The following is a 71,252-nucleotide window of genomic DNA, read 5'->3' on the forward strand; positions in this document are numbered from 1 at the left end:
TGGAAAAAAGCAGCATCCTGAAAGAAGGAAAATCTTTCTTTTATGCCTGAATACATCCAAGACTTCATAATCTATCCCGCTTCTTTGGCAGTAGCTGGGGAGAGTTTAGAAGCACTATGAGGGAGGAAGAGATGGGAGAAAAGGTATCTACAGTTCCTTCAATAAATTTAAGAGGTGAAATCATAGGGTATATATGTCTAGTTTCTTCAAGCTTCCTTTGACTTAATGAGCCATTGTTTATACAGTTAATGGCAACTGTTTGTATGAGTACTTTATGTGTGCTTCCACTTCTTTCCACAAGTAAAAACTGCCAAACAAAACTGGCCTGACACCTCTGAGTGGAATTTCGACCACATAAAAATAAGTGGCAAAATTCCCAGCTAAAATTTTGACAGATCTACTGAAATCCTAGCACTTGGGCTGGCCCTCATAAGATGATGTGAATTATGCTGTCAGAGAACAAGCAGTGGTGGTTCTGTGGTGGCAAATGCTCAGTCCCGCTGCAGTGGTCTTCCTGGGAAAGTACCCACACAAGTCCCTTAATGCAGTGATTAAGGCACGCGCTGGTGATAGGGGACGTATGAGTCTGAGAGCAGATGGGGTGAGGGAAGAAATGAACAGTGTTGCTGAATTCATCCTGGATGCTTTGCTGCTGTGTAAGCATCACCACTGTGTGATCTCCAGGGCAGTCAGTGGGCAACAGCCACCCCCAGGCTCACCAAGGGAATCTGCCTTTGAGGGCGGAGGGCAAGATCCGTGACTCGTTGGGTTTTACCTGTAGGTTCAGGGCATGAAAAAGCTCTTGTCAAGAGTAAAGTACTTCTGGGTACACAACAACCTATGCAAGGCAGAAAGCACTATGGGAAGTCATTTATTCAGATCACCCCATGTAAATTGCAGATGTGCCTTTGTTGATGGATCTCCCCCATGTCCACTGGCCGTATGATTGTCAAGCATACTAAACCTTTGATTAAAGCCAGAAAACCGTTCCTGCTCACATTATGTGGTACCTAAAGAGCACTCCTACATTTGACCGCTAAAAGCTACAAAAGTCTTTGCGGCCAGCAGAAAGAAGGCAAGTCCTTTCCTGGATCTGCACGCAGGGGAAAAGCAAAGGCTTGCTCACACGCCTCAGTCATGCAGGATGCCTCACTGTGAATTTTCCCCACTTGTGCTGCCAAACACACTGAGAAGGCAACAGCCAGCCCTTCCCCAGCACTCAACTGCCGTTCCATAAGTGTCAGCATAGACATGGAAACAGCACAACAGGAGGAGCTGTAGCAAATCAACCTATCGGCAGCTCTGCAAAAGTCAGCAAGAAGTCACAGTTTTCTGAATCTTAGAGAGGGTTTGCTAAAAGGTTTACCAACTGGGTTTGCTCCATCTAACTGCTTCATCTCAGATCTCTCGCGTGCAGCAAGCAGAACATTGACAAAAGATGTAGCTGAAATCAAAGAGGATAACTTCCATATGCTAACTGCTGCTACTAAGTAGAGAGAGATACAAACATTGTATTTTAAATGTTCATGCTTCACATCTGAATTTCTTTTCAGAAATACAAACACCACACGCTACAAATGCAGTTTGGGGTGCTGCCCCATGACAAACAGGCAAATGTTTACTTTGCTGCTGCCAAAAGGAGAGGGCCCAGTATCCCATCTTCATGCCTGGCTGACTCCTATTCCCATCTGTGCTGTCACACTCCTCCTTTGTACTGGTGCTCTGCTCATGCCATAGGGAACCAGAAGAAAACAATTACAGTTCATTTTTGTGGGGTGCATTTCTGTGGCTTCAGCCCCTTGAACCAGATGCCCTGAGGGTTCACTTGATATTAGAGGGCACGGGGAAAAAGCAGGAATGCTGGCCAGGACGGGAAGAGCAGGAGCACTCCTTTACAACAGTGGTGAGCTCTTGGCAGAGCCACCCTCATCCCACTGCAGCCTCAGACACAAACATCGGTACCTTGGCTCAGTAGTTCAGGACCTGGGCTGTGACCTGGGTCAGGCACACAGTGCAACCTTCTCCAGCCCAGCAGCTCAGCTCCAGTTGCCTTTGGAAGGAGACCATGCCCTTTCCCCAGGCCACCTTGCAGACTGCAGAGCTCAGCTGCTGTGGTGCCAGGGTTGTTTTTTGAAGCTTCCAATAAATTTGTTTTTGCTGGAAAAGTGTTTTTGTTGGGGTTTTTTTTACCTTCTTTTTCTCATGATCAAAACCAAGCAGATTATTTTTAGGTGAGTTTTCTCCTTTTGAACTTACATTTGGGCACTAAAAGTCAACACATGCGACTTCTGCTTCAAAAGACAGTGAGAAAGAAGTTGTTGTGAGATGGCTGTTCTGCAGCAGCTGTAAAAAGCATAATGCAGCACATTCAGAAAAGGAATTGGGGGGGTGGGGGGGGGGGAGTAGAACTTCCAGCAAATCTGAGAACTTGAAATCTACAACTAAAATCATTGTCATCTTCCACCTAATTTTGGAGATGCATTAAAAAATTTTTGGAAGACTCTATACCCCCAAATGTCTCTAAGGCAATTTCTAACTTCTTTAGCTGTGAAAATACCTTTGGCTGATGTTCTGTGTAGACCCAGATACGATCTGGGCTGCTTTACTGAGATCTTTACAGTGTTGTGTGTGGGTTTCCAGGGGGGAAATACGGGAGAAAAAGAAGATACAGCCATAAATCTGTGATTCTATGGGAGAGGCAGCAGCACAGATGGTGGTTCTGCTACTGCTCTGGGGTTCTTGGGCTGCTCAAGAGGTGAAAATAAATGGATTATTTGTTTTATGGTCTATATCATTGAAACTATCAGACTGAAGGAAGGAGTTCATTCCTGAGGTGCTGAGGTATGGCACAAGTCCCACCTTGTGAAAGGTGAAAGCTGTTTATTGTAGGTCTGCCAGGTGCCCCAAGGAATCACAGACTGCTGTTCCTCACAAAGACCAGGTCCCTTCAGCACCTCTGACAAACGAGGTACCTTTTATCCAGGTGATCAGTTATAGAGTTAGATACTTGCAGACTTAAAATACCGGTCCAGCTTAGGAATGACGGGGCACAAAGATTACTGTCCGGTAATGTGATTGCAAAATCATGGGTTTTCAGGGAAGGTAAACGGTCATGTGTTAGCCTGCTTCTAAAATGAAATTTGTTTTCTGTGTTTCTGTGGGAAATCAGAGGATGTTATTAACTGAGTCATGCAGCTGTTGACTTTAGCCAGCAGGCAACTGATATAAATAGAGAAGCACCAGTAAGCCTTGGACAGAAGAAGTGGTTGAGAGGTCTTCTTGAGAGGGCTCTGTCCAAGGACAGAGAGGCAGAGATGGAACTGAAGATGCTTGCTTTCCTGGGGTTACTGTGCATTTCATGCTCTTATGCTTTGCCAGTGGCTCCAGAAACTGAAAATGAAGATATGCAATTTGCTCGGGTAAATTCTATAGACAAAACATAGAAAATGATTTACTGAGAAAAAATGAATATAATGATGCTGTGTTAATGATGTGGAATATTTCACTAACAACTCTTTGCCTTTGAAAAGAAATATTTATGTTCTAAACTGTTGCATTTTCTTCCCAACAGAAATATCTGGAAAACTTCTATGATTTTAAGGAAGATAAAAGTTCTCTATTTAAATCAACGAATCTCAACCACATGGCTGACAAAATCCGAGAAATGCAGTCGTTCTTTGGGCTGGAGGTGACCGGGGAGCTGAACCGTAAGACGATGGACATGATGAAGCAGCCCAGATGTGGAATCCCAGACGTCCGCTCATACACCACCTTCCCACAGAACCCTAGGTGGAATAAGGAAGATGTGACATATAGGTAACATACATTAAAGCTTGTTTCCCTGTACATCAGTTTTGTGTCTGTCAGGTTATTTATGCCAGCAGGTTCTTTACTATTTACTCTTGCATTCTTGCAAGAACCTCATTCAGGGTGGCACGGCCAAGAACATGGGGAACATTTGTGGCTTTTACATTAGACTTCCAAATACTGATAAAAGAGACAAGAATAGTAGCGACATTGGTTTATTAAGAGCTTACTAAATAATTTAATTAGTGGATGGAAGGGTTGCAACTGAGAGTAACGGTTGGGATTTCTGAAAGCTCTGAAAGAAAACTTTGAAATCCCTATTACATAAGCAGATAACTGGAAAATAAACAACCCAACAAACAAATAATAACAATCAGTGCTTAAAAATTTGACCTCGGTACTGTGTGCCCTAGACATAGTTCTGGTTGCTTTTAATTCCTTCTGTTTTGTTTTACAGGATTTGGAATTACACTCCTGACATGCTGCAAGCTGATGTGGACGAAGCGATTGCAAGAGCCTTCCAGCTCTGGAGCAGCGTCACCCCTTTGAGGTTCACCAGGCTCTACAGTGGTGAAGCAGACATAATGATCTCCTTTGCTTCTGGATGTAAGGGCCCCCCTTGCTGGGGAATGATAACTAATTGTCACTTTTTCTTGACGAGCTGATGGAAAATTTCACTTGCTTTTACTTTTTTTATTTTAGTTCATCGTGACTTCTATCCCTTTGATGGTCCAGGAGGAACGCTGGCTCATGCCTATCCCCCCAACAGTGGGATAGGAGGAGATGCCCACTTTGATGAAGATGAAAACTGGACCAAGTTTACCACCTATAGTGGTAAGTTGCCTTAAAAATTGCATTGCTTGTCTTTTATTAGATAGTGTTTGTCTTGAAGACACGGCGAAATAAAAGGTACTATGGCAGAAATTCCCACATTTGCTGAGATGTGAAATGTCAGTGTAACTTAGTAAAATGATTGTGCATATTCTGACCTGTGCTGCAGTCATGACAGTTCTCTGAAGTTAATTCATAAACTATAACTGCAGCACTTGTGAATAAAACGAGATTAACATGCAACAGTAATTGGATTATCATTACATTGCAAGGCAGGAAATTTTGGCCATCAGGAATGACCTTAAAATTTGTAATAGTGAGCTCTCAATTTAAAAAAGATAAAATTATTTAAACCTTTAAATTCTGCAAAGGAATAAAAGGGCCACAGATTTGTTGGTAAGCATAATTTTGAGATTTTCTGGTGTCCAGCAATGTTCAGGGGTGATATCAGAGCTCACATGCTACTGGCCTTCCTGCAGTAGTCACCAACTGAATTCCATGCACCTTACAATGCCTAAAATATGACCACATTATTGAAACATTCTCATCCAATTTTCAGTCCTTGTTAACATTAAAAGTCTTTGATTCTTTGCTGGCAAGAACGTTACTGCAGCATGAGAAGGCCATGTTCCCCAACTGGCTCCCCTGTGAGCAACAAACATTCATAATTGGAAACTCATTTCTTTTCCAAGATTTTAGAGAATCTCTTAACTGGGACAGTTAAAATGTCCTGTTCTATCAACACCACGAATGAGAAGTTAGAATGTGTATCCCACTGTCATGAAGAAATTTTGTTTAGTGTTTGTTATCTGTGCTGGATTTTTTTCTAGGGTACAATTTATTTCTTGTTGCTGCTCATGAGTTGGGTCACTCACTGGGTCTTGGTCATTCCAATGTCTTTGGTGCCTTGATGTATCCCATATATATGGCCAAGGATACAAGAAACTACAGGCTTCATCAGGATGATATCAATGGCATTCAGGCCCTCTATGGTAAGCAAGAGGCATAATTTTTGTTGGTCAATGGATAAGCATTTACAATGAATTTCTCTCAACAGCTAAAAAGTATTTATTTCTACTGCAGGAAGGATATTGAGGTTTAATTTCCCGATTACATTTTGTGCAAATCTCTGACTCTTTGTGGCTAAAAGTCAATATTTGCAATGTGAAATCCGTGGGGCTGTGTCCATGCCAGTAAAACAAAATGTTTAAGCTTTCTTCAAAGCTACTAGAAGAAATAATTACAGCCTATAAGTGCAGTATTAACTCTCTTGCCATCCATAAAGGGATGTTCATATGCACAACTGCTACTTGAAATTGGTTTTGCTCTACATTAATCCCTGAGCAAATGCAGTTTGAGCTAGCAATAACTTGTCAAAGTAAAACCATGCAAGAGACTGTTATAATAGTTATCAACACAGATGGCCAACTTAAGTTGCACAGTTTCCACTGGCATTAGCTTACTAGCTGATTTATAAACTCAACTGTGCATTAGTCTCAGTAGGGTACACTCTGAAGCTCTGCAATGCAAAACTCTATTTCACCATCCAATTTCACATTTATCTGTTTCCCAAAGGACAACCGAGGGAATCCCCTCTATTTCCAACAAAAGCATTTCCCCCACAAGAACCAACGGAAATGGCACCTACAGAAGCACCAACTCAAATTTCACCCTGGGAAGAACCAACAGAAATGGCACCCACAGAAAGACCAGAGGACTGTGACCCTCATTTGACTTTTGATGCTATCACTACTCTCCGTGGGGAAATTCTGTTCTTCAAAGGCAGGTAAGTGATTTCATTTCTACCAGCACCTGCTTCTGAGGCTCACAAAGGTAGAACATAATGTTCATTTCAAGTAATTCATCTTCCTTTGGTTATTTTCCTTTGGGAAAATATTTCTTTCTGAAAGTAGTAAGGCAGCTTTGCTAATTTTTACTAGTCCAGCAAGAGCTGGGTGAGTAACATGGTTTACTGACAGGTGAGTAAACTCTTGCAAGCCATCATCCATCATCACTGTTACAGTTGTGCAAGGCTGAATAATCTCAGCATCACTCCTCAGCCTGCAGCTAGTTTATACACAGCACTTTCCTCATCACACCAGTCCAGGTGTGGGTCATGGAGCTGTGGGAAGTGCCACTGGTGTCTTTTGGCAGCACTCTGACCAAGGGGTGCACAGTAAACTAGTGCCCAGACCTGCTCATTGAGAGTCCCTGCCATTAGATGGCCTTGCTTTTTCTGTATGTTGTGACACTGAGCACTGTAACAGGGGTTGGCAGTGTGCTTCCACTCTGGAGAAAGGGGACAGCATGTCAGGCCTAGGGCTTCATTCACTTCTTGGGTTGGTGACTGTGTTTCAATTGAATAAACTTCCCCTGATGAAGTGGGCCTGATTCATCTTCTAAAGCATGTGATGAAGAACTGTAACGTAAAAACATAGGAAAGGAAAGGAAGAAAGAATTCCTCCTTACTTTGAGTTTTAATATATTTTCCAAGGATGTATAGTGAATCTTTGTAACCAAATTGAAATTAAGATCAGAGCTGTGCCAGCCCATGTGATACACAGAGAAGACAAAGCTCTAGTCATCAGCATTAGCACAGGCATCACATGTTGATGGGCAAGCCATCAGAGCCTTGGTGGAGTAGTCCATAGGCAATTAGCTCTAAATGGCACTGCTTGAGCAAAGGTGTTGTGCAAGATCACCTGCAGAGATTCCTTCAATCTCAACCATTCTGTGTTACTAGAGTAACCAGTAGTAAAGGGAAAATGTCTACAAGACAGCAGGTCTAAGTAAAGCACTCCATACAAGAAGGGGTGATGGCTTTGTCCAGTATTGAGAACTGGCTTCAGCATCCGAACAGTAGCATTTTAAGTATATTTTTGTGCCAATGATCTCATAGTGAAATATGAACACTGAAAAACTGCTGATTTTGTTTCTATCAGCTACGTCTGGCGCAAAAGTCCCTACTTCTCAGAAATCGAGCATGACACCATCTCCACATTCTGGCCATCACTGGCAGCTGGATTTGACGCTGCTTATGAGATTGACAAGAAGGATCGAGTGATCTTTTTTAAAGGTATTTCTCTTACATTTGCATCTGTCCTTATTAAGAATTAATAAAGCCATGGTAGAACTACTAGCCTGTATATGTTTGCATATGTTATCTGATAATAATGGAAGGAACATAATAACGACAGCATATATTCTTAATATTTAAACCCATTTTAACTTTCAAAATGCTATTATTGTCATCAATTAATGCTGATCCCAGCAGTACTTTACAATATGATGTTACTCTTGCTGGAGAGAGAGATCAGAACTGAGATAAAACTCATTACCTGCATTGTTATTAAAGGTTCCAAATATGCCTAAAAAGCACACTGAACTTTATTGAGTATTGTAATATCACAATGAATGTTAAAACTGAAAAACCCAACGTCCAGTATTTGAATATATCAAAGTTGTGTGTGTTCTAAAGGGACATCTTCTCATCCATATATATGCTCTACTTAGGGATCTTTACCACACAGAAAGCTTTGGTGGAAAGTTCTGGGGCTTTGATGAAAAGTTCAGCCTCTTCATGGATCCCTACTAATATTTTCTGTTTTTCTTGATAGATAACCAGTACTGGGCTGTCAGCGGCTACAAAATAGAGCCAGGTTTCCCCAAACCTATTCAGAACCTGGGCTTTCCCAGAAGCGTTAGGAAAATAGATGCTGCTGTTCATGATCAAAATACCAAGAAAACCTATATCTTTGTAGGCAACAAGTACTGGAGGTAAGGCTAATTCCTTCATTCTACTTTCTTTCATTCAGGATTGCTTACGGGGCAGAAACACCTCTGAGATTTTTAAGTGAAGGACCTATCAAGAAAGCTCTGAAAGGAGATCAAAATATTGAACTTTTAAATAAACAGTTCAGTGAAGCAGTAATATTTACCCTAATAATACAACTGGGAAAATCTTATCCTGTTACACCAAAACTGACATCCAAACATGAAGTCAGTTCATAGGTTGGATACTGTCAAAGTGAATTAATCAATTTAAATAAAGAGTTAAGCTTATTGCTCAGCACAGGCACTGTCCAGCCTTGTTATCAAGCTCAGGGAATAGAGCTGATGCTCTGAAAACAGCCTTGCTCATGACAGTAAAGATATCAATTTTACACAGGGTTTATACAGTTCAGTGAGTTCCCTATAGAGATGTGTTTGATTAATTCCCTATCAGAGTAGGTTTATTTAATAAAAAAAAATCACCTGGTTTTATCATTAAATATTACATTCTTTCTTCTTTTCATTAATTTCTTTATGCAGTTTTGATGAAAATACCCAATCAATGGAAAGAGGATATCCAAGGAAAATAGCAGCTGACTTCCACGGAATTGGCCACACTGTTGATGCTGCCCTTCAAAACAACGGTAAGTAAATTAAAATGAAAGTGAAAGCAAAATACAAGACCATTAACTGATGAAAACAATGAAAAAAAAAAAAAACTGTATGTGTGTTTCAAATATGAAACATTTTTTTTTAATCACCCAGGAAAATAGAAAATAAGTAAGCAAAAATTATATATTAATTTGCTATTGCTTTGTCCTTCTAATTCCAGGACATTTCTACTTTTTCCATGGATCAAACCAGTATGAGGTTGACATCAAGAACAAGAAATTTGTCCGTAAAATGAAGAGCAACAGCTGGTTTGATTGCTAGAAATCTCCAACAATAATGGTAGTTTGCATTTGCTCCAGAAATGTTCCTCTCATGTTCCTTGGCTATAACCAGCATCATTCAAATGTTATTGTCTGCAATTACGGTCTATGAAGAATCTAATTTAAAATTTTAATAATGTAAAACTTAATGTACAGTTTTAATTTATTTTTCCAAGTATTTATTAATCAAACTTGTTTTGAGTAATAAAAGTATTTTGCTGGAGAATAGCAATGCTTGTTCATTCTGGTTCACTTCTCTAGTGACAGTGCTCCCAGGGTAACTGCAAACAAGCCTGAATGGAGCCAGCATCCCATTGCCATTTTCAAAAGTGCTCAGGGAAGTTAAAGAGAATCTGAAGCTTCTGGGCTGATTTGAGGCACAGTGAGAAATGACCTGAGGGGCAGTCTGGGGAAAGGACTGCACTCAGGAAAGCTGTGAGAGGACAGATGAAGTAGAAACAGATCCTACAGGAGAATTTGAATGGCAGCATAGATAAGGGGTCTGGTAGCTATGTCCTCACCTACCTTGCCCTCACGGCATGAAGGAAGAGGGGTGAGGGCAGGAAAGGAGATGGATCCCTACTGGTGAAGGGGAAACATGACAATGGGTTAAGAGGACACATAGTTTTGTGCCGCTTTGGGGTGGGCAGAGTTGGGAGATTGGTATGGCAGGATTAAAGTGACTGTAGAGAAGAGCTGAGTAACTCATGTGGGGATAGAGACAGCCTGCAGACAGGATGAGAAGTGATGGTAGCATGGTCACAGGGTAACCACCAGAGAGCAAGGGGATTATTCCTACTGAGTTGCAACCATGTGCCATGCTCCCAGTGCTGGGCAGGAACTACTGCAAGAACCACATCCCTTTGCAAAAAAGATGAAGTTATAAGACAAAAAACAGGATTTTCATGTAACCACTGGAGATGACTCCTCTGGAAGAAGAGCAGTAAGGCAATAACAAAAGCACGCACACTTCCTCTTCTTGTCTCATTTGGGTTGCAGCATGAACCTCCTTGTAGTCTCATCCACTATGCAGTCCATCATGTCGTGACATGCATTCCCTTGGCAAATACACTAACACCCATTAACAAGTGCTGTGATTAATTTGCAGTGTATGTACAAATAAAACAGTCAAAAGTCAGACTGCAATGCTACAGAGTGAGCAGAGTCATAACACACCCTCTGCTAGTACAAACTAGCCAGGTGCCAGGCTGTTCAATCAGCCAGTCAAAAGCCAGTGCGGTTGCACCATTTTCCCCTCTTGTCCTGAGTCTGCACTGTGTGAAGAGCCATCAGGTCAGCCTGATTCCTCTGCATCATTGAAAAGAGCTGTGAAAATCCAGCTTGCTGAAGGATGCCCCTGGCACACATTAAGCAGAGCCATGCTAAAGGCCTCAGTTATATAACTTTCCTTATATATATAATCTCTGAGCTCTGCTTTGTCAAAGCATATGCATTGCTACTGAGTGATATCTCAGTGGCTAGAATACCTGTTCAACTGTAAGCTTGGCTAATATTCATCTTCCTCTTGAACGGATTTGATCTCATCTCCTACAGCACTGATCTGATAGTGTGATTGTGTGAGGAAGTCAACTCTTCTGAACCATTTCTTTTTCTCTGCAAAGGCAGCAGGAGTGGATGGGAATGGCTGATGAGGTCAGTAATCCAGTTGCTGCTGTTCAAAATCTCTTATCTGCCATGTTCTGCTCCCTGTGTGAGCAATGTGTGATGCTAAGTGAGCATTACTGAAACAGGATGATAAAATGAGCTAGGGGAGAATCTGAGCTGTTAACCTCAGCCTGCTTTAGAAGCCTGTTAGGGACTGACTGTCTCAGCATTGCCACAAGGGCTGTGGTGCACCAGAGTGAAGTCATGAGCTGACAAGTGGGTGAGCTCACCTGGCAGGAGCCCAGGGAGGGCAGAGACACAGTGCAGCTGGTGTTGCCTCAACATCTCCCATTACCATCCTTAAATGTCTGTGCTGCATATGTAGCCTACACAGAAGAATTTCTGTCCAAGGACATTAGGTACCTCCAGGGTGAAGCAGGGCTCTGTGAGTGCTTCTTGTGCATAGAGTGGAGTTAACTTCCTTTCATTTTGAAAGTGCCTACACACTTTGATATCCTAATGGGACACCTACTTGCATGCCCGGGTTTACCTTCAGGAATCAGGCCTTTAGGCCTTATTTGTTGGCTGAGTATTGAAAACGGTAAAAGGGAAACCTAAAAGAACACATCAGCAATGGAGGCACAGAACACTGATAGTGTTGATGACTTGCCATTGACGTTGTATATATATATAATATATGGCATAAGAAAATGCTTTTCTTTAAGATAAGACTGGTACTGTTATCACCCCAACAAGACAGCTAACTGAAAGTAAAATATTGGCCTCACCCCCAGATGTTTGTTAGCTAGCTTAAACTGCTTGCATCTGAAAAATGAATGGTAGTTACCTTGCTGTAAATAATAATCCAGAAAGTTCTCTGTTTTTTCATCTCATCAGAACCATAAATGGAAGAAAGACAAAGAATAAATTTTACCCTTACTGAGGAGCTGGTGAGTAGTGTTAACCGTGGACTTTCCATTTGCACTTCTGCTTTCTCCATGTCCTAAATTTTGGCCAAAAAAATGAATTGAGAAAAGCAAGAAAATTCCTGGAAAATGATATAACAGTAAGTAACTCCAGTTGTTTTGGAAACAGGAGTGCTGGAGCTGCTTGTTGGCACTTAGTGAGCAAGTGGAAGTTTCTTGTTGCTATGATTTCTTTATAACTCATAAACGGTTGCTGGAATAAAGGGCATTAAATACCAGCATATGAAATTTGCTCATAAATATAACTTCAATAAGAATTTCTAAGTGTGTGGACTTACTCTGGAATCTGAGACCAGGCATGTAAAAGTAGAGGTGCATGGAAACATCACCTCTTAAATTCTTGACAGTACAACTATCATCCCAAACACAACCTATTGTACATCAAAACTCATACAAAAATGTCTTAATGACTTTATTGACAGCTTTATAAGGCTCTTAAAGAGTATTAGGTGGATGATCTAATAACCATGCATGCTGACACAAAAATGTCACAAGTTGTAAATGCTACAGCAAAGCAGCAGGCTCCAGATCCAGACATCAGGCAGCTCTCTCACAGGCACTCAGTCTACAGCTGGAGGATTGGTTTAGTGCTACCAGCAGTAGTCATCATATGTTGCTTTTGGGGAAGGAGAAAGACTGTGTCACACAGAAATCTTTGGAGATGTTGTGACAAGGATCTTCCCACGGCAGAACTGCACTTCCTCTTCTTGAGGAAGTACGATTTTCAACAGTGTTGTTGTGGTTGTAGAAGAGATTATGGAAATATCTGTCTAATGCTGTTCTCTGTGGCTAGGATTTAAGATCTTCCTGGGGAGGTTTTCCATATAAAGCAAGTGTCCACTCACAGTCAGACAGCACTGCTACAATCATGGAGAAAATGAAGATGAATTAAGCTGTAAGTAGGCACTGACTCAACACTGGACAGGAAGGGTGACCGGTGTGAAAGCTGGCGTTGGTAAGAGGAGTCCTGCTGTTGAGTTAGCATTACTGTGATGGAAACAGGTGACTGTAAAATAAAAAAACAAAAAGCAGCTGTTCTCACATTCATCTTTATCAATAATATTTTATTTTTGAGACGTCATAGGGTTTGCAGCAGAACTAGGCAGGAAGTAAGCACTGCTCAACAGCAGCACAGGCTGAGGCTGCTCAGAACCATACTAGGCAGAAAATTGACTGTGAAAGAGGGGAAGAAAGGGCAAGTCTTGAAAGATTGTCCTTTTTGAAGGGCTGAAAGGAAGAGAACATAACTTTCACACTCACTTCTTCAAGCTAGAACACATTATTTTCTTTATATTTTGTACTACTTCTGGATGAAATCTCCTCAAAAGACAACTTCAAAGGAGAGTAGTGTGGATTTTTCTTCATAAGACCTATTCTAGATAATTGAAAGATGTTCAATTTGGTGATTGATCTCTTTTGGGCAATGGTGAACAGTGGGAAAGTGTTGTCAGAGTAGCAACAGGATGCATTTAAGAAAGATGCCAATCAGAAGATCACATAAATTTCACAAATATCCCTCTATATCATCTCAACCTCCTCTAGTGGCCATCCCATTAGATAGAAAGAATAGTGAGGAGTATTTGGAGTATTTGTGTACCAAGTTTTACAGGTCAGAAAGTAACTTCTGTGCACTAGAACCACGGAGACACCGTACACATAGAGACACACTGAACACTTGGTGAGAAGTTGTGTCGCGTGTGGGAAGTGAAAAAAGTTGTAATGTTTCAGTGGGTTAGTTTGCAAGTACTAGAAGTTATTTCTACAAGTGATACTGTGGGTGTGTAAGCTGCATGGGGAGAACATCACATTCAGTTTATAGATTCATCTCACCCACCCAGTGTGACACACCTAGCAGAATATGAGCAGAGTTATCAAAAGCTGCCCATATGAGCTCTCTTGTGGTTCTCTTCCTGAAAACAGCTCAGTTATCCCTGTTCAGCATAATTCCCTGAGTATGTCCATCTCCTACCAGGACTGAGGAGGAGGTTTTTGCCCCTGATGTAAATGTTTCAGTTAGGTGTTTGCTCTCAGAGGAGGAATTCAGCTCTTGGCAACCAGCCTCCGCTGCTGAGCTCCACCAGCTAGTCCAGGACCGGTCTGCATTCCATCTGAAGACCTTGCATTCTGTTCTTCAAAATGCTTTTCACAATGCCCTGCAGGAAAAGATGAGTTCAGTAAATGCTGGAAACACATAGGTTGCTCTGAAAATTATGTCTCCTATTTTTTTTTTTTCATGGAAATTGCAACACATACAAAGAATGTAATAACACTATTTGATAGAGTAAAATTCTTAGCTACAAAACACTGCTTTTCAGCACAGTCACCACCATTAGCCATGCACTTTCACCAGCAATGAAGAAGAGCCCGCATGCCACGCTCATTAACTATCTGCGTAGCTGTCCAGAATGTAGCTTGTCTTTCACGTCACTGCTGCTGAAACATGCCACCCCCACCCCACTGTGCTCACATCTACTTTTTGGTCTGCATTAGCATATTTCAAGTGTTGATGATTGTAATGGGTGCCATTTTTTCCACATGGAGGAAATGGACACATTTGAGTTTCATCCTTTCTTACCAGCAGTAGGAGGCACAGAGAACAGAGAAAATCCTCCTCTGAAGGGAAAAAAACATCAGAGAGCTCACACTACAAAACCTCAGTGCTTTTTAAATCTGAAAATCAGTGGACAGGTAAGAGACTATGAAATAGGAAGTCATCTGGCAACGTTCTGATGCTGAACACTCCTGAGAACAGTGGCATACAGACGTTAGCCTGATTTTTTACCTTGATTATGCTGAAAAAGGTATTTTCATTTCCTTGTGGGGGTTTCATGTTTTCTTGCAGACAAACAGAAGTTCAATCCAGGTGAGAAATATATCAAAGAAAAACTGCACAAAGCACTGCTTCTGTAAACAGTGCATTACAGCACTAAACTTCTAATTCTGAAAGACTTCCCCAGGGGGAAATGATGGTACTACAATAATCTCCAAAATTACATTCTCCTATACAGACAACGTGAAAAGTTTATAAATAAATAAAATTAAACAAATAAAAATTTGCTATCTACAGTTGTGTAACATTGTGTTTGTTCTTTGTTTATGTGCTTCAACAACTCAGTTGGAACTTTCCAATGAGAACTTTAGATGGAAAATGTAGAAGTGACATGCATTAAGGTTTTGGAAAGAAAGGCTACAGTTTAACAACTAAAAGATTAATGATCTTGTTATAAAGATCTACATGTCTATTATCACCTCATTAATAATATTTCCTTGTTGCGAAACCTCCAAGAGGGTGGAACTAGATGGAAGACAGTGCCAACCTTTTATATTAAAACTATTGTTTTGCATATATTCTGTTGCTAACTGAAGGTTGTGAGAAGCAGTGAGTGACTGGAAGCTTCGTAAAGCAAATGAGAACTATATAATGGTGAAGCAGGTGTGCGACATACTCCAAAGAAACATTTCCTAGGGAAAAGAGAAAAAAAACAATGAAGAACCTTCAATTTCTCCTGCTATTATACGCAGCACTTTCTCATGCTTTTCCTGCACACACAAGGCAAAAGAAAGAAGAAAGCATGCAGCTTATCCAGGTGAGGATGGTACACCTTTGGGGCTGAGGTCTCTAGAAACTATCGATCATCCATTATAGTATCTGGAATAACGCTAGTATATAGCAACTGTGGAGCTACTCTACAATGCTTTACATACTGCACATTCCATTGGAATGAATAACAAGTTATTTCTCATAGTGGACCTCCATTGTGTACTGTGATAGCAAAAGTTTCTTTAATCTTGACTCATCTTTATTTTTTGCAGAGAACCATGTAAATGGATGATGCATTCACTACATCGGTGATTAATTGATTCTACAAATAATGAAACAACTGAGTCAGTGTACGCTTGATTTGTAGTCAGGTGGAAATGTAGTTATTTATGTGAGTTCTGGTATTATGAGATGCAGTTTTTCATAAGATGTAGATTTCATTTTTTTCCAAATTATGGGTGTGTTGGATACTGCTACTTAAATTTGGTAGTTGGTCATATGTTTCAGTTTTTTCACTGCTGGCTTTAAAGGACTGTAGGTAACCCTGGAGCACAGGGGAGGTAGAGGGAACACTACCAGATAAGATTCAATTTATTAGACAAATAACGAATTAGAATGTATTCTGAGTAAAACACAAAGCATTTCTGAAAAGAACTCATGAAGAGAAAGACATCCATACAGTCTTTAACAAGCTCTGTTATCCATGTTCTCAAGGAACATAAAATATCAAAAAAATTATCAAACAGGTCTGAAGCAGTATTAATATATTGTCTGTCTATATGGCTGTCCTAAAATATTTTGTTTCCATTAGAAGTACTTGGAAAATTACTACGGCTTTGAGAAAGATGGAGAATCTTTAATTTGGAAAAGTAACAGTGCTATGGCCAAAAAAATAAAAGAAATGCAGGAATTCTTTGGGATGGAGGTGACAGGAAGACCAGATTCCAGCATTTTGGACCTAGTGCAGAAACATCGCTGTGGATTCCCTGATGTAGCTGGGTTCTCCACCTTTGCAGGAGAGCCAAAATGGGCAAAACAAGTTCTGACATACAGGTAATTATAATGGAATCCTTAATGTAAAGACAGCATGTTTTGTAGCTAAGTTGAATGCAGTTGTTTTTCTATTTTGTATTTTAAAGGATATTAAACTACACACCAGACTTACGCCCAGCAGATGTCAATGCAGCCATCAAGAAAGCATTCAGCATTTGGAGCCGTGTGACCCCACTGAAATTCGTCAAGAAGGACAGAGGCGATGCAGACATAATGATCTCCTTTGCAACCAGAGGTAAAAGTCTACATAATCATAATGAATTATTCCCAACTACTGCCAGTGTGAGGCAGTTCACCTGAAATAATTCTGATTTATTCTCATGTAGTGCACAGAAAAACACAGACTTTGCCCAAGTTGTCATAGTGATGATTCTTGAAGGTGTCTGGGGGAGATGAGAAGAAGGAGGGAGAAAGTAAATGTAGTGAGTTACTGTAGTTCACTGAATCTATACCTAGCATATGATGCCAATGCATGCATGAACCATAGGAGGCTCAGGACTTGTGGAGTATAATCATACTCAGAGCACCATGGCATGGGTAGCTCTAGTACACTGCCAGGATTAGTCATGGGCTTTATGTGAGTTAAGTAAGTTCTAGACATACTCAAGGCTTGTATTTTTGGCACTGCCCTCAGGGAATGTTTACCTTCTCTCCTTTCATGTACAGCTGTGCACACATGCTTCCTAGTCAGCTCTTCTCTTCCCACCCAAATGTACCTATTCATACATCTAGGCACTGCATATAACCATTAAGTCTATGCTCATAAGTCCTGCTCTGGAGTTGACCTTCAAGGGTTCTCCAGAGTAGGGATTACAGTCTCCCTACAACCTTCTTTCTGCCATCAGCTCTTCAGTTACTGCTTAGATCAGGGTCAGGTGGCAACCAGCTGAGGGCTGCTGGCACAGAGCTTGAGAAAATTTTAATTTAAGAGCAAATAAGAGAATGTATTTCAAGAAAAACCATGTCCCCCCTCCTCTTCCCTCATGGAGTAAATACATAAATGTCCAACCATCTCTTGAGGAGGCCAAGATTTCATTCCTGAGACATCCGTTTTCACCTTGGAAAATTGATCTTTTGGTAAACTTTAGAAAGGAATCTCGAAAGTTTATGAAATCAGCAGACTAGAAAGCTCTGTGCATAACTGAAGCCTGTTACCTCACCTGCTGTAGCCTTCAGTCAGCTGTCTGTGGGACTCACTCCTCAGGTCACAACGATTTCATCCCTTTTGATGGACCAGGAGGGTCTGTTGCTCATGCCTATGCACCTGGTAAGGACTTTGGTGGAGATGCACACTTTGATGAGGATGAAACCTGGACCAAAAGCACAGAAGGTGAGAAATTCAGTTCTCATAGCCCAACCAGAAGGAGGGTGTACATGAAATCAAGAACACAAAGTCTGTCTCTCCATTCCGCTCAAGTGCTTTAAAATGGGGCTGATCTGAAGGTGATGATTGAGCAGCTGCTTTCTGTCCCTCAGCTCAGTCCCTGAGCATTCTGATTTAAAAAGTTATGGCATCAGTACAACTTTTGCCCTGGTCTGGGTGGAGATTTACTCGGGGGGGAACTCAGAGAACTTCTCCCCAACCCTCCACCCTCTCCCCACACATTTATGTCACATGTATGGTTCTAGGGTTCTTCTTCCATGCTAACTTCTGCAGTACTGCTTCCTCGGGTTCTACTCTAACAATTTCATTACGATTCTTTCTGACATGAATTTTGTTTCCAACTGATTTTTCCAGCTTTTGCAGGCAAGCAGTTCTGACAGCAGTTCTTAAAGCCTGCACGTTTTGAGTTATAAATGAAAAGAAATGTATCTCCTTTTATACTTTTTGTTTCTTGTTTTCAGGTGCAAACTTGTTCTATGTGGCTGCCCATGAGTTTGGACATTCACTTGGACTTTTCCATTCCAAAGACCCCAATGCTCTAATGTACCCAATTTATAGGAAATTTGACCCTTCAGTCTTCCCTCTTCATCAAGATGATATTAATGGCATTCAGTCCCTCTATGGTAATTCCCAATTATTTATCAGCTACTGTATTTAAAAGTATTTATCAGTTTGCAATTTCAAACCCTTTGGAATACCTTTCAGTAACTTTGGGTACTGGATTTATGTGAACAAATTTGCATTTTAATGTTTCCATTAACTGATTCTTTTAGGACCTTCTAACACCTCGAATTACCAAAGAGATTCTGCTGAGATAAAAGACCAAACTGAGTCAAAAGAACCTGTTCTGCCAAACTCCTGTGGCCCTGATGTGACTTTTGATGCTGTCACCACTTTCCGTGGGGAGATAATATTCTTTAAAGACAAGTAAGTCAGCTTTCAGAAACCAAAATAGCCATGTATCATTTATAAATTATGCCCTACAGCACAGAAGAAACAACTTTATCCAGAACATTCTTATGCTAGGATTTCTCACTGTGACTTGAAAGGAGTTAAGGTAAAATTGATATCTGAGCTTTCAGGTAAAGGGCTAATTTGAGAACTGTTGCACGAACCACAGCTTGTAATACCTCAGTGATGCTGATCATGGTCTTGTCAGTACTTTACCATTTGGGCAATACCATACAGCTGAAGAGATGTGCCTAGATCTCACAGGGGATATTTGTGGATTAGAATCATTTACTATTTGCAGAAAAATCCACCTGAGTGGCTGCAAGCTGCAATTCACAGTCCAAAGAGCGGGAGGCATTGATTCTGGCTGTTGCAATTGAAACATGCACAGTATTCTTACTTATTACAGAAGGTTGTATTAACTGTTAACTTTTAAGTCTTACTTTACCCTCTGCTGGTAATTCTTTCACCTCTTCAATAATCTTTAATAGTGGAATCTATAATAAAAGCTAGAATTGGTGAATCTTATTTGGGTTTGCCAGTGTTTCAAGATTACTCATTGATTTAAACAACCAAAGAATTATCCTCAAGAATTAGAAACCTCTCCCACATCAAAATATTAAAATTCTAGTGAAGAACAAGAATTCTGAGTAAGAGATTGGAGGCAAAAAGGAAGAAAGTGGTGGAGAAACAAGAAGAGAAGGAAGATGAAATAGGATGAACAGGATGAGCAAAAAATGTCTGTTATGAAACTACTGGGAGCTTTTATTTTAGGCTGGAGCAAGTCTCCATAGTTGTCATCCAATTCATTCAGTATCAGAGAAAGGCACTGCCAGCTCTGATACTGTCAGCAGCTTCATTCTATCCTTGCATTGAAATATCTGAGGTTCTACCAGTCCTGACATTACACCTTTTTGTAGAGTCCCTGCACTGGTGACTTAGTACAATAATAAAAGGCAAAGGTAATTAATTCAGTGCTAAGGTCAGGTAAGTTGCCCATCTTCAAAGGCATGTCAGCCCAAAAAGTTGAGAGAAGGGGTCATAGAATCATAGAGTCACAAGGCTGGAGAGGACCTACAAGATTATCTAGTCCAACTGTCCTCCCATTATCACTGCTACCACAAGCAAGGTGATTCCTTTCCTTTGCAAGAGGTAGGGCTGTGCTTCCCCTTGCTTCAGGCTCCCCTCAAAGTCAGCATTAAAGGGAGATTTAACTTCAAGGATTTGAGTTCACAAACCCAGAAACTGTGTTATTTTGCAGAAGATATTTGCAATCATTTCTCTCAGCTGGTGCCGATAATCCTGGAGTAGAGATTTGTTCCCGGAACTGTACTCCAAACTGCCTTTTAGACATGAACTGGGTCCCTCTAGTCATCTTCTCCATAATGGGAAAATAATGTCTGTTTTAGAGGAACGGTTAATCTGACCTCTTTTGGATGTCTGCATCAAGAAGAAAGGAATCCTCACCATGGAAATGACATTCTTTCCACCACTGTTAGAAGCAGTTTAGGGTGACTAACACAGGAGACACAACTGCATTTAGTCAGCTAAATCCTGTCCTGATTGCCATGATGTGGTTTCATTAGTGTGTATAAATGTTTGATTGTATACAAAGCCTGTGCTATATTTACATCAGGCATTTTTGGCGCAAGCATCCTGCAGTCAGAGAAGTTGATTTTGATTTGGTATCTTTACTCTGGCCACGGCTGCCATCTGGTGTTGACGCTGCATATGAGATTCCTGAGGAAGACAAAATTCTCCTCTTTAAAGGTAAAATGTATTCTACATTCCAATGCTGTCTCTCCTAGTAGCTTAAGAAATCATGTCTGGATTGAAAAACACACTCTTGTCTGTAGCACTCCACGAATTTTAATTTAGTCCAATGAATTGTTGTAATTCAGTCACACAGATAACAAGAACATTAACCAAGATTAGTTATGTGTCTTTTTCTTTTTTTTTTTTTTTTTTCCCTGGAGATATAAGTATTGAATTTAAAAATGATAGCATGTCTGCTTCCAGCTCGTGAAAAACTAAGATGAATAGAGAAGGAGACTGAAGTTTTCATTCTTGTAAAATATGGTGCACTTTACAATTCTTGAGTTTTTTGGATTGCAGAACAATATGTAAAATATTTTCAAGTTATCAGTATTATCTCTCTGTATTGGTTATTTTTTTTCATTAAAAGATAAGCTTTCATGAAAAGGTTTACATAATTCCTAGAAGATCCTGATAACACGTTTTCATTGACTTTTCTTAATAGGGAATGAATTCTGGGTTGTGAGAGGAGAAACCGTATCACCAGGATACCCACAAAAACTCCAAATCCTTGGATTTTCAAAGGATGTTGTCAAAATTGATGCTGCTTTTTATGACAGAAATAAGGGGAAAGCATATTACTTCACAGAGAACAAATTTTGGAGGTGATACTATCTATTACTTTCCTAAAATGGATCAGAAATATTTGCAAGAGAAATGAAACAATGTTTTTTAGCTTTCAAGTGCTTTAGCTATTTAATCATGTTATGTATTCATTTATTTATATAAATTTACTTGCCTTGGAAAAAAAGCCATCTTACAGCTCCAGAAATCATGTCATGGAATCTGACAGAACAATAATGACATGTGTCTTATTATCAAAGCCACTCCTGTAGGTTAAGAAGGAGAATTCCCCCCTCTTGCCAGTTACCAACAGAAAGCTCATGAAGCTGCAGACTAATGGTCTTCAGCTGCTCAGATCTGTGTTGCAGTCCTATATTTCTAACAGCTGAAGGAGATGCTCCTATATCAGAAGCAGCAGGTAACCTCAGCTTTTGAAGGTGAATGACACAACATCTGTCTTCCATGTACATCATACATACAGAGTGCATCCCAGAGTGACTAACCAGCTACAAACCACTGATTTGAGCAGGAGGTTACAATTCCACATTTTCACTAAAAATCTCAGCCTGAATAGCTTCATTTGAGTCATTTTCCTGATACTGTTTGATGTATCTGCTCTTGCTGAATAAACGAATCAGAAATAAAATGCTTTCAACCCTGTTATTAAGTATGCTGTAGTATTCCAGCATTGACAGACAAGTTGAATTTCACTTAAAATTCAAAGCCTGCTGTAGGTAGTTTAGGTAAAATAACTTAAAATATCTTATAACTTAAGAAAAAATCAGATTTTTTCTAATAAAAATTTCTTACAGAGAAGGAACACAAAAACAATCTCTTAATAATCTTACAAACGTAACTTACGTTTGAAATAAGATTTTCCATCTAGCACTTATCTACAGTTTCTTAACAATAAAACAATACAAAAAAGGGCAGATTTGTGACGATGGCTTAAATATTAAGTATTCTTAGTCACATTTTGAGATGATGTAAACAGAAGTAATTCTTCCTGTGTGGCCATAGAGTAAATAATTGTTTATGAACCTCCGATTTCAAGGTTATCTGAATACTGTTGAAAGTCCTCAGTGAACTTGGCTCCCTGGGTAGGAAGTAGTGACGTGGGTTGAAGTAATCATAATTGTTTGCACTTTTAATTGACATCAGGTTGTTTCTTGTTTTTCTCAGCTATGATAAAAGAAATCAGTCCATGGACAGGAAGCCAAGACTGATAAAAGATGCGTTTCCAGGAATTAATGCGAAAGTTGATGCTGTTTTTCAACATGAAAGTGAGTCTCTGTTCACAAGTGAACCTGAATTAAAGGACCCAGGGACTCTTGGGTTCATAGGACTGAAAGTGCTTGGACAGATAGAGGCTCTTCTGCAGGCTCCTTGCAGCCCTGAGGCTGACCCCTGATATCCCAGAACAGTCATGTAGCTCTTGCATGCTTCACTTTTCCCCCCTGAAAAATAACATTTGATGTAGGGTTGAAAATTGCTTCACAGTTGAAATACCCATCCCTAACAGACAGACTGAAATATCTGCATTCATGTTGATATGTACCTCATGTCATAAGGAGTACCAGTTAAGACACTGAGGTCTCAGCAGCATAAGGTCTACCTGCTGTGAGCAAGGCTATCACATCCTGACATGTCATTACCTTGAGAATAATAATTAGCACTAGCTTCTCCTGCATGACAGAGGATGTGATTTCAATAGAGAGATGATGGGACAGACTGAAGAGCAGTGATCCCAAGCTGCATTGCACCACTTTGCAAACATTATCCCTGGGAGCATATACTGTTGGCATGTTGGCAGTGTGAGTGTATGCAAAATATGCAAAGTTTCTGGAACTCTTTCCAGCTGTTGTTAAAGTGTATTAAGCTTTACAGCTACAATAATGCAATTAACCTGCCTCCCTTTTTTTTTTTTTTCCCCTAGAATGCCTTTATTTCTTTCAAGGAAGAAAGCAATTTGAGTTTGACCCCCATAAGAAGAGAGTAACACGCCTGCTAACGACAGACTTCTGGTTTCCTTGTTAAGAAAAGGAAATCTACACTGGTGTAGGAAAGAATGCGGTGTTTTTGCACTGTAAACACTATTTCTTTTATAATTATATGGAACATATAAGTGCTTCAGACTCAGACATCATACGTCATGCCCTGCATATTCATTCTGTGCTTCTGTAAATAACTGAAGAACAATGTTTAGCATACTGATATGTATATATGTGTACATAATTAACATCAGAATGGCTCACGTATTTTTAAAGCCCCTAGTAGCAGGGCCACTGTTCAAATGGAACGCTCCAGAGGGAATTTAGACTATAAGCCTTTAGTCTGCATTTCATCAAAGTCCGAAACACAGTAAGACACACTCAGTCTTGCAGGAGAAAAGAACTGCTATTTTTTCCTGAAGCAAACAGTGCAAATGATGCTGCCATACCTGCATTTGAGTTGTATCACCTCCAAAAATAAGAAATGAATAGGTCTAATTGGTGTCTGACATTGACAAAGTCAGAGAAATAGGTTCAAAACTTCTAACTTTAATGTTAGTTGGAATTGAATAAGAAATCTTTCAGTGATGACAGCTTGTTCCTTGTTATTTGACTCATGCTGTTCTTAATTCTGTTTTTTCTTCATGTTTCTGGTGCAGTTTTCTGAGCGGTCCTGTAACCACAAGATATTTTAATGTCTTAATCAGTTCATCAGCTACAATAGGAAAAGCCAAAAATATGCATGGATGGTTTGGCTCATATTTTATATGTTTTTATTTTCTCGATGAATTCTCTGCCTCTGGATTTCAGTGATTTCCTTCAGCTCTCCCTACCACTCTCTTCCTAGCTGTGCACTCCATACCACTGCCACTGGGGCTAACTTCACTAGGTCATGTTACTTTAACTGTGATAATGGCTTCTGGCTCTGATTTTTTAGATGTTTTTGAAATATTCTCTTTCATGTGAGATTGTAATTCTTAAAGCAATGCAGGCCTGTCATAGAACTGTCATGATTGTTCTGACTCCTAAATATTTCCTGTTTCTTTTTTTTTGATGATTTATGGGGCTTCCTTTTTACCTATTACATGCACAGAGGATCATGCAAATTACTGCTTAGGAAATTGATACATGGCAGAAGTAGAGTTTCACTGACTCCACTATTATCTGTCTTTAAATAATTTCAGTGTTTGGTGTTTGTTTGTTTATTAGTTTAACTGTAGTATGTTGGTGTCTTATTTTTCTTCCCAATCCTTAGTTTGAAAATCTCAAGCACTACTGGCAAGTCAGCCTCATTATTTTTGTGAAAACAGAATTTTTCACCAAAGATTATTGACCTGTGTTTCAGATGTTGTACTCTCTGAGGTATACTTTGAGACCCAGACTCCTAGCTGATACATTCATTGTTTGTGGCACACTTGGACCAAGGGTTTCAGTAAATCCTTACCTCAGTTTCTTGTGTATTTCTATGTATGCCAGATTTCCAGCCTGTTTGCATCAAGATTGGCCAAAGATGAAATTCTCTTCCCAAGGAACAAAACTATCAACTGATTCTTTCTCCTACTGAATTCATTTTCTTTAATAGTGTATTTTTCTCCAAACATTTCATTTGTTTTTGTTGTCGCTGTCTTGTTCTGGAAGATATTTTTTTCTATATTTGAATGTATCTGTTTTCTGTTCACCAAGGACTCCATAGTACTGTGTGCCCCGGTGGCTCAGTGGTAGGAATGCCGCGTTGCAACACCAGGGCCCGAGTGTTCGAATCCCCCTGTGGCGCAAGTGGTAGAAGTGCCGCTCTGCAGCACAGAGGCTCAAATCCCGGGGGTTGGACTCGATGATCTCTAAGGTCCCTTCCAACCCGCACGAGACTATTACCTACTACCTATTACTTTGATCAAACATAATCCAGGATGCCCAACCTGGAAGGCCCAACAGTATGTGCTCCAAGAAAAACAGTTTGTTCAGGGGGCTATTTTTCATACCTTGTATTGGTTTTCTTGGTTTAACAAAGTCATCCTCACCGGTAGGCACAAATCTCCTTTGATACTGTTCTTGATATGATTATGTATTATCAAAATAGCTAAGGTGTGGTAGTGAACAAAACCTCACTGTGCAATGACTTGGAAATTCATAACTAGATGACCCCAAAGTACCACATAAGTAAAATAGACAAAGATGATAAAAATGGTGCTGACTGAAAACAATCCCTTGCTCCCTGTCAGCATAACAACTGACCCTGCATGTTCACTAGCGGTAGCTCACAGTGGGATGCTTTAACATTAGTGCCATGCCTCCAGACAGGAGTCTATGAGCCTGTAGCAATTCCAGTACATCCCAAATGGGGCAGAGCCACTAGGTATGTGCAGATTGAATATTCAGATTAGTGGAGGGAATTTTATCTCTTATTTTTGTCTCTTTCAGGCTAACTTTCACAACTTTACGTCTTCTAAGACACTTGCAATGTTTAGAGGTGAAGGATTTCAAGCTGGTGAGGTCAGTTCTGAAGGCATCCCAAGACCTGCCTGCCAGCAGGGAAATCCTGCCCAGGACAGGACAGAACAGCTTCTTAGCCCCGGCAGCAATTCCTGCAGGGCGGAAGAATCTGATTAGATTTCCAATGTGTTTGGGAAACAGGTACTTGGCATGAAAAGTGGCACTCCTTCCCATCTACTTGAAGTGCTACTGATTTCAATGATGATGCCCTGTCTGACAGTTGTGCAAGTCACTGAGGTGTAACTCAGACACTACCCCAGTTGATGAGCCACCACACTGAATTGCTCTTCTACAGTAGCATAATTTGAGCTGATTCAGGACCTAATACCCTGAGCCTTATCTCAGTGGCCTTTGGACTTCAGTGTGGTTTGAACTATACGCTTGTACTCCAGCCACTGACTAGCCCAACATCCTGGTACAAAAATGGCATGACTGATACACTCTTGGGGCATGTACAATATTGGCTGATTGTAAATCACAAGATTGTGCAAACTTCAAAACAAATGAGTTGGATGGTTGCCTTCGGCTTTTTCGTATCAGTATTAAAATGTACATGGCTCACTAAGAGAAAAGTCCTAATTAATTTTCTAACTTGAGGAAAATATCTGGCAACCAGCTGTACTGCGCTACACAATGATGTGATTTATATCCCTGATATTTCAGTCTTCCCAGAAAAAGTGACATCCTCCAAGGACAAGAACTTGTTTCAGAATAACATTCTGGCTGTGTAAAATGATTTTTATTTTGTTCCCTTGAAATATATTGGAAACATGTGAAGAGATTAGGGTATGCATAACAGCGCAGAAAGGACAGAGAAGTACTTCCTGGAAGAATGACGACTGTACTTTTTAGTGCCACCTGTTAATGGGGAAAAAATGGCAAGTATAAATGTGACAAATTATGTTAACAAACAATTCTTTGAACTGTGAGCTATGAATTATTTCCTTTTTGCAATGTTCAAAATATGGAACTACCAATCAAAGTTCCTTTTTCTATAGTAATTCTGTTGTGAGGGACTTTGATTTAGGGAAACCCCACTATGATTCACACAGTGAGTTTATTTTTTCATTGTTTAGTCAGTAGTGAACATTGAAGTTTCACCTTAGCAAGACAAGAGTTAAAGCCATTAGAGGATTTTAAAATGTTTCGTATATAAATGGGGAAAAAGGGCATTATCCTGAGGAATCGCATTTAAGCTATAGGTAAGTTGTACACAAGGTCAGTGGAAATCACTGGGACAGAAAACTGTTGGAGGCTTAAAAACAATCCTGGGAAAATACTTGTTCTTTTATCCTTCTGCCTAAAGATCATTTTCAGTCAGTGCTGAAAAGTGGATAAACCTGGAAGATCAATGTGCTAGACAGGCCCATGCAATGCTTGTACTCCTATGTGGAATTAATTAGTAGAATGAGTGAGTAGGGTGCCTAGAAAAGGAATACTTAGAGGTCTCCTGACTCATGACAAGCAAAAAAGGTGCTGTTTTGTCAAGAAAAAAGTGCATGAATATTAAGTACAGTTATTGCTAATACAGAGTCATAAGGCTGTACTGCCTGGGGGAAGAATGGAAACCCCTCCTGAAAACAATGGCCTTTTATTCACAACAGCATCACTCCTCCCTTTCTTAGACATCACATTTGGGTTTATCTGTGCTAAACAGATGGGTCCAGCACCTGGTGGGTGATTCAAGGTAAACTGAGTATAGTATGGATGCTTGTTGTCTGGGCAAGGGCTGACTCTCACCAACAGTTACAGTTAGGTAAGTGCCAGATTCCTCTCTCTCCATTGGTTATATAAAGACATCAGACATTGGGTTTGTTTATTGGGTGTCCCTGTGTGGAGCCAGGAGTTAGACTTTATGATCCTCATGGGTCCCTTTCCAACTTGGGATATCCAATGATTCCATGAGCCTTTAGTCATTCAGTCTAACACAAATGGGCCCACAAGCAAATTGAGGGACTGTGTAGACACCAGTTAGCACTCAGTAAATTCATTTTGGCACTTTCAAATTTCCTTGAAAAGGATAGTATGGCGAGATGCTAACTGCTGTGTGATGGGAAGAACAGATGACTGAAAGAAGGGGATGTGCCATAGGACACGCAGTGGGACGCCAATGCAGATGGTGAAATGGGGCATGACTTTGTGGCCCAACATGATGGAAATTCCCTAGACAGAGGGAAGACACTGCTTCTGCTTCCTCTTCCTGATGTTGTTTATGATTTTCATTCGATGACTATGTGAGCACATAAGTGGCTCCCACAGCCAGTGCTGGAATCCAGGACTCCCTAATTCTGTCACTGGCTGTCCTAAAAAATAAGTTATTTAAAGTTTCCAGGAAGATAACCAGATGTCCCCTCCCACCCTCTGCCTGACTCACTATCCTCTGGTCACGTTAAAATTTGGCAAAAGACCTTTTGCAGAAATGTGCATGGCAGAAGAACCTTCCAGTACAATCTGTAACTTGTGATTTCCTGATGTTCCCATTGCAGCCCCTGGATCCTTCCAATTAATCTGCATGCCTTCTTTGTTTGTATGTGTTTAAACATGCCTCTTATGCCTGTAAAAGCTGTTTTCCAGAATCATCTTCCTAGTTATTTCAGTGACCAGCACTGTGTTATTGCTTTGAAATGTTTGGTATTATTTTTATTCAATAACTCCACAAAAATATATGATGAGCATTAGAAAGTATAAAGAAATGTTCTTATCCAGGATTAGTATTTGCTCTGCTAAATGCTGCACCATTGTGATAGTAGAATTATATAGTAGACATATTGCCTTGATACTTGAGAAACTACTTTGAGTACTTCCTGAAGGGTACTTTCAACTTCTTTGGAGCTGAACTCAGTGATCCTTGTGAGTCTTTTCCAGTTTGGGGTATTCTGTAATTCAATCATTCTAGAACAATAAAATTTTCAACCTGCATTATATCTCTTCAGATCAAACCCTCACAAGGTATCAGAAATAAAGGAGAGTGGTACATATTTGCCTTTTCCCATCTCACTCCAGTCTTTATTTTTCCATTTTATGACATTGAATGACACACAGAAAACTGTACTGGGAGAAACCTACAGAGGTTTCTGCAGTGTCTCTGGCATGGAGAGCAACACCAAATTCAGCCTTACAACTCCTAGCAGTAGCAAGCTTGCAGCCCATTCAGGCAATCTACTTTGGTACTTAGCTGTCCTTGCAGTTAGAAATGCTTTCCTCAAATTGGGAGTCTATACTATAGGTGCCCACATACCCCACATGAGTAAAATTCTCTTATCTCCACAAAAACTTAGCCAATATAGTCAGCTTCTGTTGATCTTAAAATCCATTCCATGTGGTCAATAGAATGACTCCCTAGAATCAATTTTCAAAAAGGGAGGTAATTCTACATTACATATAGAGATATCTGTGCATCAAAACGAAGTTGATTCTACATCAGAGGATCATTCATTTGGCCATACCTGAGACACACACCTGAGGCTTATTGCCACAACTTGGGAAGTATGGAGACCTACATCCTTGCAGGGTAGCTGGAGGTCAGGTGGGATTTCCTAGAAGATCTGAAATTGCACAAATACTCAGCTAAATCCCAAACCTTGTGTCTACATATAATCACTCCTGTTTAAGGCCACTGTAGAGTCTTGGTAAACATTCATAGTCTGTCTTTTAGGAGCAGTTCTTCATTTATTTAACAACACCTATCTCACCTTAATTAAACAGGGAACAGTGTTACAGTATAGTTTACAATATTTATTTTCAAAATACACAAATGCTTCTTTTGATTTTTGTGCAGTCTTCCTAATCAAAGCTCATCTCTGTGCATGGGTCCAGACACCCCACTGCACTACTTTTGGCAAGAGCATAAACAGTATTCTATTCATCATACATAGGGAAACATACCTTATGCATCCTGGTAACCTGATTTTTTTAATATCAGTCAAAAACGAACCATTTTAGCTCTCCATTTTAGGAAAAGCAGAGGGTTGTTTCAGACAGAACTGCTAATTACCTCATGGCAGCTCTCCTGGATTTATGACTCTAATTATTCCCAGATCAGTTCTTTGCATTTTCTTTTATATGTTACTGATACTTACTTTGACTATATGTATTTTAAGAAAACATACATCGTTACTGATTATAGTACAGTGCAATATTATGTTATTGTTATTTCATATTATTGCTCCAGTATATCAAGAACTTTATCCACAAATTTCATATATACATTTCATATATATTTTATACATTTGAAATGCAATTCTACCTTTTATCTGAAGAGTTTCCCCTTATTTATTAAAAGCATGGTGAAATTGCCCAAAACAGAAGGCTCAGGAAAAAAAAAAAAAAAAAAAAAAAAAAAAAAATAAAAAAAAAAAAAAGGAATGGTAACATTAGTTAAACTCATTTCATCACTCCCTAATGACGAAACATTTATGCATCATTTTTACTAATCAGAGGATATTATGCAGCATGAGTCAGACTGTCACTGATTTACAATTTAGCTATATAAACAGAGCTGAGAAACGTGTTCAATAGGTCAAGACTTCACAGTGTAGCTGAAGCAGAGAAGCTTTGACAAGAATGAAGGTCCTTTCTCTTCTCCTGTTGCTGTATGTGGGGATCTCCTCTGCTTTCCCTGTGGATCCTGAAAAAGAAGATGAAGGAAAAAATATAGATCTTGTGGAGGTAAATATTTTCTACTTCATTTCTAAATGAAACAGAAATTAGTCTGAGAGATAACTAGAATTATTTTGAGCAAATGTTACTTGAAAATAAAGGCATTTCATTTTGCAGAGGCTTGAAGAGAAAGCTTTTCCTATTAATCTGAACTTTTTGTGAGAATTTTCATGAAGTTGCTTACTTATCTAAAATTGCATAGCTTAAATCTGATGTTGTCAGTAAGATGTTAAAAATAATACAGAAACATAAGTTCTAGTCACAAGGCTGTGCAGAATTAGTCAAAATCAGGAACAAGCTATATTTCAAACGTGCTCTGAAAACTGTGACATGATCAGCCTTGGTAACATAGGGAAAGAAACTCATTTGAATCATGTATGTATTTCAATATTTGGTTGAATTGATCTTTTATGGGATGTTTTGTTTGTGGTTTGTTTTTTTTTAATTCTTCAAGAAATGCAACAATTATATAGATATTTGAGCACTGGAGAAAAAAAGTTGATGAAATTTAATAGGAATACCCGGTTTTGTCAAGTCACATTTCATAGCTAAAAATAAATGTCATGATTTGCCAAGTGCTGGCTCTACTCTATTCACTGACTTTGTCAGGAGTCCTGTGTCTGGAGCTTCACTGCCAATTTCTATTTCCTTGAATGAGACATGTGAAGTTATAAGCTTCCTTTAAAAGGTCTGCTACTAAAATAACAGGTTATAATAAATAAATGGGGAATTAATTATTAATAGCAAATATTCGATTTCTAATACATGGTCTCCATATAGTCCATCAGTGAAGAAAGAAATCTAGTTAACTGTGAAAACTGTAAATCATATCTACCTTTTCACACTGATTTTTGAAAAAAATAGGTGGCTCTAGCCCTTGATAGACACAAGGCTTCATGATAGAACAGTTCAAGATAACTTAGGAAATATAAATGTGACTGATGACAATACTGATACATCAGAATACTCTTCTTTATAAAAATTCTGGTTCAGACTTATCTACAGAATTTCTACAATCTTGAAAAAGATCATCGGCCTCATTTAAGGAAGGGAGGTAAAAATCATCTTGCTGAAAAGCTCAAAGAAATGCAGGAATTCTTTGGACTACAAGTGACTGGGAAACCTGATCATGACACTTTGGAGATGATGAATAAACCCAGGTGTGGTGTTCCTGATGTAGAGCAATACGTCTTCACAACAGGGAATCCAAAATGGAAGAAAAATAATCTGACATACAGGTAACATTTCCTAATCTGCTTCATGTAGATGTAAACCTAGCATTTCAGTTTTGGGGTCCTGAGGTAGATTATGACCTATGCAGAATGACATGCAAAATGATAACTGATTTCTAGAAAGAAATAAGCATTCTGGAAGGCATTACCTAAAGTTAAGTCATTATTGATTTGTACTTATGAAATAAATACTTAATAGATATTACTTTTGTACAAATGAATATTTTTCAATTGAAGCTCTGTATTTTTAGCATTATGTAATGTGTTCATTTTCATTTGAAGGATTGTGAATTACACCAGAAAGATGAGACAAACTGATGTAGATGCAGCAATTCAAAAAGCTCTGAATGTCTGGAGCAGTGTGACACCATTGACATTTCAAAAGACTAAGGACAAAATAGCAGACATAATGATCTCGTTCGAATATAGAGGTAAAACTGATATCTTTACATATTGAGTAGACAGCTGAAATCATAGAAATAACTTGGGATTCTAAGTGATTTTTTACTCTTCATTTTAGATCACAAAGACAACTCTCCTTTTGATGGCCCTGATGGGCAGCTGGCTCATGCTTTTCAACCAGGAGAAGGTCTTGGTGGAGATGTGCATCTCGATGACGAGGAAGCCTGGACAAAAGATGGAAGAGGTAAAGGCTAAGATCGAATCAATTTACACAGTTTTACCTTGTACAATTTTTCTCATGAGGTAGTAAGCTCACAGGACTAATTGCAGATAAAAAGTGTGTAAGGGTGGCACAGCTTGTCGTTTTAATTTCTTTTTTTATTTTTTTTTTGCCTGTGATTCATTGGTAGAAATCTTTCTTCACTTAGCACTTCAGTGTTTCAAACTAGTCAATTCGAATGCCATCAAATCTCGCGTTGTGAAACAGTGTTCTGCTGAATCACTGAACTTTCAAAATCATTGGAATGATTTTTGATCCTGAGCAGTTTATGCAATAGCAGGAGAAATAAGGATTGTGTTTAAGATACAACAATACTGGAGATAGGATAAAGAGATCATAATTAGAATGTCCAATGTTCGTCAAACACTCATATAGATCTTCTGCTACAACATTTTTTTAATTATAACGTGGGTCGAATTACTTACAACTTATCTTGTAGCTGTAACACGTTGTGGTAAATTGCATAAAACTCTTTTCCATTATAAATAATGTAGTAAATTTTGTGGTAAATACAAAAACAGACTTTATCTGTTTCCTATTTATTGCACAGGCTACAACTTGTTCATTGTTGTTGCCCATGAGCTTGGCCATTCACTGGGTCTGTCCCATTCAAATGATCCTGGAGCACTGATGTATCCAAATTATGCCTACACAGACCCCAAAGAATTCCGTCTTCCTCAGGATGACATTGATGGCATTCAAGCCATTTATGGTAAGAAATAAATATTTTTTTGTTTAATATTTCTATTTGAAGGCTGGCTAACAGTGATAATAATATATTTTAAAATATGTTTATTTCACCTACATGAAAAGTCTAAGTGTTATAAATAATGGATAACAGAATAAGGAAAAACCTGGAGGCTGCCTTCAGCTAAAGACCTGCCCTGGAAAAAACCTTGGAAAAGATGAACTCAACTCCCTTAACGATATTAAAAGTTTGGGTTTTTGTGACAGACATTCAGTTTAGAATGATATGCCCTTTCATTTTCTTTAAAGATCCTCAACAACCATGGACACCTTCTGAACGCTGCCTTTATTGTGTATTTCCCTAAATACAAACTGAAAGATTTTTATTTGATTTTTCTTTGTTTAGGACAGTCTAATGATGCTGTGCAGCCTACAGGGCCCACAACCCCACAAGCTTGTGACCCTAACTTGACATTTGATGCCATTACAACTTTGCGTGGAGAAATGATGTTCTTTAAGGGCAGGTAATACCAATAAGCACATACATCATCTCTTAAAAGTATCCAATAGCTTTAAAAAAAAAAGTAATCCATGAGGGAAAATTATCATTTTGAAATGTAGTACGAAGAGAAAGGGTATAAAACCATTATGTATCTATTTATCCAAGACAGCATTCTTAACTCATTAATATCAAGAGTCATAATTGACAAGAGAAGTGAAGGAGATCAAGAACGGTAGCCTTTTTTTCTAACTATTATGCCATTGTGGTCATTGCTGTGCTAGACTTGGCTCTGAACTAGATTCAACTAATAGCAAAGCAACAGTATTCATCTATTCCTTGATGGTGTGCTCATGTGTCCCACAGTGTAAGCCTACTACTGCACACATAAAAGAGCAAAGCCACAACTGAACGTACTAGTACATAGAAAGGCATACTAGGTGCTCACTGACACCAATGATCAGCCTTTCTGTCCTACAGAGAAACAGAAGGACTTATATTTATCTTGCCTGATTTTTGGTATAGAGGCACTGAAGCTCAGATTTCAACCACTCTAGACTTCTTTTACATTCACTGGAGTGGGATGCATACCCAGAGGGTGATAATGACATTAGACAGAATACATCGCTAAGTGTAGGTACTCATCTCTCTCCTGTTATACTCCAGGAGCTATAATCATTGTCTGACATCTGTGAAGAGTGGAACTATTTTAATCTATAAATTTTGTTCAAACCAGATACATGCTGCGCAAACATCCTGAGAGGTCAGAGACAGAGCTCAATTTTATCTCACTGTTCTGGCCAAATTTGCCATCAGGAATTCAAGCTGCTTATGAGAACATTGAAAGAGATGAAATTTTGCTCTTTAAAGGTAATGGCATCTGAAATCCTTTACTTTTTCTGATCAGTTCCTCCCACAACCTTTGCAAACTATGCAATTTCAGAGGCTAAATGTGGTTCTTTAACACAGCTCAGAGAAACAGGGTCTCTTACAAAGCTGCAAAGCATTGAACCTGTGCCTGACAGAGCTATAATTCTGGAAGAGATCTCCAGAGACCATAATCCTAAAAAACATTCTCATTCTGCTTTATTTAGTGCTCTGAAAAAGAAGGCATGAAAATAGCTTCCCTTCTTCAGATCTAGTTCTCTTTAGATAATAGCGTTTCACTTATGCAGAAGATTTTTTGCTAAGTTCTATCAAGTAATTCAGCTGGTAGATAGAGGAATTTGCACATCATTGTTACTCTTCCCACTGTCAGCTTGGAATATATTGTTACAAGATGGTCTAATAGGATTCCTAACCAAAAAAGTCTGAAGCCTAGTTTAAAACAGAGCAAGAGGATTATTTATTAGACTATTAAAAGAAAAATTCTGGAAATATATTTCAAAATGTATTCTTTAGAAATTATATAATGAACCTCAATTTAAGTGCTTACCATATAAAATGCAATTAAATGAGACATGCTTATATTTTTCAGAGGATAAATACTGGGTTGTCAGAGGATATGACATCGCATATGGCTATCCCAAACCAATCTATCGTTTGGGATTCCCAAAGACTGTTAAAAGAGTTAATGCAGCTTACAGTGATGAGACCACAGGAAAAACATATTTCTTTGTAGCTGACAGATACTGGAGGTAAGGTTTAATATTTATCAGAAAGAATATTTTGACTTCTATCTGAAAATTCATATAATTAATAAAAAGTAAGCTACGATGTTCAAGTATACTCTGGAAATTCAAGCAGGTTTGTCTTAAAGTTTAAAGAACTAAAGCATTTGCTATCAAATGTCAATACTTCTAAAGCTTTGTTTGCCATTCATTACATTCCTGTAGTGACAACACAATTACTTGCTACCAGATGAAGTATCTGTCCATTGAAACAGCTATTATACAGCAAAATTATTCACTTTTTAATCAAAGTAGCATTGCTTTTCTGTGTAATGTTATGATAGTGTACACTTTTCAGTCACATTTCAAGCAAAAATGAACTATTTATTAGAAGTGTTGTAACTGAATTTTCCTTTGAATAATCAAGCTGTGGATCATCAGCTGTTGTACAGTTATCATCGTTTGTAACTTAAGTGTAGCTCATGAGAAATTTCAGAGAGTAATTTTGTTTCAGAAGTACGTGATTGACAGTAACACAATTACATTTCAGGTCTGTGCTACAGCTTTTCTATTGCCCTCCTATGCTAGGATTTTAGACTAAATGGGATATCCAGCAGCAAGACATAGAAACACATTTTAGATGCAATGATGGCCAAGGTGTTAGCTCAGCCTGAAAATCATTAGTATGTTCCTGGGCTCCATTCCCAGGATCCTTGAGAAAGAAGGGTTTCCAAACACTCATCAGTACCTTACTGCATAACAGGAAAAAATCAAAATCTATTTTAGTTTATCCTTATGAGACTTCAGTCTAAGAGCAGAGTTGCATACGTGTATGAATTTGCTTTGAAGTTTTAAAATACTATCTATCTGCTTCACTACAAGTGGTAATTATGGCTTTCTTGTGTGCTCAGATATGATGAAAACAAAAAATCCATGGATCATGGCTATCCCAGGAAAATAATCCAGGACTTTGGAAAAATTGGCAGAGTTGATGCTGTTTTCCAGAAAGATGGTACGTAAAAATATCTTTAACCTGAGTTTATTCAAATATCTGGCCTTCTAAAGACAGAATCGTTTATTTTCAAAAACCTGTTATTAGCCCTGAAACAAAGCAGCTGAGATGGAAATGAAAAATAGCAAGTATGCATGGAGTGGTTTTGCTGATTTTTTACCCCAGAATGCTAAAAAGAAGTAATCTATGAAATATAATTGGATTTAATTTTGTTTCCAGGCTATGTCTACTTCTTCCATGGAACAACTCAGTTCCAGTTTGATCCTCGTGCCAAACGGATTGTCAATCAAATGAAGAGCATTAGCTGGTTTAATTGTTAATTGCAATGATTGTTTTTCTTTTCCACGTGCACACTGTATATTTTTATGTGTATATTTTATATGTATATTTTTTACATGCTGAATTTTTCAGCATTTCTTGACTAAAAGGTCAGAATGGATTTCTGCCTAGATTCCACAGAAGTATATTTTTAATAATTATTAACTGTAATAAAAAATGTGTTTATATAACTTATTACACTTTTACCTGCTGCATTAAATATTCCTAATAAATTGCATTTGTTGTATCTTTTTGTCCTTGCTTCCTTATTTGCACTAATATTCAAGAGCAAACTCTAGTTTCAACACTAAAAATTTTACTCTGGCATGAAAAGGCAAATCTTCCCAAGTGAGGCAGAGGAGCAACTAGCAGGCTCTGAGCTCCATTGCTCCACAAAAGCTCTGGTGAAAATATTATGGGTAATTAGGACAGCTGGGACTCATGAACTTCAGTCCATAAATCCCACTTCCCCTTTTTCCTCTCTCTTTTCTTCCACACCTTCCAGTCTGAGCCTTTCCTCCAGAGCACAGGTCTTTGCAAACACAGGCATTTTTTCCCCTAATGACTTTAAATTTAAAAGCCAAATTTAAAACTGAAAACTGTAATATTGCACAGGAGACTGCTGAAACCTCTACCCTGATCTGATAGGTCACATTATACAAAGGGTGGTTAAGAAGCCTCCTCATTCATGGCTCTGTCAATTGCTTACCATTTCAGTAGCTACTAAATCCTTCCTAATTTCACTGGAATAAAGGATGAAGCTCACTTTAAAAACTACAGTCCTTGGCCAAACAAGAAATTCACTAAAAATACAGCTTTGCATCCAGCTTTACCACAGTTTTCTTCAAATATCCTCAATTAAAATGGTCTTTGATGGGTTATTCACTTTATTTTTGTAGCTCAGATGATAACTTTAAAAGCCATGTGGAGATAACAAAGCTAATTTTCTCATACTTCTTCTGCATGGTGCAATACAGTAGCCAAAAACCTTCAGAGGAGGATTCTGGGTTACTGCAAAAGAAATAATAGGATTCCGAGAAAAGTTCATATAACCTCATAATTTTTTTTATTACTTATCTGTCTGTACTGGAAGTCTGTTAAATTACATCCTTTGTAAATAAAGAACAGGTTTAGTAATTCTCACCTCCATTAAATTCAAGAGTACAAATTAGTCTAAATAGTGTTAAAAGATAAAAAACTGCATAACTGAAAAATGGAGATTAGGTTTTATAAGGAATGTCATGCACAAAAAAAGAATAGTAATTAAATTATAGTAAGTAAAAAAATTTAATTAAGTTAATTTCTATGAATCTTGTTCTCTCAGAGTCATTCAGGTACCAGTTGGTTAATTCAAAACATCAGTGGCAATCCTTTTTAATTTTTTTTTCTTGCATAAGCTCGAACTGTTGGATAATTAATCCAACAATTGTTTCAAAAGTACATAAATCTAAATTGATTGTGTGGCTTTACTGGAGATTGTCTCCAGGCGTATCAGCAGAAGATTGGAAGGAAAGATAATACTTCTTTCTAGACCAAGATTAAATTAAAAAATCGAAAATTGGGCTATATATTCCCTTCAGATGTGAACAGATCCTCCGAGTTACAGCAGAACCACAGAATCACAGAATCACCAAGGTTGGAAAAGACCGCAAGATCACCCAGTCCAACCATCCACCCATCACCAATAGTTCTCACTAATCCATGTCCCTCAACACAACATCCAAACGTCTTGAACACCTCCAGGGTCAGTGACTCCACCACCTCCCTGGGCAGCCCATTCCACTGCCTGACCACACTTTCAGAGTAATATTTCCAAACGTCCAGCCTGAACCTCCACTGGTGTAGCTTGAAGCCATTTCCTCTAGTCCTATCACCAGCCAAGACTACCAGGTCAGAGAGTGGAGTACCCTGAGGATAACTGGTCTGATCTTTAAAGACAGATGCAAAGAAGACATTCAGAACCTCTGCCTTTTCCTTATCCTCAGTGAACACATTCCCTGCCTCATCCAGTAAAGACTGGAGACTCTCCTTAGTCCTCCTCTTACTGTTGATGTATTTGTAAAAGAGTTTCTTGTTCCCTTTTACCCCAGCAGCCAGGTTGACTTCAAGCTGGGCTTTTGCCTTTCTGATTTTCTCTCTACACATCTTAACAACTTCTCTGTACTCTTTCTGAGTTGCCTGTCCCTTCTATTACAGGAAGTAGATTCTCTTTTTTTCTCCCAGAGCCTCAAGAATAGCTCCCTATTCATCCACGCTGGTCTTCCCTGCTGGCTCATTTTGCAGCACAGGGGGACCACCTGTTCCTGTGCCTTTAAGACTTTGTTCTTGAAGAGCAACCAACCATCTTGGACCCCTTTACTCTCTAAGACTGAACCCCAGGGGACTCCCCTGTCTTCTGAACAATTCAAAGTCCGCCCTCCAGAATCCAAGGTAGTGGCCTTGCTGCTACACCTCCTGGCTCCAACAAGAATTGAGAACTCTACCATTTCATGGTCACTCTGTCCAAGACAGCCCCCAACCTGCACATCTCCCACCAGACCTTCTCTGTTTGTGAACAGCAGGTCTAGCGGGGCAGCTCTTCTTGCAGGCTTTCTTACCAGCTTCCTCAGAAAATTATCTTCCATACACTCCAGAAACCTCCTAGACTGCTGCTTCTGCACTGTGCTATTCTCCCAGCATATGTCAGGGAAGCTGAAATCCCCCATGAGGACAAGGGCTGGCAATCATGCAGCTTCCAACAGCTAATCGTAGAACACCTCATCTGTCTCTTCATCCTTGTTTGGCGGTCTATAGCAAACGCCCATCATGATGTCTGCCTTGTCAGCCCTTCCCGTGATTTTTACCCAAAAGGATTCAACCTTATCATCCCCAGCCACAACCTTATCATCCCCAGCCACAAGCTCAGTAACATCAAAGCACTCTCTAACATAGAGAGCCACACTGCCACCCCTCCTTCCTTGCCTATCCTTCCTGAAGAGTTTGTAGCCCTCCAAGGTAGCACTCCACTAATGGGAGTGGTCCCAACCACTAATACCCCTCTAGAAATAAAAATTAAGGGTAAATATGGAACAGAAAAAAATGTTTAACATGAGACAAAGGGTAAGGAGGTAGGTATGTTTTAAAGGAAAGAAAGGGAGAAAAGATAATTTATGACCCTGTTTAGGCAGCTGAAATGCAGCAAAAGTGTTTTCATGTGATCTCAGCCATACACTCTCATGTGTCACGGGTTACCTAGATTTACCTATGCCCGTGACAGGGGGAAGCCACCCCGTAGGGCCCCCCCACCCTAGGGCCCAGAAAGGAGGGGGAAAAAGGGAAATGGGATAAAAACAGCGGCAATCTAAGGAGGAAAAACTTATTTTACTAAATATGATATCAGAATACAAGATAACACAATATAATATAATTGAGGCTAATAAATTGAACGAAACAGAGAGAGTCCCTGAAAACCAAGAGGCCTACTGTGAACTCTAGGCAACACGGCTGGAACACTTCCCACTCTCTGAGAAGTCCGAGAAAGCGAGCACTCCAGCCTGGGAAGAAGATTATACAGCGTCCTGGTCCCGTGACTTATCCTTGACCGTGATGTTCTCTGGGATATGTAGTCTTCTTCTGTGAACTGCACATTCAATAAAAGTATCCATGCTTTACATGATGTTATTATGTGGAATACTGATAGCAAAATTACAAAATTACAAAACCATGACACATGGTAGTCAAAGGTTTTGGTCAAGACATTTGGTGAGCTCCTGGAAACTGCACAGATCATCCTAAGTTCACATCCTACATGTGGTCAGAATAAATGCCATTTGACCGTACTGGTTAGATTTCTGTTGATATCACACAAATCTAGACAGTTAAATCACATATAGACACCAGTAGAGAGAACAGTCTGGAGAGCTGAATCCCTGATGGTATCATGTTAAGATGACCATGCTGCAGAAGTACTGAAGATTGCTATAGCTCTTTGTAGTGTCACTTGGCACTGCTGATGTGGTGAGGAAAGACAGTGACTTCCTAAAACTTGGGTCACCTTACAGCAATTTGGATAAAACCTATTCTAAGACTACAAAGGAAGTCACGAGGTAGATCAGCATCCTTTAACCGATGCTAAAGATAAGAAGGAAACTGCAACCAGCAGCTGCCCTACAGCTACTTCTTTTCTCAGGCCTCGAGGCTTGGTACAGATGTATTTGTGAAACACTGTCTGTGAGAAACTCCACTTGTGCCTCCCTCCCATGAGCAGTGGGAACTGGCTGCTGTGTTGTGCAAGCGGTCAAGAAGCAAAAACCTTACACCAGATTTGAGTAATGTAGGACTCCACAAGCTGGCATACAAGTCTCTTTTAAGCAAAAAGGAATGTAGCTTGAAACTAGAGATATATTCTAAATCAGTTGTTTAATCTCTACTCTCGCTAAAGGCAAAAATAGGGTACCTATCGAGACAATTCATCCTATCCTAAGATAGCTGGTTGAGTTACTTTCCAGAGAGACATATTTCTCCATTTTCTACACACAGATGCTCAACTAACAAATGCATAAAGTTAGGTGCAACTAGTCTTTACCCAGCTGCTTCTGTTGTCTTTGTCCTTTCACTGCTATGCAGCAAGCAACAACAGAAGGAAAAAACCAAACCTCCTCACAGTGTTGCCTTGATTTTTTACAAAATTATATTCAAATCAGACAAAACACTTTTGAAAAGAATCTTCGCATTTCACCAAGAATTGTGCACAGTGCAAAAGCCACTTAACTGGGGTTTGTATTTTATACCCTATGCTATGTATGTAATCAGAGAGCAACGCCTTCTAGTCTTAAAGCTATTGAGACAACCAAACATTTCAGTTTTAAAATGTAAAACAGAGCTCAAAAAAACATTCTCCATTTCTGAATAAATGCACGTCATTTTTTGTATCAGTTCAGTCATACTCCCTGTCTCAGAAAATTTGTTGCCCTAGTTTGTACCCCAGTAAGAGAATTGAATGGTATCCTGGTCCTTTGGATCTTTTACCTTATCACAAGAAAATGACTGTAATGACAAATTAAGAGAGGTGGAGGTTTTTGTTATTATAACTGAGAAATGCTATTAAAAAGAAAGCTTAACAAACAAGGATGTATTGTGAAATTTGGGATAGAAAGTTTGTCATTAACGCCTCCAGCTGGAGAAAAGTGGCAGCAATAAACCAACATCATGGAAACAAGGATTTCCTTTAAAAGCCACAGTCCAACATTTCTTACAGCTCTTTCATAAATTTTGAGCAAATACTGCCAGAGCTCCTCAGAGGTGCTGAACACCTTCAGCTCCCATTCCTGTTGGTGAAAGAGGAAGGTGCTTGGCCAGCACAGTATGAAATCCTATAATTTGTCACAGTTTGTGTGACTTCAAACTTCCTTTACTCTGAACTACTTAAGACAGGAAATAATCGTATCCCCTGCGGTTTTTGTGGTTAAACTGAAGTAGTCTTTCTTGATGAAAAGGAAGATAGATAAATAGATGGATTAATAGATAAGTAGATGACTGATGCATGGATAGAAAGATAAACAGATGGTTGATGGATAAATAGGAAGGAAGGAAAGAAAGAAGAAAGAAAAGTATAAGATCATTCACATTCTATGGGCTGGATTTATGGGGAAAGAAATTTTGCGTACAGACATCCTGGAGTTGAACTTTTCCTCCAGTTTCCAAAACAGTCATTCTCACATAATCCAAAAAGTAAATTCTGTACCTCTGCATTCATCCCCAAATTTTAATTTTTAGTATGGGATTCATATCTGGTGTATGACTTCTGTTCTCCAGACTGAGAGTGGACACGAGTCCCTCTACATTTGGAAGCCTCATTTCACACAGCTGGGCTGAGACAACCATTGTCCACCACTGTATCATCATGAAATTGCTCGGGTTCTCTAAAATTCAGTGTAAAATATTTAAAATTAAGTGTCAGGTTCTAAATGGCAGCCAGGCTACTTAGAAGTATTCAAACACTAACTGAGTTCAGATGTCTGTGAAATCGGATGGCTTTAATAAACTGTTCCTGTGTCAGCCAGCAGAGTGTTATAGGATGTCTGGATGTAATCAGGGCATGGCAAATTTTGAGTCATTTTACAGCTGACTCTACAATTCACTCTATAACCATACAACTGCAATCTGAGAAACGATGCACACTTCGTATGAGGATGGAAAGGAGTGTAAGAATGAGGAGTAATTTGCTGCTTCTCTTAACATATGCAGTTGTTTCTAATGCTCTTCCTGTCCACCCCGAGAAAGACAACAAAGAAGATACAAAGCTCATGGAGGTAACTTTATTGTCTGTATCTGAGTCTATAGCCTCTTCTCTTAGATTTAATCTGCTTGTTCCTGCTGCTCAGCAGTTTGTTGTCTTTCTGAGAAACTGCTGTTATACAGAACTCTGTGGTCCAAACTTTATTTAAGTAGTATAATCAGTAAAAACTTGAAATGTCAAGTAAATAAGAATCCTGTTTCTGTTTAGCCATGTTCCTCAGGAAAACATCTGCTTTCCTCTGAAATCAAAGTCAGATGATTCTGCTAGCACAATACACAGACAATGTCAGTACTAAGGTATTTATTTAAGAAACGGATCAAAACATGAAATGTGTTCACTTTGCTTTTTCATTAGGATTACTTAAGTAAATTCTATACCATTGAGACAGACTCGAATCAGCGTGGATGGAAAACAAATGTTGAATCTACAGCTGAGAAACTCCAGAAAATGCAAAGATTTTTTGGTTTGAAAGTGACAGGAAAACCAGACACCGAGACATTAGAAATGATGAAGAAACCTAGGTGTGGCATTCCTGATGTAGGTCTCTATGGTGTTACTCTGCCTGGATGGAAAAAAACCAATCTGACATACAGGTAGTATTTCCATAATTAATTTTCTGAGCTTAAATTGTGGTCTTGTGGGTATCCACTTTTGATATATTTAAATATAACTTCCATAGCAACAGTTTCCATCTGGGAAGACAAAAACATTTTTCTTTCTCCAGCTGTTAGCTGAGCGTATCCCTGAGAGCAATCTCTGAGAGTCAAGCTGGGTATTTTACATTTTATGAGTCAGCTACAGAATCTTGCCTGTTATGTATCATCCCTAATATGTATGTTGTGAGCCAAATAGAAATATCAGTTGTACCCAACACAAGCCCTCCCCCCCCCCCCCCCCCCCCCCCCCCCACTCCATCTTAAAAATCAGCTGTGACTGATAACATAGTCACAAGGAAACAATTTTCTTTATGCTCAAGAGACCGATCCCTGGATAAGGTCCATTTTGAGAAAAACTGTTACCGTGTACACATTTTTCTGAAAAAGACATATTGGACAGTCATCACATCCCTTAAACTCATTTAGTTCCAGATGAGTTTGGGGAGCTATTGGGTTACAGTGTAAATTGCTTCTTATGTATCTCTGTTTATCATCTTAAAAATATCAGAGAAATTCTTTATGCAAGCACTAAGTATTATTGCTTGAACCCTCATAACTGTAGAACTGTGAACTACACACCAGATATGAGCAAAGAAGATGTGGATAAAGCAATCCAGAAGGCATTTAAAGTGTGGAGTACTGTCACCCCACTGATTTTTACTCGCGTCCAAGAGGGAATAGCAGATATAATGGTTGCTTTTGGGACAAAAGGTAATTCAATGACTAAAAATCGATGGTAAGACTAATCTAAAGATTTTCCTGAAGTCATGACATAAACTCAAAGTTATTTCAATATCATATTATGGGACAATATCAAAGAACAAGAGGTAATGGCCTTAAGTTTCATCAGAAGAGATTCAGGTTGTTTATCAGGAAAAATATCTTCTCAGAAACAGTGGTGAGGCACTGGAATGGGCTGTCCAGGGTGGAGTCACTGTCCCTGGAGGTGACCAAGAAAAGTGGAGATATAGCACTGGGCAACATGGTTTAGTGAGTATGGTGGGTTGATGCTTGGACTGAATGATCTTAGAGGTCTTTTCCAGCCTTAATGATTCCACAATTCTATGACTCTACTTAGTTCATGGACATTGCCCTCGCTATTTTGATGGCCCCCTTGGTGTCCTCGCTCATGCCTTCCCACCTGGCAGTGGTTTTGGAGGTGATGTTCACTTTGATGAGGATGAAGATTGGACCATGGGCTCAGATGGTGGGTAACAAAAGGTTTATGAAATGCTATGCAAATAGTAAATTGCTTTCTGATTTTATTAGGCAAAGGATAAAGTGAGACAGAACACTAGCAGTTGGAGGGTGTTACATGCTACTGATGTGAAAACCAGCCTGATCTACTCTAGACCATATTACCACAATCCATGCTGAAAGCTGGCTCTGTCTCACCTCCCAGTGCACATATTGACTCCAAGCTTTCATCACCACACACTGCCCGTCCTCAGCAGTAACACTAAATATGTTCCTCAGTAGTTTGTCATAGCTTTACTTTGTATTCAGTCTAGGATGGGTCAATGTGTTTAAGTGTTCTCCCAGCAATTTCAGGTTCCTGCCACAGCTGGGGATCAGAACATACTGTTTGGACCACCCATGGGCTGAGGTACAGAGTGAGGAAATGACTGCTAATGTGTGCCACCAGGCCTGATGAAAGAGGAACACCAGGGGTTCAACCCTCCTCTTGGGTCCTGCCTGTTCTGTGCCCAGCAGGCCATACAGCACCTGCTGCCTCTGACAGCCCTGTCAGTGTATGGGCACACTGCTGTCTTTTATTTTACACTCTTTTCTCATCTTATTTTGGGGATGGGAAACAGCAAAGGAGAACTGCAATAGACTTGGGGTCATGTTGCAGGAAATACAAAGAACTAACAAACAGGAAGGTGTTGCAAGAGCACTGCACGAGGAGAGATGTGGGCTCATTGCGGCAGAAAAGAGCTGAGGCATGGTGGGTGGGCTTGTCACATGGACAAAATTCATGGGAATAAATGGGTCAGCCCCAGTTTTGCTGCTATTCCTCAGCAGCACAGCACCAGTAATAATGTGCTCCAGAATTTGTTGGCCAGCTCGGAAAGCTCATGAGAAGGAAGAACAGGAAATGTATGTGGAAACTTCAGGATCTGCTTGTCTTTTTGAGAAATGGAAATATTGGCTTCAGCCTGCCTGTCTTGGGCAATCGATGACCAGTCCTCTGCTCTGCCACAGGCTTGTGATCTCCACTGTTATGTTGCTGGCTCCCAGGCAGCAGGGCAGATGATTTTTCTTCCCAAATTCAGAAAGGCGTATTACTTGGAGGAATTCAAGTAATTAAGTGCACGTTGAAAGAAGTCCCATTCTTATCTGCTTATTGTGTTAATATTTCACTAGTAATAAGCATGCATATGCATAATTTTTTAAAGATATTTTATTTGGCAAGGCTATAAAGAAGCTGTATGCTTAAAACTCTTAGATAAGAAGGTAAATCATTCAGGTAAAACTGAATGTTTTTCTTTGTCTGTTCATGACCTCAGCTTTGTTTCTCACATGTAGGAAAGTGACACACAATTACACTTTGGTGTCCCAGCTGAGCACCCTCCTCATTCCCTGGAGTGCAGTCAGTTTGACCTGACTCATGATCTAATCTGCTCAAGCTCAGCTGGGAAACCCTGCCAGGCCACTCCTCAGGGCTGCACCCACACTCATCTCCAGACGTCCATTCATGCCACACACATACTTTCAGCAGCTAATAGAAAGAACAGCCAGAAAGAGAGCCAAGAGTCTCTCCCTCTGAATGGTGGAAGAGTGAAACCTACCTACATATAAAATGTATGCACACATATAAAATATACACACAAATATATGTATAGGTACACGTACTTGTATATGCATACCCTAGTGAATTTTAATGTGAAAATCTCAGCAATAGCTGCGTTGTGTTCAAAATGCATTAGTGATTTGTAGTTCAAAATCAGACCAATCTCTCTATCCATTTCTTAAGGATTCAATTTGTTCCTGGTTGCTGCTCATGAGGTTGGCCATGCACTGGGTCTCTCCCATTCTAATGACCAGAGGGCCTTGATGTTCCCTAATTACGCCTATATCAGCCCCAGTGAATTTCCTCTCTCTCCAGATGACATACATGGCATTCAGTCTATTTATGGTAAGTAAAATCCACTTCCTAAAAAACAAAAACAAAAATAAAAACAAAACTAATCAACAGGGGAATAATTTCTTTCACAACTTTTCAACATAAAATTATTGTATTCACATAATATCAAAATTCATTTATATATGGAAAGCTCAATGTTTCTACAAATTCTGTGTTTCCTAAAACATCCCTCTAGGTTCTGCAACAAAAACCCCAAGTAAAAGGCCAACCACCCCTACATTACCTAACGCCTGTGGCCCCCAGATATCTTTTGATGCTGTAACTACTCTCCGACGAGAAGTCATATTTCTAAAGGGAAGGTAAAAACTGATGCGGCTTTTGTCTCTGCAGAGTTTATGTTCTCATGTTTGTTTTCTATACAGACTGAGTGCCTACATGGATACCATGACTATACTTATGGGATTTATAATGACACAAATGGGTAGAATTCAGAATTAACAGTATATTGAAGTGAAGACTGCTAGTAGATAGATAGGAATTACGCCAATCTTTTTGCAGGATCCTTGAACAAAGTAGCCCACTTGTTTGTTTCAGAAAACATCTTGATCCTAATAGATTTCCTTCCAAATGTACAGACAGTTACACCAAGCAGTGAAAGGAATTTCTGCTGCAACCATTTCTTAAGGGATAAGTACATTCTACAATATAGTTGGACCACTACCTCTTCTAGCTACCTATACAAGCCTTGTATCTGGGCACACAGAGAAAAGCCAGCTTGTGTGAGACCCAGTGCCTCTCACATTGTACAATACAATATCAACCTGCATTTGTCAGCTTCTTATAGGTGATATCATAAATCAAACAATACTAATGAGAAGGGTAATTCCAGAAGTAAATCAGAATCACAAAAAACTCATATCCCAAACAAGGGAATTTTCCTTTCTGACACACCAAGCCAGGTAGTGCCACTGACATGAAGGAACTTGTAAGTTACAATGTTGTTCACATTCTTGTGCATGCATAGAAACATCAGTGGTTTATTATTTACTACTAAACCTGTTTCATATTTAAATCAGACGCTTATGGCGAGCCTATCCTGATAACTCAGAAGTTGAACTTGAATTAATTTCTGCCTTCTGGCCATCTCTGCCATCTGGTATTCAAGCTGCGTATGAGAACATGAAAGATCAGATCTTGTTTTTCAAAGGTGAATTATGAGAGTTTCTTTAAATTTTTCTTACCTTTAATTTTGAGGGAAAATATGAGGGACAGTGGTAGCTATGCTTGAATTTGAAAACCTTATTAGCATAAAAAGGGAGGTTGGGAGGGTTTCATCAAGTTTTCCTGCAATGTACACTGAGGGATTCTATTATTATTATTATTATTATTATTATTATTATTATTATTATTATTAATTTAGTTTCTCAAAATCTAGAGTAGAAGTGTAGAATTATTTCTTTCAATAGGCAATAACTTCTGGGTTGTCAGCGGATATAAGGTGCTGCTTGGTTATCCAAAGAACATCAACACACTAGGCTTCCCTAAAGGTGTTAAGAAAATCGACGCGGCTGTTTGTAACAAAAATACAGGGAAGACAGACTTCTTCACAGGTGACAAGTACTGGAGGTAAGAAAAATAGACAAATACTTTCTTATGATTAATTCCAACATAATTACACTATTGAAATCATCTGTATGATGAAAGAGAAATTAGATCTGTAGATAACTTCTTCCTGCAGGGAAAAGAATAAAGCTCCCACTTTTGAGAGCTTAACAGTGTGCTGAAACAGGCACCCAGGATCATAGAATCATTTTGATGTGTTATAAATGGAAGCTAAAAACAAAAAAACCAAAACAAAAAAAAACAAAAAAAAAAAAAAAAAAAAAAAAAAAAAAAACAAACAAACAACCACATGTAGACTGTATTTACAAATAAAGTAGACAAAATTATCTCTGGAAAATAAAGAATCAAGAGGTAACCTACTTCAGAGGAAAGCTGCCTGATCAGAATTCCTCTGATTTTGGTTCTGAAAAGTCCTAGATTACTTTACCTCTTTTAGAAAGATACAAATGACAGTTCATTTTCCCTTGTTTGACTGGTTAGCATTAGATTTACAGCACACTTCTTTTACATCTAGTATCAGATGTGGAGGTTGGTGTCCCTGCCTGTGGTTGGGAAGGTTGGAAATTCATTATCTTTGAGGTTCCTTCTGACCTGAGCCATTCTGTGAGTCAGTAAAATCCTAATCACTCTCTGTACACATGATTGTCAATTCTTGACCACCAGGCAAATAGAAATAAAATCAGCTTCAAGAAGCTATCAGATTCCTTCTTCATGCAAGGGCGACTGCTGCAAAGGCTTCTTCAGGCAACCAGGAGCATACATGGGTCAAATTTACTTTGTTATGACTAACTGTGGGGCTCCACGGTGAGACATAATTTATCAGCTGAATTTTTGGCTGTATGTGGTTTCCTGTCCTTTGTTTTGGATAGTTTTGGAAAGAATGTTTACAATATCTTGCACTGATATTTTACTGCCTTGGTCACAAGATAAGAAAATAAGAAAACCACAATAGAAAAGTTATCTTACCTAGGAACACTCATTCTCTGAGTCTCAAGATCCCGTGACAATTATTACTTGTATTCAAGGAGAAGAAAAACAAAGGCTTGCTTGCTTAGATTATTTTTTCCTTCAAATTCCTCAAATTTGTTTCCTCAAATCTTCAGGAATCTTGGTTCCTCCTTTCAGTTCTCGAATTCAGTCATCTTATAAAAATTGCCCTGTCTCGATTAGGAACAACTTCATTTTCCTGTCTTCCATTTCAATCTATCTGCTGATAAAGCAATAAAGTATTATATCATAGTCCAAGAGCAATTTAAAATTCATGTAATTTGTGCAGCTAACTCTATACAGACAGTGAATAGCACACAAAGTCTGTTTCATCCTTTACAGAACTGGTGTCTAAATTCTGTAAAATTCCATGTCTCTGCTTATATGATGTAGGTATGATGAAAACACCCAGTCCATGGAGAAGGGTTACCCAAGGAGGACAGTCAATGACTTTCCAGGAATTAGCCAGAGGATTGATGCTGTTTTCCAACATAAAGGTACAGGAAGTTTGGGTACCTGTTTTAGCAGGGGGGTTAGACGATCTCTTGAGGTCCCTTCTAACGCCACTGATTCTGTGATTCTGTGAAATGAGCTTTTAATTAAGATCAGTTTACTTCTTAGGAGTATAAGGTCAGGAGTTATTGCAGATGCCGTACTTCTGAATTTTGCAAGAGACAGAACTCAACAGATGCTCTCCTGTGTGCACAAAGATAGCATTTCCCAGTTTGTTATAATGAAACTACTTCTGGTTTGCATAATGTAACAATTTATTTTTCATTCCTAGGATTATTCTACTTCTTCCATGGATCAAGGCAGTTGAAGTTTGACCCTACTGCTAAAAGAGTTATCAGCGAAACAAAGAGTAACAGCTGGTTTAACTGCTAATACCATCAATCTTTGTTATACACAGCAAATGAAAAAGAAAAAAAAAAAAAAAGTCATTCTAGATTTCTCTACAGTTGTTCATTTATGCACTGTTATATGGAAGAAATAGCTGGACTAGTTTTCATGTGTGTCTACTATTTAAATGAACCAGCGTGCCAGCTGGTAATTTTCCCCCTGATTAGGTGCAAAATGTCCAACATAATTTATCATTTTATGATATGGGACGAAGGGGTCAAATATTTTGGCAATAAATCATTTTAAGTCTGATGTATTTTCAGCTCTGTAAGTTGAAGGCATTTTGTCTTTCTAAGGTAGAGTGAAATACTTCATATTAACATGACTATTAAAGTTGTAAAATATTCTTCCAACATGGAAAATTTGTATTTTCTTTCTTTTCTCCCCAGACATCTTCATGACCCAGCCTTTTTGTTACTCACTTATTCTGCTGCCTCATCTCCTGTCATATTGTCCTGTACCTCTTTGACTATAGCAACTTTGCACCTTTCACACAAAATCAGAATCATTGCCACCAAAGCCATTTCCCTGCCACATTGTCCAAATACATTTACTCACCCCAGTCTGTCTTTCTAGCATAACAGTTATTTCATCAGCAGCCACTTAGGATCGATTCACAAACCTTTGTAAGCCTACAAAAGATATCCTAATCAAATCCTATTTAAGAAATACATTCTTCTGTCATTCTGTACTGCGCTACCTTTGCTCTAATAGTACAAAATCTGTGCTCCAAGTAGAAATACATCTGACATTTACTGTGTGCTTCCACTGCACTCAGGGCAGATCCCTCACAAAACCAAGAAAAACCTATAAAACGACAGCTGTAACTTCTTCAAGCATTTCCTTTACATTTAATTCTGGAAAGAGGCCCAGAGCACACTGCCAAATGTCTGTCATATCATGTGCGCAGCTGGGAATATCCGAGAACCAGGTGTCACCGATACTGACTTGCCGAGCTCCGTAGTTCTCCTGTGTCTGGCCATTTTAAACACTTGTTGCATGTTTAAATAAAAAGTTTGTTTTTGCTATGTGCTTCTACCATGCTAGATGCAACAATGTAATGGTTCCAACCCAGACCTTAAGTGCTTGTTTTGGTCTAAAGGATGTTGTCTTTACGTTGCTGCAATTGCTATGAAACCGTCTGGCTTGGTTCCCAATGGGAAAACATAATGTAGGATCAGATATGCTATCTCACTGATGTACAGAAGTAATCATGGTGAACAGTAGCACACACTAGAACCCTAACAAAATTTCAACTGGAATGGATCAACAGACATTTGAGAGAGATTCATCTGACAACTTCAGCTTTCTGTCTCTCTGTATTCATAGTCTACGTGAGTTAGGGAAGATCAAAAGAAGAGGGAAGTTCTCCACAGTGTTACTTATCTCATACAAAGACTGTTAGGACAAATCAGTACCTCCACTTCCTGGAGGAAACATCTATTTTCAGAGGGCAGCCAGTCAACTAACCTAGAGTAACAAGTTTTCAGACAGCTGAAGTTTGTTGAAATGTACATTGTCATTGCTGAGCAATTTTTTACTTTTTATGGGACCCCAAACAGAAGGGCTTCCAATTTTTATCTTTTCTTATGCTCACCTGTTGGTGAGACACACCACTTCTTTTATCACTGAAAGTCAATGATAAAGTTGAAGGCATATACTTGGACCAACACTGCCAGTGGAGTGGCTTCGAAGGAGGTACTGAGCCAGTTACACCCAAATATTTATACCCAGAGGCAAGTTTATTCATACACTCTGCTTGGTGTGTAACACAATTGTAATCTTAGCTGCAAGAAAAGTTTAATCACTGAGTCATTAAGGTTACTCAGTGTTTCATAATACATGGCCAAGTTCCTCTACTTCAAATACATAAACATCATAGCTGTTCTGTACTCCCTTGTTTTGTCATGTGTTTCATTGTTTCACAACTTGAATAACTCTTGTCTTCAGGAAAGTTAATTTTTAACTTTGAAATGCTGTTAAGGTTCTCTGACTGGCAGCTTAGGCATTGTGTTAAAGCAGCGTAGGGTGCATGTTCATAGGTCATCTGCAAAAATAAATAAAGCAATGAGTACTGCTCTTCCTGCATTCACAAAGAAGGTCTGAAAAGTCACACCTGACACAAAAGGGCTGGACTTTTGCTTAGAGATAGTGGCATGATTGCTCTGATTATCCTCTTCATGTATTGCTTCTGTGGTGGAATTGGAACAGGAACATCACAGTAGAAATCCAGTGAGGTTGTCCTTCTCCCCCAGTCTCTGTCAGGAGCTTGGCTAACATGGGATTATGTCTTGTACCTCATTGTGCCTTCCCACAGTCCTTGTGAGCTGCCAACACCATTATCTTACACCACCTATAACTCCTCATAATGTGTATAATTCCTTATCACATCCTCATCCCACATGTAGGTTACCAGGCTCGTAATGCTGTGTGGTTACCCACGAGCTGATTGGCCAGCTGGCCCTACAACCCAAACAAGGAATCAGTTATCATCCTTTCCTCATCTAGTAGAAGAGTTTTTCTCCTCTAATCAGCTGCCATTTCCCACAAAACCCCCAGGAACTTCAACGACTCAATCCAGTCGTTGGTGGGCACACTCAACAGTTACTGTGGGAGCGGCTCAGCACACACAGGACAAGATCCCATCTGGTCAGCTGGAATAATTCAGTCAGTGTTTTCACTGAACATCCTTCTTGCTTTCCATGGCACATTTCCATTTGGTTTTGTAACATTATATTCCTCCTACTGTTGACCAGAGGATTTTGGAAGAGCAAACAAGGCAAGCAAAAATCTAGTGGTCTGATGATCTGCCCCCCACGGCAGAGGGTTGGAGCTTGGTGATCTTTAAGGTCTCTTTCAACATAAGCCATTCTATGATTCTATGAGACTGGATTAGGAAGTGAGAAATGTAAGTATCCTGATGCAATATATTCCTGAAACACACAAAATATACTGTCTGTGGTGGGTTAACATGAAGAGCTCCTGCTCATTCCTCTGACTGTGAGCACGTGGATTTCTAGTATTCATTATAAAGTGCTTTAGCTACCAGAGCAGGGTGAGGGCTATGCTTCTCTCAGAGAGTGGTCAGGCACTGGAATAGCCTGCCCAGGGAGGTGGTGCAGTAGCCATCCCTAGCAGTGTTCAAGAAGCCACTGGATAAGGAGCTAGGAGACATGATTTAGGGGTTTTCTGTAGGTATGGTAAAGGGAGGACAGTTGGACTAGATGATCTTGTAGGTCCTTTCCAACCTTGTGATTCTGTGATTCTATGTGCAGTTGAATACTGACAAGAGCAGAGCTTACAAACCCAATTCTTCCTCTTCCCTTTTCAGTGCTGCCACCTGCAGCACTTCTGGGCAACACAGATACCCCTGTTTTCCTAAAGCCTCAAGAAAACTGATACTGCAGGATCTTAAAAGGAGAAAAAAAACAAAAACATATGCGTTGGAGCTAGTCTCTGAAGAAAAATATTGCTACCTGGATGTGCATTCAGTGGTAATTTCATGCCTCTTGCTGTTAGTTGCCCAAACTGTTATAACAGAATAGGAGGGTTCGTGGCCAGTATTTAAGCACTGGGAACCAATAGACACTTGGAACAGTTTAATTACATTAACCCTTCTGAACTCTTAACCTTCATTGTATCAGAACTACATCCAAGGCACAGCACTGGTGCTCAGTGCTGCCATTGCAGGTACCAAGATAAGAGATCAGCAGGAAACACAGATGGGTTGCACCATGTTCAGGTGCCTAAAACAGGGCTAAACACATCCCTGAGGGTTACAAACAGGGACAGAGACCTCTGCAGAAAGACCACTCTTAACAACAGCCATCTCAGTGGTACAGCCAAGTGTGTCTGGTACTCCTACTTCATAAACAGGACCTGAAGATTTGTGATGTGGATTCTGTGGTTCTGGCTGTGAGACTTTTCCCTGGTCTGCTTACCTCCTTTAATTAAAGCAGTTGTGAGGGACGGTGGTAGGAGACCACACAGAGCTGTGGGCCCTCACCAGCGCAGAGGTCCCTCAAGGGCTGGGACAGGAGGTGCACAGCTGCCACCCAGTGGTGACAGATCTTCTGGCATCTGCTCTGGTCTGGAACAAGTTGTTAACTGGGTTAACAAGTACAGTGTTTGTGTACAGACATACATAAACATCACCTGGTTGTCTGCTTTAACGAGCTTAGAATATAGAAACAGAGTGGTTATAATTAAAGAAACCCTTTTCATTTCCAGGAGTTATAAACCCTACCTTCTTTTCCAGGATCACAGTGCAGCAAGAAAATAGGCTTTAACTAGAGAAAATTCATATCAAATTCAAAGATATCTATAAGTAACACTATTTTGAAACCTTTTGCTCTGTCAGAGTCCTTGTGTTCACAAGCCATTACAACCAAACAGGTTCTTTTGCCAGGTTAGACAAGCATCAAAGTATGTTACATGTTACATTCCAAATGAAGTTAACAAATTCTGCAGAAACCTTCATATAAAGAAAATAAGTTTAATTCAAGGCTAAACATGAGGGTTAATTTCTACCAGAAGGGTGAGTGAAAGCAGCTGGAAAACAAATACCAAATGGACTCGTGGGACTGAATTAACTCACAGAAGCGTGTGGAAAATAGATAAAATCCCACAATTTAACAGTGTTGATTATTCAGTTGTGCATGAAACAAGACTGGATCTCACCATTCTCATTTCCTGTATAGTCCCGTCAGTTCTCATCCCCGTAGCTTAACCCCACACCACACTGACCTTTCTATCTCTGCCTCTGGATTTGCACAAGTGATCCTCATATGCAGATTATTGAAAGTCACAATTTTGAGAACTATTGCTAATGAAGGGAAAAAGACTAAATAAAATGCTAATTGTAGAACAGAAAACACAGCAGACATTATTTTATTTATTTTTTATTATGTTTCATTGAAGGAGGTGATTGTCCCACTCTGCTCAGCTCTTGTGTGGCCCCGTCTGCAGTACTGCATCCAGGCCTGGGACCCCAGTACAGGAAGTATTCAGGGCCAGGCTGGATGTGGCTCTGGGCAGCCTGGTCTGGTGGTTGGTGACCCTGCACATAGCAGGGGGTTGCAACCAGATGATCATTGTGGTCCTTTTCAACCCAGGCCATTCTATCATTCTATATGATTTATGGATATTTGTGACCACCCAAAGCAGTTGTGTGTTATGCAGGTGACAGAACACATTTGCTTTAAAAGAAATGACACACTCATGACACACTCACTCTGAACATTAACTAAGAATGGTGATACTAAGGAACAAAAGAAGGATTCTATCTCTTACAGCATCTACTAGTGACAGGAGACCAGGGATTTTAATAAACTAGGACAGCTAGGATTCAGCCTAGAAAGGCTGAATCTGCGTTAGCATTTTGTTTCAGAGTACCAGTGCAGTTTTGAAGTCAGTCTTTTTCTCATCCTCACTTGCCATGCATAGTTTCAGTTTGCAGAGCAGTTTGGGGCCACAGAAATCAGACTACTGGTGGAGGACAATTTGTCACAGCTGCCCATTTACTGACAGAGATCAGGATTCAAACCAAAGAATGGTCCTTTGGGTACTATCCAATGATATGGCCAGAGGAAAGCGCTTCAGCACCAGAAATCAGTTCCCAAGTCTCCTACTGAATGCTTTGCCTGTGGGTAGCTAACAGCAGGGAGTTATAGAGTAGATGAATTGAGCCATCTGGTAATGTTTCTATCAGCAACTGTTATAGAACTGCAATTATGCATGACTGGGATTGTGCTGGAATACGTTTGTGGTGTTCAAGGCAAGCAGATGAGTACACGGTCTGGGCAAGTCTCCCTGACAAAACTGTGTTAATGTTTGCTGGTGGTAACCACAATCACCTACACTGACATCATATATAAGCCTCCATTTAATACTTTTTGCTTAGAAATTGCAAAATCATTCCTTTCATCAGAAATATAACTGTAAGGTCTATGGCAGGGGTAAATATCTAGAGTAACTCAGGTGCTAAACAGGTAAAACAAATTTGTGCAGGAAGAAGTCAGTGGAACTGATGGCTGAGTGCAGTCAGAGATGTAGCTGTTGGTGCAGAGTTGGTCTGCAGCTATCCAAAATCTTACAGCTTCATTTCAGGGCTTCACTTTGAAAGGTCATGTAAGAAATTAAAGTCCTATGAACAATGCAGAGCGCCCTGTCTATATCCAAGTGTTACAATGCGAGCTGAATTCAACAATCCTGCTGAAAAAATATCAAAGGATTGAGTTTAGTTTTACACAAAAAGGAACAGAGCTGAAGAGCAGTGATGAGCCAGAACCTGCATTCAAAACCTATCTGGGTTTTCATATATCCCTCTCGCATTCCCTGGCTGTTTGCTGCTCCCCCTGACAAGACAGCTAGAGACATGTAGGCATGCTTATTGTCCAGGGGCAGTGGAAACCGGCCCACATCACTATGGCCATGCACCAGAGACCATGACATGAGGTTCCTGACAGCAAACTACCAGCTTTTTTTCCTAGAAGCTCTGAGTTCTGGATTTTCAGGCATTGGAAATGAGCAGGCATTATTTTGAGGACTCAGATCTCTTACCTTCATTCTGAATTTAGCCCAAAAAATCCATAGTGCAGTTTTGCAGTAAGGTACCAGTAGTTGAAATTACAGAAAGGATCTATTATAATAAAAGGCAGAGTGTAAATTCAGATTTTTCTTCTGTTTTAGTGAGAAACACGCTTGCTACTGTACCACCAAGTACTTTGCAATATGTTATGAAGACTTGGGAAAACATTTAAAAACATAGGTTGGATGTCACTAAATGAAATGCTGTTACTACATGCTTATCAGCAACATTTTCACCGGCTATCTCATTGCTATTACACAACACCACCACTAGATGTCACATTATAAAACACATCACATTCATCCCCACAAATTCATCAATGTAGTTAAAAGCTGAAGTAAAGTACTACACATCTAACCATTGATTTTTAACTTTCAGCAGTAGAAACTATTGGTTTTCCCTGAAGACTCCACTGTAACAGCATAAGACTGTAGGAAAGGCCATGAAACCACCTCATTCCTTTGGGCTTTTACAATGTTTTTTAAAGCATCTTTCAGAATGGATCCTGATTCATGACAGGAGCTCTTAGGATTTACCACATGGGAAAGTGTTTGTAGAGTGCTTTTTGTTCACAGTGCTCCAGTCTGTTAGCAATAAATTAGTCTCCCTGTGCTGTTTTGCCTGTGACAGAAATAACCCCATCCTTATCTCAATCCATGAGCCTTTTTTCCCCCGTATTTTCTTCCCCCATTCTTTTGAGGACAAGGAATGAGAGTATGGCATGGTGGAGTTTAGCATCCCCTCAATGTGAAATCACCAGACAGATGAGTTCTGAAGCATTTATCTGCTTGTAGTGTTAGAGGAAAAGCCTCCAGAAATATGCGTGGATCGTAGTGGTCCCTTATCTATTCTTGAGTAAATTATTCAGCGTCACAGAAACATTAATATATGCCATTACATTATTGCCTTGGTTCCTGGTACTGTTTTCCCCTGGACAGATTGAAGTCTGGACATGATTCAGAAGTCAGTACAGTTTATCGACATTTCAGGCTCTTCAAAATCTGGTCTTTTTCCCAATCTGTTCCAAAGTCCCAGCTTTCATCTGCCTGGCTCCAGGTCAGGTGAAAGCATCCCCAGGGACAAAACAGATTTCAAGTATCTCTTCTGAGTTTCTAGGTATGATCACTAATTTTGTTTTTCTGAGATATTTTAGCATTTGGGAAATGTTTAACTTCTCTATAAGTCTGTGTAAACTCAGAATCGTGAACTCCAGCTGTCAAGTGGTAAGAAATAGAACTGTTTGCATGTGATGGAAGTACATGTGGGTATTTTTTTGTTATGGTATTTTTGTTGTTGGTTTTATTTTTCTTTGTCTTTTTGTTTTTATAATTATTTAATATATAATATTTTTCACTGTTGCAACTCATGAATTTGGACACACTCCAGGCCTTGACCATTCCACTGCCCCCTCTGCTTTGATAGACCCTATTTACAAACAGCAGTCTCCTTTTGAACTTTGTTTGCCAGAGGACAATATGAAAGGCATCCAAGCATAATATACTGTGTCCAATAACATATTGTTACTTAGCTCTGGGCTGAGTACATCTAGGTGCCTCACCTGATCTTTGTATGTCTTCCCCTCCAGACCCTTCCCTGTCTCTGTAGCCCTTGTCTGAATCCTCTCTAATAGTTCTGTACCTTTTTTTTGTGTGTGTTGTGGTGCCCGAAACTGCACACAGTACTCAAGGTGAGGCCACACCAGTGCAGTGTAGAGCAGGACAGTCACTTCTCTTGACCAGCTGGCCTTCCAGCTGCCTAGGCACAAAAAGCAGTGTCAGCAAAATGTCTTTTTGAAATGCCATAGTGCCATGAAAAACTATTTCAGAAAACACAGAAAACTTTCTGAAATTCAGTGTAATTTCACCTTTTTATTTCTTCTTCTCATCAGAAAACTGAAAAAGGCCCGAGATCTCAAAACTGGTTGCTGTGTCTTTTGTGGCCTCTGAGTCATTGCCTAGATCTTAAGAAAGGAGAATTTAAAGAACTAACAGCTTTTACTATCATTTGGTCTCTCGTTCTGAGTCTCATGGAGGAGGTATTGCCTGTGAAGACACCTGACGGACCAGAAGCATCATGCATTATGCATTATTCGGTGCCGGGGAGTAATCTTCAGCTACAGATGTAACCTATATGATTAAATCAAAATGAAACCATAGGAGTGATACGATGAGCTACAAAACTGAAGTGCATGAGACAGCTTTTCAGATGGAGACTGAAACCTAAGGCTACCTCTGTGGCAGGAAATGAGATATGCTTGGGACATGGAGGCCAACAAGTTTAAAATTGCTCATGCCCGCACTGTTTAACTTGCTCACTGTCCAGAGTAGGTTGGATACATCCAAACCAGTTGCTGAAAATACTCCTTGGGTCATGACATATCCTGAATAGATCCCGGGAGTCATTCAGAAGGGTGAGATAAAATGGAACCACCCAGAAGATGCTCCAGCAACAAAGCAGAACAGACTTTGTGCCTGGGAATGCTTTATATACTTTAAATACTTATATTCTGTATAATGTTTTAAATTACTGTCCATAGCCTGAACGTCCACCCATCTCTCTCAAACTTCTGCTAACGTCAAGCTCACAGATTCTAGTGTAGCAGCTTCCAGTAAGGCCAAAACAAAATGCTTCATGTTCTTCTCTTTCCTTTTAATTTTATGAGCATTTAATTAGTACCCATTTAATTTCATTCTTGGTAGTCTGAGAATTTATATTGCTTCAACAAAAACTTCAATCAGAGTGGCAGCTGCTGCGATCATTTCACAAGAGACAGCATAAGAGTGTCTCATAGGAAGCCACAAGACCACAACAGAGAAGGAAAGATAAAGCAGGATATGGTTTGGAGACTGCTACTACTCATTCAAAACAGATGTGAAATACATTGGTCTAGTGGAAGGATGAGCAGATACAAGATTATCTTAGAGAGCTGGCCCACTAAACTTACACAGAATATTTTTAGGCATGCATACATTCACACACAGATGAACATAAGCATTGTATGTATGTATGTATTAAAGAGCAGAGGCTTATCTATGAATCCATATATAGATATGTGGTACCCATAGGTATGTAAACAAGTGTTGGACACAACATGTTACTAAATATTTGAAGACTCAGCCAACATAGTTCTGAAGTGCTGCATGGGTGTGTAGTGGCTGCAAATGGCTCAGTAGACATGAAGTGCTTTGACTGTTTTCTACTATTGGTCCTGTTACATACAGCCTACAGTCTCATAGCTGTGGGTTTACTATGAGCAAGGCAGAGGTCATGGTTGCAGTAAATAAAGTGCAGATTTCCTATGGGCTTCTTTCAACAGATTCTCCATAGAGTAAAACTGTTTTTCTACTTGCTGGATGAAAGATCTACAAAGTTAGCCTTTTATGTATATCCCTCTTATATTACATGTTCAGATAGAAATATGGAAGAAGACACTTTCTCAGCCATAACTCCTTTCTGCCCTAGGCTCTCTGTAGTGAATAATCTTGAGCTAGATCATTCCAGTAGCACATATACATGCTAGCACCAGCTAAGAGAAACAAGTATTTTCGAGGAGTGAGATGTTTCATTCTGAAGTCAGAAGAGATGAATCCATGCTTGACATCCAAACTTTTTCTGACAGTATGGCATAATCTATATTATATGCATAATCTATATGGAACTTACAACATAAGGTTTGGTCACTGCAATGCAGACACAGTACTGAGGATGAGAATCTCTGAAGTTAGCTGCCACAGAACCAAAGAATCACAGAATGACCCATGTTGGAAGACTGTCAGTTTATATATATCGGGTAGCTGGAGATAGAGAGACATCTGAAAGATGAGGCTGAATTTGGTAATCACAACAGCAAATTAAGCCAAATTCTATCTACTCCTAAGCTACCTTTTAGCCACGTAGTCTGGAATTTGCTAATTCATGGCAATATACCAGTTTCCTGAGGGTCTCTGGTATAATTCTATATGAGCTAGAACTACAAGTGCTGTACATAAGTTCTAACTCTGTATGGAGAAGTTGTTTCTGCAGAGTAGAACACTTACTGATGATAACTGAGCACTACTGAACACTAAGTAGAAGTAAATATACCAATATTTCTTAAGAAAGGAGCTGTTTACTAACATATCTGCATTTAGATGCTATTCCATTATTTCTTTTCACCTCTTGCATCTCAGAGACTACTAACATCTCCAGTAGTTCTTATTTTCCATTCAAAAGGCCTTATAGTTGACTAACGTTTTTAAAATGTGGGTCCAAACTTTCCTGAAATATGTCAAGTGATGAAGAATTTCCAAACATTAAACGAGGTGTTTTAGTATTTGAACTATTTTCTGTTAATGTGGATGGAAAGGTACAGCATCTTTAATAAAATCCAAGAACTTATGGCTTTAGATACCATCAGTCAGATCCCAAAGCTATGCAGAAAAACCCTCTGCACTGGTGGCACTTATATCCCAAGGAAATACATCATCAGTTGCATCATATAGCACTCTTTTTTCCACTTGTACAGAATTATAGCAGTGGCATCTTTTTCCCTTAAATTCATGTTCAAGGACAGTATCTGCAACAGCAGTGCAAAGAAGCCAACAATTTTGGTATAACAGCTTTCCTTTCCTTACCATGAGCACCTCTTCCACCTTAATCACTCTTTGTCTTCTCTCCAGGAAGATGTTCTGGAGACATACGCACAGTCCTTAGATCCATCCAATCAAACCTGCATTTAAAATAGAATAAATCATCCTTCAAATTTTCTGGTTTTCTTTGAGCAGAAGTGTAATTTGAAATAATTACCATGGCCAAGGAAACAAAGAATAAAAATATCTTAACATTGCTGAATGAAAGGAAAAAAAAAAAAAAAAAAAAAAAAAAAGTTTTTTCTGTATTTGTCTGCCTAAAGAATATTGATTATTTTTTTTTCTCCTGTCCAATATATATATTGCTTTTTTTTTTTTTTTTTTTTTCTGATATGTGTGAGTAATTCTGGGATTTTTTTTCCTTTTCCAAAGTAAAGGAGAAAAAGAAACAGTATTGAGAGTTGCTGAAAGATGCAATTACTCCAAAAGAAAATTAAAAAATCAAATAAAATAAAAATCCACAACTTTTCCAAGAAAAACTTTCTGGGAAATTCTAACCTCTGTATCTTACAATCAGCTCACACCTACTGAGCTTATAAAATAAGGATGCCAAATTAATGCAATATTATTACAGCTGTTAAAATCACTGAGCAAACACATTGATTCATTCTAAAGAAACCACGTGTGGAAAAACTGTAAAGTCTTTAGAGGAGGTATTAAATTAATTTGACTTGGTGAATACAGAGCATGTGTATGTTCTGGTACTGGCATGGGTAATAAAATAAGGAAGGATGAAACAAAACCAGATGTCTGTGCTACTGTAGTTGGTACTTAGTAAACTTGTTCAGCCAATGGACTCTGGGTTTTGGTGAAGTCTAACATTCACAGAATCACAGAATGGCTGAGGTTAAAAGGGACCTTTGGAGATCATCCAGCCCAACCTCCCTGCTGAAGCAGGTTTCTGTAAAGGATATAATCCAGGACTGTGTTCAGGTAACTTTTAAATAACTTCAGGGAAGGAGGCTGCACAACCAGTCTGTGCAATCTGTGCCAATGCTCTGTTACCCCCATAGTAGTTTTTCCTCTTGTTCGTATGGAACTTCTTGTGTTTCAGCTTGTAACTGTTGCCTTGTCTTATTGCTAGATACCACTGAGAAGAGACTGGTCCCATCTTTTTGCAAGTGTCCCGTCAGATACTTATATTCATTGATCACATCCCCCAAGTCTTCTCCAGATTGAACAAACACAGCTCCATAGAAGGAATGCTTCACTTCCACAGTCATTTTAGTAGCCCTTCAAGTTCTATGCTTTTGAGCCATTAAAAGTCAGCAGCTGTACTCCTTACTGAGTGCTCTAATCACAATAATAATCATACTCAGTGTCAGGTTTCCTGCAGAGTTTCACAGGGCTCAGGTCATTAGAAATAGCCACCCACAATTCACTCGTGGAGTTACATTATCTTTGGCTGTGAATTAAGATAGGAAGCATTAAAGATTTCAATCTGATTTTCCATTTGATAGAGTTGACACTTAGGACAGTAACTTTAGACAAAGAGACATTGAGTTGATTTCCAATAGTCTTTTCTACCAGTCCTAGAAAACTTCCATTATCCTGTGTCTACTGTTTGTTACTTAGAGTTTCATTAGCTTTTTAAACATCAAGGATACAGCCTTTTAAATTTTCTCCTTTAACCAAATTTTTCACACATATGACCTATGCCACACATTGTTTTTAAGGGATCAGAATGCATCTATAAAGACTATATTATGATGTCTGCATTATATATGTAAAGCTGTCTTAAACCAATTGCAGTGATGGGGAGTAATGTTTAGTTATGCAATAATAGCAGGTGTACTGGGAGTGCTCATGCTGTTCTGAGGGAGAGGCATCAGAAAGGGGAAGGAGGAAGGAAGCATTTTGTAGTCTTACTTTTCTTCAAATGCCACTGGTAGACTGAGAAGATCTGCCTCTGCCCACTTTCTGATATTTTGCATTCAAAGTTCTGTATCAAAGGCAGTTAAGATCAAAGGATCTTAGTTATTGATTACAATGAAGTCTTTCCATCCCAAATATATTTTAAATACATGAGAAAGTAGTACTAACATGGGCCTATCTATAACATTCATAATATAATTCTTCCAAATCTATTTGAAAAGCAAAGAAAGACAGAAAAAGACTATCCCAAGGGCACCGGGAAGGATTTTGTAGGAATCAGTGGCAAAACAGATGCAGCCCTGGAAGTGAATGGTGAGTATTTAACTATATGGTATTTAGGTCTGATCCTTCCAGTCTGACCTCTGTGGGAGTAAGGAAGTCAATATAAGCACAACATCTGCTTCAAAAAAAGCTTCTTTATTGTTTGATGAAGCTGAACAAAACTTCCTGTACAGCTGCTTTAGCCAAGACTCTGGAGGGTATCAGTTCCAAATCTGTGCTATTAAGTCCACTAATGATTTCAAATCTTAAGTTATAACTTACATTTAAGTAGCATTTTCTCCATGTTAATTTTAAACTACTAAGAAATTCTTAATATTTCTTGGATTGCTGAAAAGCCCACAACACACTAAAAAATGATGGGGTTCCAACTAAGAAAAAACTGTACATATTTTTATTGTGTAACTGAAAAATTATCTCATTAAAAGTGACTTGGAAATCTCATACAAAGGGTCCTCTTGCAGTCTCTGCGAGAGAAGGTGTCTTTGTATTGAAATCCCAATCCTGGGTGCTTTTCAGGTTCAGAGCTCCTCTGTATGGACACAGTGCCCCTTCACAACGTCTCCGGTCCTTGTCAATCTTCTGAGTCTCTCAGACTGGAAGTGTCTTGATGGGAGAAGCTGTGGATCCTGGGGGAAAAGCAACATGAGCTGCTGGATTTTTAGGCATCTAGTTTGGTCAGCCTCTAAAAGAGTCCAGCTCCTCTTCAGAAAGAGGCTGAAGAAACTGGACCCAAACCCAGACCTTTTAGGTGAATTCCTACTTAGGGTTCTTCATATTTTGATTCTTACTAGCATTTTGTAACTTAAAGATGAAGCATAGTAATATTCACAGTTCACCTCTCCTTATTATCAGTACTACTTTATAACATCCTGTTTTAAGGGCACAGATGGAAATTTCCCTTCTGAAGTTGGCCTTAAGCCTACCTAGACCTTAATTTGTGCAATCTGAACTCAAAGTGGCTTTAAAAGGTTGATTGGTTAAAACTACAGAACTGAGCTGTGAAACTCATTCTAGTTCACTGAGTGCAGAGCTGTTAAGCATGCACATTGCATGGCCCTCTTTGTAAATTTGTGAAATTTGTGAAATTTACAAAGCCCTTTTCTTAAATCCACTTTAATTACTGCTGTTCTCACTGGAGAGTTATTACAGAGGTTCATTTGTGGGGTGATTAGAAACTGCCTTATTATTTCCTTTTTTATTTTCTCCCTATAAATTTCCATGTCTTTTCAATTCATTATCTCAGCTCTTGTTTAATCTCAGGGATGTGTTCAAAGAGTGCAATTATGTCTCATCTTCATTTCAACAAAATAAATCATTATTGCCAACTAAAGGTGGTTGGACTTTGCTTGTGAGATTAGTAGGTGTTCTCCAGTACTGATCTCATTCATTAGAGTTAAAGAGAAGTGCTCCAGAGTAGAAAGCAAAGAACTCCGTACTATGTAATATTCCAATTCTTCAGCTTTGAATGTCTTGGGTGTTAGCCTTGAAGTGGTCATACACTTGGACTAGATTATCTTTAAAGGTCTCCTTCAACTGAGATATTCTATTTATCACAGATATTTCTCCCACACGTTACAAGAGTACATAGGCACAGTGGTGCAGTGAAAAGAAAGGCAATTTAATGGTACTTAAGAGGAAGGCATACTTCTGTCCTTGCTCTGCTGTTTTACTGTTTTACTTCCTACACATATATTACAGATAACTCAGTGTAGGATCACTCTGCTAATTCAACAGCAAAATTACTGGATGGCATAGGAAAAAAGTGTGTTTTTATAAATGCCTTTGAAGATTATGGACACTTCCACCCTTTTGAAAATCAGCATTTGTAGCTGATCAACAAAATCACTTTATCTGTGATATACCTGGAACTGCCCCAAACATTTGCAAGATGAAACCATTGCTGTAGACCTGCTCCATACAAAACTCCCCTTTTGAAAGGGATAATACAGTTGTTGAACGGTGGGCACATTGATTGCAGACTTCTCCAATTGAGCAGGCATAAATGAATGTCTCAGAGAAGCTCAGATGGAACTCAGGGACTTCGTAATACCATTACTAGTCCAGAACTCTCTCACAGGCTGAGGACAGCTGTTGTCTGGAAAAATGCTGGAATCCAGATCGGTGATCTCTTTCTATGTCTCTCTCCTGCCCCCTTCTCTTTCTCTTCTTTCCATTTTTACTCTTAAAATAAAGTACAATGAGGCTTATTTCAATTGTATAGTTTGGCCACACACCTTAGATAGGTATTATTCTGAGTGTTGGTACTTTTAAGATAATTGTATTACAGAGATTTTTGTTAAAACTGATGATTGTATTTGGATCTCGAGTGCCATTTCAACTTAATTTGGAATTCTGGTCACCCCTCCCTGTCTTCACTGGCAGGACATGACAGGTTGGACCTAGACTACAAGTAGAGGTACATTATGATCAGAATGAAAAACAAAGTCTTCTGGTGTGCATTGTGGAAACAGAAAGAAAGGAAAATGGGAGGAAGATCTCATCTTCAGTAACTGAGCACAATTAGAGCAGGCCACGACCACTTTTTGTTCAGATCTGTCCTGTAGCAAATCAGAAATTCCCCAGCTGTTGTTTCATATTTCATACTGACTAAAGCTATATGCCACTCCCCTTTGACACATCATTGCTTCAGCTTTTGGAACAACTATTTCTTCTCTACATTAACTTTTCCACCTGATAGATTACAATTAGTTTGTCTGCTCAGTCTGACTCTCTAAAAACAAGCATCTCTGATGCACCCACACCCGAAAACAGTGGTTTGGGGCTAACACAATTTCTTGGGGATGTGCATATGTTGCTAACACTCAATGACATGAGCTACATTTTACAGTTTTGTAATCAGTGCATCAAAGCTTATTTTAAGTCACCCAACAGGGCTCGATGCCAACAGCGTCATTTTGTTTAACAGCAAAACACAAAGATGGGCAATGTGGTAGAGGGAACAGTAACAAAAAGGTAATGTTTGTGAACTCAAGGATGTAAAGCTGAAAGTAAACACTGTGTGAAGAGGAAACCATAAAGGGTGCCAAACTCATCAAATGTCCCCTGATACACAACACCTTAAGCCCACATTCACAAGTAAATGAGTGTCCTTTCTCAGACCCAGTTCTGGAAACACTGGAACCCGGGGAAAACTTTCCTCAGAGCAGCCACATTGATTTCCCAGAAAACACATATGTGCTTAAAGTCAAGTGCGTACAAAGGACTGAAGAATGAGAATCTTCTCTTAAAAAACTGTCCTGAATTTTCCATTGTTTCCAGTGCTGTTAATCTCATGCAGTGCTGCTGAAAATGAAATAAAACTGCTAGAAGTGGCAAGGAGTATAAATCTCAACTAAGGAAAGATAAATTTCAGTGGACACAAATCTGGAATATAACCACTGTGGCTGTTTCTTTTTAAGACTATGGATCATCTTGCACTGTATCTCAGGCTGTAAACACATCACATCTTATTTGACATGAGAGATAACCTCCACCTATACTGACTGCTATGTGAAGTCAACAGGAACTGTTCATTAATAAAATATTTTCAACTTATTTATCTTTATCTTATATATTTATCTTATTTAAAAGATTTCATAAGGATGAAAACCATCTTTGGCTGAAACCCCTGTCTAAGCTGCCACTGACTGTAAGAAAACATGGTAATTCCTTGTAGGCTTAGATTCAAGATTCCGTGGCAGTCGATGGCATATGCTTGGGAAAAAGACAAGTACAAGACAGAACATGTGAACCATAGTCCTTCTCCTGAAAAATAACTTCAGTGTTTCACCAAGTACATGCATTCATTTCATTCATTTTACATTCCCCGGGAAAAATCAATCCAAATTCTCAAGTGAAACTAACCTAACATTTGTTCTTGTTGGTAGTTTAAGGAAAAACAGGTACAGCAAATATTGTACCATATAAATTCTGGGAAAAAGGGAGATGTTTGGGGCTTTTTAATCACTCTTTTCAGCAGTGAAGTGTCATTAGTGTCTAAAAATATATTTTCTCATAGACCAAATGGTATCTCTGAATGTTTGAGTAATAAAAACACAAACTGTGGCCAAAACATCAGCTGAGAGGGAGCCTGAAGAGAGCTAATCAGCATTTAAACATCATTTCCTCCAAGCTCAGGACCAGTGCATCTCTAAGAGTAGGAAATGAGGGAAGGCTGACAGGAGACCTGCAACAATGAGCAAGGAGATCATAGATAAAATCAAAGGGTAGAAAAAAGTCCATGAGATGTGCAAGGAGGAAGGTGAAGGCCCATCTGGAGTTAAATCTGGAAAAAGGAGTTCAAGGATAACAGGAAAGGCTTTCTGAAGTATGTCTATAGCAAAGGGAGGACTAGGGAAAATGTGGATCCACCACTCTGAGATTTGCAGCTTTGGTGACAGGCAATGCCTTCCAATGGGAAGGTGGAGATGCTGAATGTCTTCTCTGCTTCAGTCATTTCTACAGATAATGTGCCTTAGGAATCCTCGACCCTGGAGAAAGAGAGTCTGGAGAATGGAAGACTTCCCCTTGGTCAAGGTGGATCTGATCAGAGAGCATCTAGCCAAAATCAACACACACAAATCCACATGCTCTGTTGCAATGCACTCATGCTGAGAGAACTGGCAGAAGTGATTGCCGAACCACTCATCTTTGAAAAGTCTTGGAGAATGGGAGAGGTGTTAGAAGACTGGAGGATATCCAATGTCACTCCAGTCTTCAAAAAGGACAAGAAGGACAATCCGGGAAACTACAGGCCAGCCAGCCTCACCTCCATGCCCGGAAGTGTGATGGAACAACTTGTTCTGGATGCCATCTCAAAGCAATTGGAAGAGAATGAGGAGTAGTCAACATGGATTCAACAAAAGGAAACTGTGCTTGACCACCCTGGTAGCTTCCTACAAGGTCATAACTGGATGAGTAGATGGGGAGAGGGTAGTTGATGTTGTATACCTTTACTTCAGCAAGGTGTTTGATGCTGTCTCCCACAGCATCCTTTCAGTGAAGCTTAGAAAGAGCAGGACAGATGAGTGGATGGTGTGGCAGGTTGAGAACTGGATAACTGGCAGAGCTCAGAATGTTGTGATCAGCAGTGCAGTGTCTAATTGGAGGCCTCTAACTAGCAGTGCTCCCCAGAGGTCACTGCTGGGCCCAGTCTTGTTTGACATCTTCATCAGCGGCATGGATGATGGGATAGAATCCACCCTCAGAAGGTTTGTTGATGATATGAAGATGGGAGGAGTGGCTGATACACTAGAAAGCTCTGCTGCCATTCAGTGAGGCCTGGAGAGACTGGAGAGTTGGATGGAGAGGAACCTGATGAGGTTCAACAAGAACAAGCGTAGAGTCCTGCAACTGGTGAGGAATAACCACATGCACCAGTACAGGTTGGGGGATGACCTGCTGGAGAGGAGCTCTGCAGAGAAGGACCTGGGTGTCCTGGTGGACAACAGGCTGGCCATGAGCCAGCAGTGTGGCCTTGAGGCCAAGAAGGCCAATGGTGTCCTGGGCTGCATTAAAAAGAGCATGGCCAGCAGGTTAAGGAAGGTGGTCCTCACCCTCTGCTCTGCCCTGAGGAGGCCACATCTGGAGTACTGTGTCCAGTTCTGGGTTTCTCAAGTTTAAGAAAGATGGGGAACTTATATAGAAAGTACAGTGAAGGGCCACAAAGATTATTAGGGTCCTGGAGTATCTCCCATAGAAGGAAAGGCTGAGAAACCTGGGGCTGTTCAGTGTGGAGAACAGAAGCCTGAGAAGGGATCTCATTATTATTTATCTGAAGTGTGGGAATCGAGTCAACAGGGGCAGAATATTTGCAGCGGTGAGCCACAACAGAACAAGGGCAATGGGCAGAATGTGGAATACAGAAAGTTCCATACAAACACAAGGAGGAACTTCTTTATTGTCAGAGTGACAGAGCACAAAAACAGGAACAACCAGAGAGGTTGTGGTGACTCCTCTGGAGATATTCAAGACCCGTCTGGACTCCTTCCTGTGTGACCTACTGTAGGGAACCTGCTTTAACAGGGGTTTGGACTTGATGATCTCTTGAGGTTCCTTTTCAACCCTTACAATGCTGTGATTCTGTGAAAAATGGGAAGTAAAAAAAAAGCAGGCATAGTTCACACATAGGCTGGGGGGTGGAGGGGGGGCAGGGGGGGAATATGATTCCTGTCATTATAGAAAATATATATATTAAAAGAATCAGTGTGTTTAATTTTGACGATACCCTCAAACATTAAATTTTCATCAATCAAGAAGTGTCAGGATGAGGCAGATACTACTTTCAGAAGTTAAATAGTTTTATTAGAATCATCTTTCTACATACTCAAATATTACTGCTTTTTATGAAATCTTCTCATATAAAGCATGATCTGTTTTCCAAGATAAACTTCCACCTTTCTCATATCACAGAATCACAGAATCGAAGGGGTTGGAAGGGACCTCTAGAGATCATCAAGTCCAACCCCCCTGCCAAAGCAGGTTCCCTACACCAGGTTGCACAGGTAGGCGTCCAAGCAGGACTTGAATATCTCCAGAGACGGAGACTCCACACACCTGCTGGGCAGCCTGTTCAAGTGCACCGTCACCCTCACTGTAAAGAAGTTCTTGTGCACATTCGTGCGGAACTTCCTATGTTCCAGCTTATGTCCGTTTCCCCTTGCCCTGTCTCCACGTACCACTGAAAAGAGACTGGCCTCATCACTATGGACCCCACACCTCAGATATTTATAAACCTGGATTAGATTCCCTCTCAGTCATCTTTTCCCAAGGCTAAACAGACCCAGTTCTCTTAGCCTTTCTTCATAGGTGAGATGCTCCAGTCCCTTCACCATCTTTGTGGCCCTCCAGTCTTTCAATATTTGGAAACGTTGTATGAGCGCGTACATACAACATGTTTAATCATTCGGTAACCATAGACATTCTTACAATGTGTGAAGTGATATTACTCGATATTTTCTTTTTCTTTGGATGAAAGGAAGACTCAAGCTCTGCTGTGTGCTTGTCAGTGTATAGATGAACTAAGCACAACTCCTACTGAAATTTTCCTGGTGCCAGAGTGCTCCAGCCCTGCTTCAGCCCTGGGATGTTTTTACATATGCTCCATTACATTTGCACAATATCCTCCCAGCCTGTGCCTACTCTCATTTCAAAACTGGATACAGTTCTGCTAACAGAAATGTATAGTGACTATTAGACATTTTACATCATTTTTTTGTGTGTTCCAGATACAAAATTAGTGATTGGTCTTCTGTTGAATTCCACAGATGTACATTCCTAGGATAGCTGTATGCAGAAAATAGCAAGTGACAGATGTGATCGATGTTAAAACCCTTTTGTTTGTCCTTGCCAGTGAACTTTACATACTGTATTCCATGTCTACCTTAGCAAGGTACAGAAACACTAAGACAAACAAAAGAAAGATCAGCTTTCTTATGAGCTATCCCTTGCTCTTTCTTCAACAACTTTCTCTTAATTCCTAGAAAATGTCAGACAGCAGAGGTTGCTGTAGTCTTCTAGGAAATGCTTCATCCTCTTTCTCGCTCATGCTGGAGTCTTGCAATCTGTTCTACTGTGCCCCTCTCAGACTTTTTGACCCACTCACTGTTTGCCAGTTCTTCAAAAGCTGCCTTTATCTGAGCATGTTTGATGGGAGAATTGATTTCCTTCTCCTGCCTTGGATTTTCCCCTGGACTCGGAGGGCTGCAGACAAGAAAAGTCTTCAGGAAGCCTGTTTGGTGCCAAGGAAAATGTATTTAATTAATGCCAATACAGCAGGTCTTTGACTGCAAAAACAAGGAAGACAAGAAGCTGTTTAAAAGACCTAACTTTCAAACAAACACTAGAATTTTCAATGCCTTTCTTTTCAGTATAGGCAGGCTTCTTTACCAAAACAGAGTTTTTGCACTTTGTTGTTGGTTTTTAATCT

At 39.5% G+C, this 71,252-nt stretch overlaps 4 protein-coding genes and 1 long non-coding RNA gene across 5 annotated transcripts in view; all 5 read left to right on the forward strand.

Moving 5' to 3' along the window:
• Window positions 1–183, forward strand: part of LOC116652776 — a 14,439-nt gene extending 14,256 nt beyond the window's left edge. Inside the window, exon 2 of the long non-coding RNA XR_004305980.1 lies at window positions 1–183. This exon is cut by the window's left edge and continues 11 nt beyond it. This is a non-coding gene — a long non-coding RNA (uncharacterized LOC116652776).
• Window positions 184–3,260: 3,077 nt separating this feature from the next.
• On the forward strand, window positions 3,261–9,573 carry LOC107308400 (stromelysin-1-like). The gene is made up of 10 exons (XM_015852268.1): window positions 3,261–3,419; window positions 3,572–3,816; window positions 4,265–4,413; window positions 4,510–4,641; window positions 5,469–5,630; window positions 6,214–6,424; window positions 7,581–7,714; window positions 8,256–8,415; window positions 8,950–9,053; window positions 9,242–9,573. Exons 1-10 carry the CDS (start codon window positions 3,315–3,317, stop codon window positions 9,340–9,342), a joined length of 1,503 nt encoding a protein of 500 aa, XP_015707754.1. The 5' UTR covers window positions 3,261–3,314; the 3' UTR covers window positions 9,343–9,573.
• A 5,729-nt stretch (window positions 9,574–15,302) lies between these two features.
• Window positions 15,303–24,884, forward strand: LOC107308380 (stromelysin-1-like). Its single transcript, XM_015852248.2, has 10 exons — window positions 15,303–15,519; window positions 16,285–16,526; window positions 16,613–16,761; window positions 17,731–17,856; window positions 18,372–18,533; window positions 18,684–18,837; window positions 20,498–20,631; window positions 21,122–21,281; window positions 22,423–22,523; window positions 23,177–24,884. Exons 1-10 carry the CDS (start codon window positions 15,418–15,420, stop codon window positions 23,275–23,277), a joined length of 1,431 nt encoding a protein of 476 aa, XP_015707734.1. The 5' UTR covers window positions 15,303–15,417; the 3' UTR covers window positions 23,278–24,884.
• A 5,325-nt stretch (window positions 24,885–30,209) lies between these two features.
• LOC107308399 (interstitial collagenase-like) lies at window positions 30,210–36,667 on the forward strand. The gene is made up of 10 exons (XM_015852267.2): window positions 30,210–30,389; window positions 31,374–31,618; window positions 31,895–32,043; window positions 32,133–32,258; window positions 32,845–33,006; window positions 33,388–33,505; window positions 34,217–34,350; window positions 34,958–35,117; window positions 36,002–36,102; window positions 36,322–36,667. The coding sequence occupies exons 1-10, from the start codon at window positions 30,285–30,287 to the stop codon at window positions 36,420–36,422; spliced, it is 1,401 nt and encodes a 466-aa protein (XP_015707753.1). The 5' UTR covers window positions 30,210–30,284; the 3' UTR covers window positions 36,423–36,667.
• A 5,818-nt stretch (window positions 36,668–42,485) lies between these two features.
• On the forward strand, window positions 42,486–50,313 carry LOC107308407 (matrix metalloproteinase-27-like). Its single transcript, XM_015852275.2, has 10 exons — window positions 42,486–42,710; window positions 43,052–43,290; window positions 43,916–44,064; window positions 44,432–44,560; window positions 46,331–46,492; window positions 46,677–46,800; window positions 47,518–47,648; window positions 47,908–48,067; window positions 49,445–49,548; window positions 49,836–50,313. Exons 1-10 carry the CDS (start codon window positions 42,585–42,587, stop codon window positions 49,934–49,936), a joined length of 1,425 nt encoding a protein of 474 aa, XP_015707761.1. The 5' UTR covers window positions 42,486–42,584; the 3' UTR covers window positions 49,937–50,313.
• The last annotated feature ends 20,939 nt before the right edge of the window (window positions 50,314–71,252 follow it).

This window comes from Coturnix japonica, chromosome 1 (assembly GCF_001577835.2).
Source record: "Coturnix japonica isolate 7356 chromosome 1, Coturnix japonica 2.1, whole genome shotgun sequence".
NCBI classification, from domain to species: domain Eukaryota; kingdom Metazoa; phylum Chordata; class Aves; order Galliformes; family Phasianidae; genus Coturnix; species Coturnix japonica.

Bases quoted from the DNA above. Each gene is read 5' to 3' on its own strand.
- LOC107308400 (XM_015852268.1), top strand. From the start codon at position 3,315: ATGGAACTGAAGATGCTTGCTTTCCTGGGGTTACTGTGCATTTCATGC. The intron at 3,817-4,264 runs GTAACATACATT...TTTGTTTTACAG, and splicing joins AAGGAAGATGTGACATATAG to GATTTGGAATTACACTCCTG. The intron at 8,416-8,949 runs GTAAGGCTAATT...TTCTTTATGCAG, and splicing joins GTAGGCAACAAGTACTGGAG to TTTTGATGAAAATACCCAAT.
- LOC107308380 (XM_015852248.2), top strand. From the start codon at position 15,418: ATGAAGAACCTTCAATTTCTCCTGCTATTATACGCAGCACTTTCTCAT. The intron at 17,857-18,371 runs GTGAGAAATTCA...TCTTGTTTTCAG, and splicing joins CTGGACCAAAAGCACAGAAG to GTGCAAACTTGTTCTATGTG. The intron at 20,632-21,121 runs GTAAAATGTATT...TTTTCTTAATAG, and splicing joins CAAAATTCTCCTCTTTAAAG to GGAATGAATTCTGGGTTGTG.
- LOC107308399 (XM_015852267.2), top strand. From the start codon at position 30,285: ATGAAGGTCCTTTCTCTTCTCCTGTTGCTGTATGTGGGGATCTCCTCT. The intron at 35,118-36,001 runs GTAAGGTTTAAT...TTGTGTGCTCAG, and splicing joins GTAGCTGACAGATACTGGAG to ATATGATGAAAACAAAAAAT. The intron at 36,103-36,321 runs GTACGTAAAAAT...TTTTGTTTCCAG, and splicing joins TGCTGTTTTCCAGAAAGATG to GCTATGTCTACTTCTTCCAT.
- LOC107308407 (XM_015852275.2), top strand. From the start codon at position 42,585: ATGAGGATGGAAAGGAGTGTAAGAATGAGGAGTAATTTGCTGCTTCTC. The intron at 44,561-46,330 runs GTGGGTAACAAA...CCATTTCTTAAG, and splicing joins TTGGACCATGGGCTCAGATG to GATTCAATTTGTTCCTGGTT. The intron at 46,801-47,517 runs GTAAAAACTGAT...TATTTAAATCAG, and splicing joins GTCATATTTCTAAAGGGAAG to ACGCTTATGGCGAGCCTATC.